General features: G+C 36.4%; 6 protein-coding genes and 1 long non-coding RNA gene across 10 annotated transcripts in view; 3 read left to right on the top strand and 4 right to left on the bottom strand.

Moving 5' to 3' along the window:
* LOC127410830 (breast cancer metastasis-suppressor 1-like protein-A) overlaps nt 1-1,801 on the top strand; it is a 4,830-nt gene extending 3,029 nt beyond the window's left edge. For both annotated transcript variants that reach the window (XR_007892169.1, XM_051646032.1), the window contains 2 exons: nt 296-425; nt 550-1,801. Coding sequence is in view for 1 of the 2 variants with exons in the window: in XM_051646032.1 (XP_051501992.1) it covers nt 296-425; nt 550-557 (138 nt within the window). In the remaining variant the exon portion in view is untranslated. The remainder of the gene's footprint in view (nt 1-295; nt 426-549) is intronic.
* A 1,713-nt stretch (nt 1,802-3,514) lies between these two features.
* Nucleotides 3,515-8,414, bottom strand: LOC127410832 (leucine-rich repeat-containing protein 57). Its single transcript, XM_051646033.1, has 6 exons — nt 8,184-8,414; nt 7,258-7,393; nt 7,026-7,161; nt 6,618-6,886; nt 6,152-6,337; nt 3,515-4,027 (listed from the first exon to the last, which is right to left on the bottom strand). The coding sequence occupies exons 2-6, from the start codon at nt 7,339-7,341 to the stop codon at nt 3,986-3,988; spliced, it is 717 nt and encodes a 238-aa protein (XP_051501993.1). The 5' UTR covers nt 7,342-7,393; nt 8,184-8,414; the 3' UTR covers nt 3,515-3,985.
* A 3,105-nt stretch (nt 8,415-11,519) lies between these two features.
* LOC127410835 (interleukin-17A-like) lies at nt 11,520-12,896 on the bottom strand. The gene is made up of 3 exons (XM_051646039.1): nt 12,864-12,896; nt 12,395-12,561; nt 11,520-11,745 (listed from the first exon to the last, which is right to left on the bottom strand). Exons 1-3 carry the CDS (start codon nt 12,894-12,896, stop codon nt 11,520-11,522), a joined length of 426 nt encoding a protein of 141 aa, XP_051501999.1.
* Nucleotides 12,897-21,984: 9,088 nt separating this feature from the next.
* LOC127410834 (interleukin-17F-like) lies at nt 21,985-22,989 on the top strand. Its single transcript, XM_051646038.1, has 2 exons — nt 21,985-22,190; nt 22,551-22,989. The coding sequence occupies exons 1-2, from the start codon at nt 21,988-21,990 to the stop codon at nt 22,792-22,794; spliced, it is 447 nt and encodes a 148-aa protein (XP_051501998.1). The 5' UTR covers nt 21,985-21,987; the 3' UTR covers nt 22,795-22,989.
* A 189-nt stretch (nt 22,990-23,178) lies between these two features.
* On the bottom strand, nt 23,179-30,176 carry LOC127410833 (stathmin-4-like). 3 transcript variants are annotated; one of them, XM_051646037.1, is made up of 7 exons: nt 30,112-30,176; nt 28,394-28,442; nt 28,163-28,258; nt 27,265-27,470; nt 26,663-26,854; nt 24,584-24,601; nt 23,179-23,824 (listed from the first exon to the last, which is right to left on the bottom strand). In XM_051646037.1, exons 2-7 carry the CDS (start codon nt 28,404-28,406, stop codon nt 23,816-23,818), a joined length of 534 nt encoding a protein of 177 aa, XP_051501997.1. In that variant the 5' UTR covers nt 28,407-28,442; nt 30,112-30,176; the 3' UTR covers nt 23,179-23,815. The 3 variants fall into 3 exon arrangements, with proteins under 3 accessions (XP_051501997.1, XP_051501994.1, XP_051501995.1); XM_051646034.1 differs by lacking the exon at nt 23,179-23,824 and having other exon boundaries at nt 23,872-24,601; XM_051646035.1 differs by lacking the exon at nt 23,179-23,824 and having other exon boundaries at nt 23,872-24,601; nt 30,102-30,169.
* A 6,924-nt stretch (nt 30,177-37,100) lies between these two features.
* Nucleotides 37,101-48,544, bottom strand: LOC127410829 (GPN-loop GTPase 1-like). The gene is made up of 15 exons (XM_051646031.1): nt 48,312-48,544; nt 47,934-48,130; nt 47,615-47,708; nt 47,372-47,411; nt 47,157-47,223; nt 45,968-46,005; nt 45,786-45,864; nt 45,590-45,684; nt 45,400-45,445; nt 42,828-42,974; nt 42,248-42,330; nt 41,424-41,463; nt 41,120-41,210; nt 37,965-38,069; nt 37,101-37,735 (listed from the first exon to the last, which is right to left on the bottom strand). Exons 2-15 carry the CDS (start codon nt 48,114-48,116, stop codon nt 37,644-37,646), a joined length of 1,200 nt encoding a protein of 399 aa, XP_051501991.1. The 5' UTR covers nt 48,117-48,130; nt 48,312-48,544; the 3' UTR covers nt 37,101-37,643.
* A 942-nt stretch (nt 48,545-49,486) lies between these two features.
* On the top strand, nt 49,487-69,138 carry LOC127410836 (uncharacterized). The gene is made up of 3 exons (XR_007892170.1): nt 49,487-49,767; nt 59,132-59,215; nt 67,665-69,138. It is a non-coding gene; the product is annotated as an uncharacterized LOC127410836 (long non-coding RNA).
* Nucleotides 69,139-71,790: the final 2,652 nt, after the last annotated feature.

Below are 71,790 nucleotides of genomic sequence, written 5' to 3'. Positions count from 1 at the left end.
ATGGTTTACTTTTATGCTGCCTTTATGTGCTTTTTGGAGCTTCAAAGTTTTTATCACCATTCACTTGCATTGAATGGACCAACAGAGCTGAGATGTTCTTCTAAAAATCTTTGTTTGTGTTTAGCAGAAGAATGGATGGCACACATTTAGGATGGCATAAGGGTGAGAAAATAATGAGAGAACTTTAAGGTTAGTTTTGCATCATCTTCTTGGTGCTGCTAGCCTAATTCATGTTTTTGGTTACATTAGTAAAAGTAGAACTTAATTATTAACAGAAGAGCATAATTTGTTCTAGTCTCCTTTTCAAAGAGTGACAAACATCAGCACAATGCCCACTCAGAAGATGGACGCGTTTTTTACGATGGGGAATGGTACAGCCGCGGGCAAGCCATATGTATCGAAAAGAAAGATGAGTATCCTACGAGGTGAGAGATTTGAGTAACTCACTCTGAGATGCACTGAATTGCCAAGCTCATATTGATTGCTCTACAGCACTTTGGGCCAGACTTTTATGATTTATTTTTCTCCACTGTCTTCTCTTTCAAACAGCGCTATAATAACTACAATCAATCACCATGAAGTGTGGTTCAAACGAGTCGATGGGAGCAAGTCAAAACTTTACATCTCGCATCTTCAGAAAGGCAAATACACCATAAAACATGCCTGATCTTCATGAGACCTTTTAAGTGTGCCAGTTGGGAATGTCTAAAGGGATAGTTCACCCAAAAATGAAAATTCTGTCTTAATTTACTCACCCTCATGTTGTTCCAAATTCATATGACTTTCTTCTGTGGAACACGAAAATGAGATGTTAGGCAGAATGTTACCCTCATATTTCTGTTTTCAATATCTCCTTTTGTGTTCCACAGAAGAAAGGATTATGTGTTTGGAACAGCAAGAGGGTGGTGAGTAAATGATGATGGAATCTTTATTTTTAGGCAAATTATGCCTTTAACAGTATCTTTTTGTGTACAGTTTATCATGTTTAAATACCTTTTTTATGTTTAAAAACAGATCTGTTGGTGTATTGTCTGTCTGTATGAGGAAAACAGAGTTAATGTTCTTTTTACTATAAATTCAATGCAGTGCCGTTTGTATTATTATTTCTATGAACAAGGTCAAAAATGTAATATAATTACAGGCTTGTTGACTGCCATGAGGTGTGGTCCTTTTGTATTTTGACTGTGGGGTTCAGTTTCCAGTCAAATTCTACTTGTTAAAACAAAGATAAATTTTTTTGTGCTTTTTCAGTTAATGGACTTAACTTGCTGAATTCAAATGGAGTGTTTTCCTACTTTTTTTAAATTTATTTTGTTTAACATGTCTGCCTCAACACAGTTACAATACAAATTACATTTTGCAACGTTGCAGATGCCATGTTAAGTGGCTTTCTTTGAGAGTACAATTAAATGGTCTTATTTTTGCATCATTTTATAATGAAATACAGATGGGCGATGCATTTTAGGAGTATAAGAAGTAAACATGACATTATCACAACTTCCTAGAGTCTTAAAGATGTGATCTTGCTGCTCTATTTACAGTCTGAACAAGCCATAAATGTGGTAAATAATTTATATTCATTATAGTGTGCATTTCAGTTCTGGTAAAAGTCATTGGTTCAGTGTTCTTATCATTTGTGGTTACAGCACCACCTTCTGTTTTACTTCTGTACTGTGCCCATTGTTTTTATTTTTCTGAATTTTCCACATTATTAATAATTCTGTGCTGAATGTATTTGTATTTTTTGTGTTTTCTTATTAAATTATATTGAACAAACTTTAAAATGCAATATTTCAATATTATACAGAGGATTATTTTTCTTATGAATCACCTGGGAAAGTGTGGTATTGTTTCTACATTATAATAAGAATAGAATATATAAGCATCATAAAGAGAGGGACAAGGGAGAATAATTCTGTAATTGTATTCTGTAAAAAGTTGTATATTTAATCTTTATAATTTTGTGAATTTTTAAAATCAGATTAATTCCTTGCAAAACTTTGATTTAGGTAGAGTGACAGTATTGTTCTGCTAGTTTATTAATTGCATGGCCTGTTTGTAAATATTGGCCCAAATTACAGCATTAGTGTCAAAGCAAATCCTTGGACTCAATGAGATGTCCAGAGTTGTGCTTAAACATTTATATGTCCTAATTTAGAACTATTTTCAGCCTGTTGGTAGTCTTGGAGAGTTACTAATCAAGAGTACAAATACATATACACCGATCAGCTACAGTTACAGAAATACTCAAACCAGCCCATCTGGCACCTACAATCATGCCACGCTCTAAATCACTGAGATCACATTTTTCCCCATTCTGATGGTTGATGTGAACATTAACTGAGGCTCCTGACCCGTATCTGCATGATTTTAGGCACTGCACTGCTGCCACACGATTGGCTGATTAGATAATCACATGGATGATTGTTGGTGCCAGACGGGCTGGTTTGAGTATTTATGTAACTGCTGATCTCCTGAAATTTACACACGCAACGATCTCTAGAATTTACTCCGAATGGTGTCAAAAACAAAAAACATCCAGTGACCAGCAGTTCTCGTGGATGGAAACGCCTGTTCATAAGAGAGGTCAACAGAGAATGGCCAGACTGGTTTAAACTGACAATGTCTACGGTAACTCAGATAACCGCTCTGTACAATTGTGGTGAGAAGAATATAATCTCAGAATGCTATTTTGAGATGCGGGTTGGTGCAGTAATGGTGGCTGGAGGGGGACCTACACAATATTAGGCAGGTGGTTTTAATGTTGTGTAGATGTACTTCATTGATCCCCAAGGGTAAAATTAATGTGCAATTTTGTTCACAATTGCATGACCATATTTAATTCTAATACAATGTGCCAATATCACAGAGTTCTGATTCAGTAAGAGCCGCACATGATGATTACTTCTGGTAGGTTACAATTCTGATTACACAAAATATCAAAGACATTAAAATCTTTAGAAGTTTGGATTAGACATTTTTACAATAATGTGCATAGATTCGCTACAAAAAAACAGGTTAAACAGGACCGCCGGTGTCTTTCAAGTGCGAAAGCATTGCATTACAAGATGAACACACTGTAGGCATGAACTTAAGAACAGAACAAATTCAACAGAGCCATAGCAAAGTCTCGAGAACTGCATCAAATGACATAATTCTTCACAAAAATGCATTTCGAGTTATGCACCTTAAATATAATGAAAAAAACATGTAGCATGTATAAATATGTGTAAAACAATACAATTACTGCATTCACGATGCATATAAATATACAATACAAATATATAAATACACTGGCATTTATTAAATGGACAGTAATCAACATAAATATTCTTGCAGCCTTTGATTTCATTAAAAATGGTTACTTCATAAGTAACACTGAGCAGAGAATTTATGAAGGACAATCAAAATACTATCATAATGGTTTACCACTTATTAGCTGATACCCAAAACATTCCTCCCAACAATGTTCCAATCAAATAACGAGGGGCGTAAAAAATTATGCAAATGAATGAACAGTCATGGGTTTATTGGCAAAAAAGGGTCTCCTAACTCTAAAGCATTAAAATAAATTTCTAAGCAATAGCATACACTGCACTTTAAAGGGTAAAGGATATACAATATGTTAGATGTTATATTCGCCTTTGAAGGACAGACTTTCTATAAATAGACCTGGCATTAGTGTGCTTGAATATACAATAACCCATTCTCCAGTTTAAATATCCTCATAAAGCGGAGTCAGCACTATATTTCCGTTTCTAAAATCATTGCAAAAGAAAGTGTAATGCACAGTCCATGCAGTAATCCATACAGGCATTCTCTGTTCTGTTACAGTAATGATCAGCAGGGCTGGGGTCTCTGGCAGTCCTGGCCATTCTTTAACAGTCTCTTGTCCCATCCTGCCAAACCAGTTACAACCAGTGGTCACAGCTGTAACTTCTCTAAAGTAAGCCCAGCGCAGAGGACTAAGGAAGCATCAAACTCTTCAAGCAAATTTCTTCTTTGTTGCAGTAAAACGTTCCATGTACTGAGGAGCACAAAGTTAAAAGCACATCATTACATGACTACAGAACAAAAAGATTTCTAAATTTAGATTGATATTAAGTAATTGAGACAGCAGTGTTTTAAATGTTAATACTGAGTTTAGTTAAAGCAATAACTTGTTCATTATGAAGGACTAAACGAGGTCGACCGATAGCGGATTTTGCCGATACCGATAACTAAGGAGGTGGAAAAGGCTGATAACCGATTAATCGGCCGATAGTTTTATAGAATGTAAATATACATTTCTTAGTCTTTCCTTACCATGAAAATCCAAAATTAATAAAAACAGTTTCTATTGTTCAACCAAAATCCCAATAATAACCAGAAAGATTTGGTGCATAACATGGGACTTTTAATTGTAAGCAAGCCTAAAACACACAATGGGCTCTTATTTTGGAAATGATGGACATTTGGCTCTGTTACAATGCTCTATATTTAAGTATTTACCAAATTAAGCTTTTTAATGTCTATATATTCACCAAATTAAGGGTTTTATACACACACACATATTATATATACTGTGTGTGTATATACACATATGTATATATATATATATATATATATATATATATATATATATATATATATATATATATATATATTTTTTTTTTTTTTTTTTTTTTTTTTTGCCAGATGATGTTTATTGAGGAACAAGATTTATTATTATTCACTAAATATACAGTTGGAGACATGATGTATGTGCTGAAGGGGCACGCTTCCATATCCTCATATTTTTCTTTGCATGCCCTCACTTCAATTTAGAACACTTGATTTTCTAATAAAAAAACAAAATATGCATTGAAAGGAGGATAAAAATATGGATGAATATTGTCAATGATGAAAGACTGAGATACAGCAAATCCCCACGTGATTGTTAACCAGGAAAAAAATATATATATCGGCAACTATCGGCATAGAATTTTGCCGATAACCGATAGTTCCAAAAAGCAACTATCGGCACCGATTAATCTGTAAAACAGATATATCAGCCTACCCCTAGACTAAACCACTACTTAAAGGAATGTTCTGGGTTCTGTACAATAGTTGAGCTCACCTGACAGAATTTGTGGCATAATGCTGACTACCACAGAAAATAATTTCAATTGATTTGTCTTTGTAAAATACAAAAAAGCTAATATTTCAGTTAAAGTTAGGCCCTTACAATGGAAGTGAATGGGGCAAGTTCATAAACATTTAATACACACTGTTTCAAATGTATAGCCACAAGATGCAAACATTATACGTGTTTACATGATTTTAGTGTATATATGTAAATAAATGAGTCAAAGTCAAAAAACATTTTGAGGTAATAAATAAACATTACGCCACAGATGTTGTCGACTAAGCTTAACTTGTATTGAACCTAAAACAATCATTTAAAATATGGCCATAAAAACTTCAGAATCAAACTCAAAACTCCACATGGATAAAATGTAGCTTTCACCTGAAATGAAAATGAACTGTTAATTTGTTAAATGAATTTGTTAAATGAAAAATAGTCTTAACTGACTATTAGATTGAAATCTTATTCATAAGTCAGCTAAATGACTGGTCTGACCAGCTTGGTTATTTTCCAATATTCAGGGAGTTTTTTTTCCCGTCACTGTAGCCCTTGGCTCAATCACTTGGAGTTTAAGATCAGTGATGTTTGTAAAGCCACTATGAGACAACTGGTATTGTGATAAATGTGCTACAAGATGTAAAGATGAATTGAACTGAACTGAACTAACTAGATTATAAGGAAAAAATAAAGAACCTGTCTAATCCTAAACTTTCCCCATTTCTAATATCCTATTACATCACAATGAAAGACACTGACTGGTCAGATAGAGGGGGATTTGTCTTTGTTTTAAAAGTAAATACAAGTTCTGTTTTACATTCAAACTTAAATGTCATTTTTTTCCATGGAAAAACATGATATTTGCATTACAGGAAGAGGCACACAGAACTAAGCTGAAAGTTATCATGTGATTTATTTATCCTCTAAATTTAGGGACTGGATTATTCAAACAGCGAAAACATTTTTAAAGCTTCTTATAAAATGCTTTGTATGTGTAATATAGAATCTGATTTTTAAAACTAGCGCAACGTTTTTCCATATTCTTACCTTATCATACCCTTCCAGGTCACGTAACATTTTAACTTCGAACAGATTGCCCTCTACGGAAAGCAAGGACACCTGGGAGTCTGTGAGGATGGCGATGGGGATAGAGGTGAGCTCCAAACAGTTTTCCTCCAGACGCAAGACCTTCAATCTGGGAGCATGAGACACCTCTGGAGACAGGGTCGAAATCTGAAGCAGAACACAGTTCAAAAAGTTACCCTGACAAATGTAACACTATTAAAAATGAACACTAGGTTGCCACTATTAACACATTTGTCTTGGAGCGACCTGAGATTAGGCATCTTGCTCAAGTACACAACAGTGATAGCTCAGGAATCGACCTTTGTGAGGTTTGAACCTGCAATCTTTCGATTACCAATCCAGATCTTACACTATAAGACTACACCACCCCTATTTCATAACATATGACATTTCCTATACCCAATGAGCTCAAAAGAACAAAACTAACCTGGTTCTGATTGAGGTTGATTTCAATGGCTTGCAGCTCGGCCACCTCTGCAGGTACCAGCTGAATTTGATTTTTGGACAGGTCGAGAACATCAAGGTGGCGAAGCGTGCCGAGTCCACCGGGAAATTCCTTAAACTGATTCCCAGAGAGGTTGAGGGTCCGCAAGGCCTTCAGCTGACCCACCGATGCAGGAAGCTGCTTCAACTGGTTGCCATTCACAACAAGAGTCTCCAGCTTCTTGAGTTTCCCGATGTCATTTGGTAAACTACCTGTTGACATAAAAATAAAACACCACTCAATAAACTCAGTTATAATTGTCTATAAACAGTAAAGTACAAAAGAGGACTTTCTCAACACCACCACCACTTCCTCCACATGCAGTCAATTTTAGAAGATATTAATACCTACTTAGTTTATTTCCACTTATGGTAAGACTTCTGAGTTGCTGGAAGACTCCTATGAATGCAGGAAGCACCTCGATTTTGTTGTTGGACAGATCGACTGTCCGCAGGTTTCCAGTGAGCTTCTGTAGCTCCTCTGGGAACTTTATAAACAAAGATATACAACCTGTCAGTAATCCATGAGGACATTACTTCTAAGTGCATTTGAACGGTGAATATAATTACGAAAAGCCAATTACCTCTGTCAATCCCTTTCCGGTCAGCTGAAACACGCCAGTCTTCTGAGACGTTTCCAAATGAGCTTTCAGAGCGCTGTTCCCCATTTACAGGATGTAGATGCAGCATATGCTGATGAATGTAATGTCAGGAAACCCACTGGAAGGAGAGAAAAAAGCATAAAAAAGTGCTTTAGCCAAACTATACCACTAAAAGAATCTGTGGAACTCTAAACATTTTACTCGGCCATAAAATAATAAACTAACATTACATATCACATTTTGAAAACACTGTTAAACACCGTAAATTGAGCAAAACTAGCAATACTAAACTGGCACCTTGCTTCACTGATTTTATAAAGTGCATACTGTGTTTTCACTATTTTTGTGGAAGAGATTGTACACATTATATTCCATATAAACTCCGTTCAGACACACAGCAAAATGAACTACGGTTTTTTGAATATTAATCATAATTTAACTGTAGTATTTGTGAAGACACAGTAGCCTAACCACAGAAAAAAACATGGATTTTACTATAATACCACAGTAAGATCAATGTAACTTAAAACAACAACACAACAGAATTTCTTTAAGTGGTTTCTAAAAACAAACTTATGTCGTGTTACTGTTTAATTAAAAACTGTAGCAGAACACGTTTAAATGTGAACATTTCTACCAAAATCCAATATTTACAACAGTTGTTACCATAGTAAAACCATGGTAATTATTAAGGGAATCTGGATGGTAATTATTAAGGGAATCTGGATGGCAATTACACAATCTCTGTACTTAAACAAACACAAGGCACATTCAATTGCTCTTGTTTAGATACACAGTTATTATTTAAGATGTAGCATCGAGGATGTCATACGTATGAACATGCAGTTTATGCACGATTATTAACCAAGACAACCGTATAAAATCATTAAAATAGTATAAATGCCTACCTTAGTCAGCTAGCTCGATAGGCTAGCTGTCAAAACAGTGTTTGAGAATCTGTCCAGGCGAAAAGTTCATAAAATACTTTTGTCGTGATCTGTAAAAACGTAATTAATCTCTTAATACGTAATAAGGTTTAAAAATAAAATAAAATAAGGATGGGATGGACAAAGGGCTATCTAAGCAACTTTGTCCATGCCCAGACTGCTGTTTGTTGTACAGAAACAGACAGTTGACTGAAGCTGTTGAGTGTAATTTCACCTCCCGTACACTGGGTGCCAGTAATAAATTGTGTGTCTTTCGTTTCATGTTCTACCTCCACTTAGTGGCTTGGATGTGAAATGGCCCCGTAGCCTCAGATTATTATGGTCAGATTATTAGCCATAGCCAATGATCTCTAAAAATGTGTGAAGTCACTCCCTAAATGTCTAGATAAATGTCACCCAGTCGCATGTACTTCAAAAACCACCCTTATAATCTCTAACAATGCGTCTCAACAAAGTCTTAACATGCACAATATTTTTATCGTGAGCACTTCAAAATACCTTGAAAATTTCTTGATAACCTATTGACCAAATTGTTTAGATTTTTCTGAATGCACTGTAGGATTTCCATCAATAAATCAACATTCTCAATGCTCTAACTCTTACAGTAATGGACATACCAAATTACTAGGAAACTCTGAAATTCATGTTTCCTTTTCAGTTAAACTTTCCCCTCAAAATGTTACCATTGTTGTACATTTTTAATGAAAATAACACGTAATAAATTAGATAAATGCAAAATAGAAGCACTGGACTCAGACCTTTGAAAGTCACCATGCCTCTTTGCAAAGTTACTTTCTTTGTGATCTTTTAATTTAAAAAGTACAAAACAAGTAGGCCTAGCTAAATCTTGTAATTAAGAACAACAATGAAGTTTATTTATCTTTCAACCCGTTTTGTGATTCAATACAATACCGTGATAATACCTTATACCGTGATAAATGCCTCAGCAATTATCGTGATATGAAAATTGTATTCCATCACATCCCTATTTCAGTAGTCAGGGTACTGGTCAGGGTGTCGGCCATTTCTAGGGCTGTCTCAATCACAAAATGTTTCCAGTGCACTGAAACGTTCTCGCCAGTTCAGAGTGTGGCATTACATCCACATCACCATGGGTGATTAACTTTAATCCTTAATCATTTTTATATGTCTGTTCTCGTTATGTCATTGTTTTTTTTTATATATTTTTTAATGAAAACATAAACTCAGCACGGCCAATAAAAGTAGTGATCTATCTATCTGTCTATCTGTCTGTCTGTCTGTCTGTCTATCTATTGTGGTGGACAATATTTATTGCTCTCAAAATACTTCCAAAATCTGAAACAGAAACTGCAAAAATGGTTAGTTAAACATTAAGATATTTTTCCTTTGTGACTGAATTATTCATGCATCAGAGGGCACAAGCTCGTAGACTAATCGTGTTGCAGGTGATTGAGTCATAAGTACCCCAATGTTTAGTGGATGAACACCCGCCAGTGCCCGAATTCGTGTTCATGATACTGATTCACGACATACGGAGCTGTGTAGCTGATTATGATGGACCCTTATACTGTTATCATACTATGTAGTAGATGGGGTAAAAATTCTGTTTCCATTACTAAAATTCACCATGGTTACTATAGCGTCTTCAAAAATAACATACAACAGGCTGCTTTTAGTTCTCCAAAAAACTATATGATGAACTGATGTTTTAGTTATGCTAATGTGTATGATTGGTAATAATTCTCATGTTTGCACACATCTCTGAAATTCTTGACCTGTCCTAGGAGAACGGAGGCTGGTCGAAGACGTTGATTTTAAAGGAGAAAAAAGTTAGGCTTCCTCCATTATATCAATTAGGCTTTATATGTTGTCAGAGTGTCTTTTAGGCCTGGATGACAGCTGTTGCTAATACCAAAGTCACTTTCAAGCTATTTTCTATGGATACAAGCAGCATACAAGTACAGCTCCTATCTACTTGAATGGGGAGAGACTGAAATCTCCAAAATGGTTGGTCAAGGTTACAATCAGAGAACATATTTCAAATCAGCAGTTCTGGCAAACACCTGTGGCAAACTCTTAACTTCCAGGGAAGTTTATGCCAGTAGCTGCAGATTGTCCATTGTTGCCAAAGGTTTACTGCAGGTTCACTACTTCCGGTGAAGATTTGCAAACTTCTGGCAATAATTTGCGGCAAGTTTGCCAGAACTCAAGATTTCTGTATGGGAAATTGTGCTTCTTTAGCTCAGATCACGCTTTAAAAAATGCTATTTCACAGGCTGCCCCAGCTAATGTGCATGCACGCGTTCTAAAGTGAACTGACAGGTGGAGGCTGCATCTAAAAGGTGATCAACTTCCTTTTCTACATCCGCCATATTGGCCGTACCAATTTCTCCCATTCATTTTTATGCCAGTGCTTCGTCTCAGGCTAACTAGTCTCTGCTAATAGTTTTCCAAGTTTACCAAGTTTCCCTGTTTTGTTGTAGCAACAACAAATTTAGTATCAATGGTATTTTTGCAGTTGCTATAGTGAATGTTTGTAAGGGTTGTGCAATGACTAGCGCCAGCAACCACATCCATATCTCTAATATGCAGATGGCAAAAGATGCCACTGTTGCTAAAAGTTACTGTTCTAGAACACTTTCTTGTCATAGACAAAGCACTGCCAGGATCAAGCAGTAACTAGGCCAATATTTTTCTGCAACACTGAAATTTTATTCTGAAAATCCAGAATGCAAACAAGAATCTCTCTCTATGCAGAAGGATTTGTGTGTATAGCTCCCACAATGGCCATTCTTTTCATTTATCTTAATCTACAGTGGCTCAATATTGACACAGACCTGTCTTTTAGCACAGTTATTTAAGTTTAGCTCAAATTATTGTAGTTTGCCAACAGATTCCAACATATAGCTAAGCATAAGCAGGAAATACAAAATATATCCCTACAGCATATGATGAAAGTACAGCAGAGACCAGCATGGTTTTAATTTACATTCCTTTCATTTGTAAAAAAAAAAAAAAAAAAAAAAAAAAGTCCATCCAATACAGTTGGGGAAAAATAAATAAAATGTTACATATAAACTTGTTTGGTCATGGAGAATGCACAAATGAGAATCAGTGATAAAGATCAGTGTTATGATTTATAAAATTACAATTGTTATTTGGTCAAATATAACATCTATAACTTAAAATCTCAAAATTACAATACACAAAGACTCTTTGTTAAAATACATTTCCCAAAAAGAAAAAAGAGAAATTCTCAGCCTAATTGGAACAAATAAATAAGTTAATTCAGACACTGAAACATATAGAGTCAAATCAAGAGGCCTTGGCCCATACACATGTACAACCCACTATCACTCTCTCAGATATCGCCCTGAAGCACTTCCTGTTTTGCTTATCCTGTTTCAGTACCAGAATGTCCTGATATATGGGCAATGAGTTCAATCTCTCATCCACACCGGTGCTGGGATAGCTGCAATATTCTGAAAGACACTCGGCTTCAAAGATTACCTGTGGTATTGTGTGGGAGGAAAATTTTGGTCTGAAAGCAGAGAAAAAAAGGCAAAACCCAAAGAACTGATAAAGATTCACTTTGCTCAGTGTTTCACACTGATGTGACATGGCCTGCTGTACCTTAAAACCACTTTCACTTCATTTCACAACTTGTGTTCTGATTTTCAAGACAATTATTTTTGTCTTGTTTTCCTGTAAAATTATTTAAACATTCTTAAAACGTGATTTATTTACTTGTTAAGCAAAAAGGGATGAGATATGAAGTCTTGTTTTAAGATAAATCTGACAGTATTTTGTGAATCTGCCAATGGGGTAAGAAAAATAAACTTAATTCAAAGGGAAAACAAGTTTATTTTGCTTACTATGCAGAAGGATTTGTGTGTATAGCTCCCACAATTGCTATTATAGGTCCATTATTTTCATTTCTCTTAATCTACAGTGGCTCAGTATTGACATAGACCTGACTTTTAGCACAGTTATTTAAGTTTAGCTCAAATTATTGTAGAGTTTGCCCACAGATTCCAATATATAGCTAAGCATTAGCAGCAAATAATTAGCATCAACAAGTGTTATTGCACTAGACTGAACTGAATGATGATCAACTGAAAAACAGTTCTATTGACTCAATCTTCTGTCTGGTTTACGATTTTGTGCTAGTTTGTGATTTTGAAACTTACATCCAGGTCCATGCAGATAGCGAGCGTTTGTGTATGTTGCCATTCGCATCCGTGTTTGCTGCCTGAGAGGAATCATAGTCACTGGAAATCATCAACCCAGTGTCGCATATTCGTTTCTGTCCTTGTTTGGCATACGTAAGTCCCACCAGCACACAGCCTATCAAAACCTGAGAGAAAGAACATTTAGATCAGTTATGATATTGTTTGATCTTTTGACATATGATTTCTGATAACTTGTCAACAAAGACCAATTTTGCCCATTGTAGGAAAGTATCAGCCCACTAAGAAACCATTTTTCATGTTATATTCCAAGTGGAAGCCTCTTTTCATTGCAACAAGCTACATTTAATCTTAAGCTTAGTTTTAAGATGAATCTTTGATGAATCAATGTTCCAAAGTTATTTAGTATAAAGCTAGCTAACAGAGACATGTTATTTCAATATCTCCATTATCGTTTTGTTCTTCTCACAATGTATTTGGCGTTGACGAAGTTCAGAAACATCTTTAATGCTCTCTTATGCTCTGCCACTGTGAAAATGGTTCTCTTACCTCATCTATTTATGCAACGCTTGTTGGTGATTGCATAGAAAATATAGTCTACCACTGACCTGGATTCCCTCATCAGATCAATTGATAGGTGAGGGCTGCTTTGTGTAGACCTAGATTTTGCCACTCATTTTCCTGTAATCACACCTACGGACAAAATGTTAGTCTACTTTGGCAAGATTGCAGATCCATTTTGCCAAATTTCTATGGAATTTTTATTTTGGGGCTAAGTTATCAAGATTTTGGAGGTTTTATTCTGCCAAGAATCATGAAATTCTATTGGGTGGTGTCTGGTTTGATAAGGTTTTGCATTGGGAATAATTTGCAGAAATGTTGATTGAGCATTAATTTACCTCAGAGTTATGGAAAAAATTATTGTGAAGGTCATTTTCATGCAGGTTCCATTCTGTTCTTTCAAGAACAATAAACAATTTGACTTTTACAAATGCAAAATGACGTCCACTTGCTGTCAGGTAAACTTTATCAGACCTAAAGAAAATGTACCTATTAATAACCAAAAATCTACCAGACTTTGGAATTTTTTACAGAGTGAACATTCATTAATTGCATACTAACTTACTAACTTAAAAGGACACCCATGCTAAGGCTGATCATACACTTAGGCCTTCAGCACCTTTGGTGCTTGGACCCCTAATGATGCATTGTAGAGCTTTGTAGATGTACATTTCTCAAATCCAAAACCTATATATAGGTATTTCACCAACTGAAGATCCACACAAGTCACTTATACTTAGTGTATTTTTGGACACTCGAAAATCAAGATTTTGACAATTGTTTTAGTAAATAAATAAAGGTACATTTGTAGTTTCAACATTATTTGAAAAATATGTAAAATTGTTACAATTTACTGACGTAGCCAAATTGAGAGCCCCATATCTCTGGCATTTAACCATATGGGGCTTTCAAAATAAAGACACAAAAAGGAAAATTTGTTGGCACCCCAACTTTGGCAAAACAACACAAAAAATGGGTTTCCCCCATTTTTGGACTCACATAATTAGCATATAATGCAAAAAGGGCTGCTGAAGTCAACTGAATTTAGTACTAGACCTAACTATCTCTGTGTAAAAATAAAATAATGATGCTATCACCGTTTTTTTATTATTATCGGCTGTTTTGCTCCAAAATAACGGTCGTAAACTCTTTATTTCTTCCAAATTAATGGATTACTCAGTAAATATTGATCCATGGCATTTAATACTTTGGCTTTCATCATCATTTACACTTATTCCAAACTTTTGTCCGTCATGTACAGATTTTTCTCTTATGGAAAGAAATTGGTACTTTTATTTACCAAAGTGGCATTCAGCTGATCACAATGTATAGTCAGGACATTAATAATGTTAAAAATTACTATTACAATTTGAAAAAAAAGTTGAGAACTTCTTAAACTACTTCAAAGTGTTCTCATCAAAAAATCCTCCATGTGCAGCAATGACAACTTTGCAGATCCTTGGAATTCTAGCTGTCAGTTTGTCCAGATACTCAGGTGACATTTCACCCCACACTTCCTGTAGCACTTGCCATAGATGTGGCTGTTTTGTCGGGCACTTCTCACGCACCTTACAGTCTAGCTGATCCCACAAAAGCTCAATGGGGTTAAGATCCATAACACTCTTTTCCAATTATCTGTTGTCCAATGTCTGTGTTTCTTTGCCCACTCTAACCTTTTCTTTTTGTTTTTCTGTTTCAAAAGTGGCTTTTTCTTTGCAATTCTTCCCATAAGGTCTGCACCCCTGAGTCTTCTCTTTACTGTTGCACATGAAACTGTTGTTGAGTGGGTAGAATTCAATGAAGCTATCAGCTGAGGACATGTGAGACGTCTATTTCTCAAACTAGAGACTCTGATGTACTTATCCTCTTGTTTAGTTGTACATCTGGGCCTTCCACATCTCTTTCTGTCCTTGTTAGAGCCAGTTGTCCTTTGTCTTTGAAGACTGTAGTGTACAACTTGAAATTGTATTCTACTATGAAATCTTCAGTTTTTTGGCAATTTCAAGCATTGTATAGCCTTCATTCCTCAAAACAATGATTGACTGACGAGTTTCTAGAGAAAACTGTTTCTTTTTTGCCATTGTTGACCTAATATTGACCTTAAGACATGCCAGCCTATTGCATACTGTGGCAACTCAAAAACAAACACAAAGACAATGTTAAGCTTCATTTAACGAACCAAATAGCTTTCAGCTGTGTTTGATATAATGGCTAGTGATTTTCTAGTACCAAAATAGCAATTTAGCATGATTACTCAAGGATAAGGTGTTGGAGTGATGACTGCTAGAAATGGGGCCTGTCTAGATTTGATAAAAAATTTCTTTTTTCAAATAGTGATGATGCTGTTTTTTACATCAGTAATGTGCTGACTATGTTATCAGTTGAATGCCACTTTGATGAATTAAAGTATCAATTTCCTTTCGAAACAGCAAAATCTGTACATTATTCCAAAATGTTAGCCGCCAATGTATGTTTATCTTTCTTTAGAGAAAGTATTAACAAAATAAAATAAAGAAATTCAGCCTGGGAAGTTTCTGAACTTATGTTGATTTGGCATGGAATAACCCAGTATTATGTTTTGGATGCATGCATGTATCCCAGCATGGAATGGGTTGGTGTGTTTGTTTGTCCCTACCAGGTATCTGAGCCACAAGACATCTAAGCCCACAAGACCACCTTTGTCAACCAACTTCCCCAGAAAATTTTACTGTTGAACCGCATGTCTTTTCTGGTTTACCAGCAAGATCACCAAACCAGCACTAACCAGCATAAACCAGTCTGGAGCAGTGGTCTTTTTGGTAGGGACACCAAAAAGAAAGAAAGTTTTAACTGTTGTATAATGGTCAGTTGAAATCCATGCACATTGTTGAAGTTGGGTTTGTGCCCTCCATGTTAGATGGGGAAGAACAGACAATGTTGCAGTATGAACAAGTTACATAAGTCTGTGAGCTGATCATCCTAAGTGTTATATCACAGTCAACACGTAACACTTTTGATTTAGATCAGTACTGGTTTGACTGCTAAATCACCAGAGCAATGTAGAAGAATGTATGCAAGAATGAATATGCCTATTTGAAAATGTATTTGAGTGCCCTGACATCCCTAGAGTTATAGGGAAAAAAACACACGTTATGCAGCCTAAACATATATTTAAAATCGTACGAATAAGCAAAAAATGGAGTAGTGCGTTTTATACATTTTGGAAATGTATAAAGAATATCAATAACAAAAGTTATCTAAAGTCATCAACCATCATCGAGCCATTTGCCATCTCAACAGGCTTTCGTTAAATTCCATTGTTCCTAGTGCATCAAGGCAAAACGTTGCTAAATTCTTATTCTTATCCCAGCATCAAAGTCAGAGGTGCTCTTGATAGATTGCTTCACTGATACAGTTTCTCTGTGTGGTCACATCAGCAGCATCATATGAATGCTACAGTGCAAATCAGCCTATTTTAACCACCCACATAACCATTCACATTCAGTTGCAAAGACAGCCTTTGAAGTCCTTTTTTGGTCAATATCCTGATTTAGGTTGGTTTATAATTTTTCATTAATTATCTTTAATATTATTTGTTTGTTTGTTTGTTTGTTTGGGGGTAGTATGTCTTAATAGCATCACTAATAGAAAATATTCCACACAAAGAACCTCTAAGGGGCCGGTTACACAGGAACCCAAGGTCATGGAAAACCTGGAAATATCAGGTAACTTTAAAGTAGGATTTTCAGGTGAGGAAAAATTATATAAAGTCATAAAAATAAATGTTTCTAATTATGCTTTGCCCTAATATCCCATTAGCTAGAAATTGCTCATCATGTCTCTAAAAAAATTATTTATAAAAATCCTTATCCAGTAATTCATATTCAAATTAATTAATAAATAAATGGTCAAAAGAGGTGAGAGAAGGGGCCCACCCAAAAATATTTTGTCTGGGCCCATGAATTTTAGTGATGGCCCTGCCCCTAATATATATAATTTCAGAATATTTAAGCAAGCAACCAATCAAATATTAACTTATTAACAAATTTGGCAAATAGTTGATATTAGTGTGTGACGTCCATAAATGGATAGTTGTATCATGGCTGCCTTGAGGTTTAACCCAGAGTTATGTCACTATTATGCACTTCTTGATGTGGTGGGTCATAATGCGGGAATCCTCTCTCTTTCTGTTGTTGTTTTTATTTTTTTTTTCAGATTGACTGATGGTTTAGACCATTTACACAGCTCTGCAGTCAGTGTCGGAAACCACTCAGCAGTTCTCTGACCTCATTTACGCATTTTGCCTTTGATACAAGGAAAGAATGCAATGATGTATTTATGACAGTATCCATTGGTGTAATTTCACCACAATAAATATATTAATTGTAGAATTCCACTTACTAAGAGGCTGAAAAAACCAAGACCACTATGACAAAATAGAGTATTACATATGGCCTTGAATGAAATAAGCCTTTGATATGATCATGCGATTTGTTTATAATTTTTTCCTCAGATCTAGGAAACCTGAAAGCAGATTAACGAAAGTTTAGGGCAGTCACTAAAATGTAAGTTCTTCATTTGTGTAGTAATGACCAAGGTAAATGTTTTTTTTTTTTTTGCTTGCAGTTTGTAATTATTAAAAAAGTAATACTCAGCTAATAGTGACACAACTTTTGTACCTCAGACAATTAAAAGTTCATTGTTAATTTGAAAAATAATAGGAATATTAATAATATGCCTTCAGTAGTATGCCTCCAGATTATTAATGCTGAATTAATCTCACAAGTGGTGAAACTGGTGAAACTCCAAATTTGTGGTCATATGTGGGTCACTATGAAAGCCCCCTGTTCCTGGATGTCAGTTAACTGAAATCCTCATCATGAGTATGAAAGCAGGAGTTGTACAATTCCTAGGCATTTTGAAACTCCCAAATGTAGGTCAGTGGCATGCGTCACATTAACAAAAGGTGCTGCCCCTTGGGTTTTACGGCCTAACAAAAAAATATTATACTGTAGTATAGAAAATGTTTATAAATCACACACAATACTGATTATTTATCTTCAAAACAAGAATTTCTTTAAATGCATGGACCTAAACAAAACTGTCCAAATGTTTTGGGATATTATTAGACATTTATTATTATTATTAGACATGCTATGGACATGAATTATAACTCAAATAATGCGGCTTACTGAGAAGAGGTGTTCTATTACTTTCTAAATGATTGGACTTTTTGGACACTTTTCTCCTAGTGGATGATAAAACAGGTGAAAAAAAAGAAAAGAAAACGTGTACAGTGCATCCGGAAAGTATTCACAGCGCTTCACCTATTCCACATTTTGTTGTTACAGCCTTATTCCAAAATGGATTATATTCATTATTTTCCTCAAAATTCTACAAACAATACCCCATAATGACAACGTGAAAGAAGTTTGTTTCACGAACATAAGTATTCACAGCCTTTGCCATGACACTCAAAATTGAGCTCAGGTGCATCCTGTTTCCACTGATCATCCTTGAGATGTTTCTACAACTTGATTGGAGTCCACCTGTGGTAAATTCAGTTGATTGGACATGATTTGGAAAGGCACACACCTGTCTATATAAGGTCCCACAGTTAACAGTGCATGTCAGAGCACAAACCAAGCCATGAAGTCCAAGGAATTGTCTGTAGACCTCCGAGACAGGATTGTATCAAGGCACAGATCTGGGGAAGGGTACAGAAAATTTTTTGCAGCATTGAAGGTCCCAATGAGCACAGTAGCCTCCATCATCCATAAATGGAAGAAGTTTGGAACCACAAGGACTCTTCCTAGAGCTGGCTGCCCTGCCAAACTGAGCGATCGGGGGAGAAGGGCCTTAGTCAGGGAGGTGACCAAGAACCTGATGGTCACTCTGACAGAGCTCCAGCATTTCTCTGTGGAGAGAGGAGAACCTACCAGAAGAACAACCATCTCTGCAGCACTCCACCAATCAGGCTTGTATGGTAGAGTGGCCAGTCGGAAGCCACTCCTCAGTAAAAGGCACATGACAGCCCACCTGGGGTTTGCCAAAAGGCACCTGAAAGACTCTCAGATCATGAGAAACAAAGGCTGAACTCTTTGGCCTGAATGGCAAGCGTCATGTCTGGAGGAAACCAGGCACCGCTCATCACCTGGCCAATACCATCCCTACAGTGAAGCATGATGGTGGCAGCATCATGCTGTGGGGATGTTTTTCAGCGGCAGGAACTGAGAGACTAGTCAGGATCGAGGGAAAGATGAATGCAGCAATGTACAGAGACATCCTTGATGAAAACCTGCTCCAGAGCGCTCTGGACCTCAGACTGGGGCGAAGGTTCATCTTCCAACAGGACAACGACCCTAAGCACACAGCCAAGATAACAAAAGAGTGGCTACGGGACAACTCCGTGAATGTCCTTGAGTGGCCTAGCCAGAGCCCAGACTTGAACCAGATTGAACATCTCTGGAGAGATCTGAAAATGGCTGTGCACCGACGCTCCCCATCCAACCTGATGGAGCTTGAGAGGTTCTGCAAAGAAGAGTGGGAGAAACTGCCCAAAAATAGGTGTGCCAAGCTTGTAGCATCATATGCAAAAAGACTTGAGGCTGTAATTGGTGCCAAAGGTTTTGTTTTTTATTTTTAATACATTTTCAATATTTCAAACAAACTTCTTTCACGTTGTCATTATGGGGTATTGTTTGTAGAATTTTGAGGAAAATAATGAATTTAATCCATTTTGGAATAAGGCTGTAACATAACAAAATGTGGAAAAAGTGAAGCGCTGTGAATACTTTCCGGATGCACTGTAGACTTAGGCCATGTCCACACTAAAAGTTAAATTTGAAAACTCTGTTTTCAGTTTCTGAACATCATCGTTTTCAAAAGCATGCGGTTATGGAGAGCATTTTTTTTTTTTTTTCCAATTTGGCATGCCCAATTCCTTGTGGTGGCGTAGTGACTCAATCCGGTTGGCGGAGGATGAACCTCAGTTGCCTCCGCGTCTGAGACCGTCAATCCACGCATCTTATCACGTGGCTTGTTGAGCGCGTTACCGCAGAGACCTAGTGCATGTGGAGGCTCACGCAATCCTCTGTGGCATCCACGCACAACTCACCACGCGCCCCACCGAGAGCGAGAACCACATTATAGCGACCACGAGGAGGTTAACCCAATGTGACTCTACCCACCCTAGCAACCGGGCCAATTGGTTGCTTAGGAAGCCTGACTGGAGTCACTCAGCACTCCCTAGATTCGAACTTGAGACTCCAGGATGGAGAGTATTTTCAAAAGTCTCCATTTTCAGTGAAGGAATACACAGTTTCAATGTGAATGAGATGCATGAACGTAGCAAAATTCATGCATTTTCAAATGTTAATGTATTAGTGTGTACATGGTCTTACATTAATGGAGAGACCCGAGCCATATCCCATGACCAGGTTATCATGTAGAGACTCGTGGGTTCCTCTGAACCACCAAGCAACCACCCAGAACACCTTAGCAACTGCACACCAACAACACCCAAGCATCATTGTGGTGACTTTTGAACAGACAAATACCACTAATATTTTCTTCAGAAAATGTAAAAATCTAGTTTTGTTGTTTGTTATAGTTTTGTTGTATATATGGTCCCCGAATCATTCGTATTGTCAGAGTAGGTCAGGGTCAGACCACTAAATTTCACCACATTTGACGTAATTGCAAACCAGCACCTGATGTGGAAAAATGTGCATCTGCAAGATGCAAGCTATCATAGACTTGGGACGGAAGTCTCTAAACTGACATGACATGCAAACTATGTCAACTGAGGTCAATGGCATTAGCAGAATGCAATATGGGAGCTGAAGTATAGTGAACAAAAATATATTTAGCAGGAATCTGCATACTAATTCATACCTTCTAATTTGAGTACATGCGAGAACATGTCTATGAAAGTAGGTGAAAACACAATAGAATATTATGGTTGTTAAGGTGCATTAAGGACACTGATAATAGGTTAGTGGCCCCCAAAAGCTGTATATTTGTACATTTAAGCCACACTTAAAAATCTGTGAATGTCATTGCATTAGATTACAAAATATCAAACCAAGTGTCATTTATAAAAAAAATAAAAATAAATAACACAAGTGCACTTTTCAAACAAAATATCCTAGACAATGAGTTTGATATGTTTTAAATGATTAAACAATAGATATCATGTTCAAAAAGAAGACAAAAAATATTAGGAACTAACTATTAAACTAAGTGGAACATATCAATTAATGACTTCATACATCCATTAAAAATCACATTGAGATAAGTAACTTCAGAATTATTGTAAAAATGGCTAAAAAAGTTAGTTTTGAGAAAAGCTCTAGCATCCTTTGTTTGCACAAGCCACTTGGTTTGATATTTTGCTATCTAATCACATAACGTTCAAATGCTTTTAATGTTACTTAAGTGTCCAAATATTTTTGGGGCCATTATGTAGAGAAAGTGGTAATTAAAGTCTGTGCTTGCTTTTATGGCCTTGTTACGGTTTCTTTAAAGTTAGGGTTTGGGGTTAAGGGCTATAGCATTACCCAAATTTAATGAACATTGTCTAAATCTGCTAATGCATTGTTTTAAAAGACAGCTTAACATTGTTTCATCAGCCATTAAAGTTGTCAAAACCCATGTGGATAGATTTACATTAATGATGGAATGGAAATAGTATTTTGATATGTAATTATAGACACAATACACTCCAACAGGTATTTTTTGCTGACACATTGATATGACAATGCAAAAGCTGTATAATCAGGAGTGAATTAATCACAGGAAGTGCACCTACACCACTGCAATTGCAGGAACAGGCCGCTGTATATATAAACTGAACCTGTCATTGCAAAGTAGAGCAGCAAATTACATTTGACAGAGAACACAGCTGTAAGTCTTTAAGTAAAATGAGTGCAAGTATGTCATCGGCTTTTAACATCCAGTTCCTCAAGGTGAGTATTTCTGAAACTTTGAAGATGGCCTGCCAATTACTATGTAGGATTTTTGTGTCTTAAACAGCAATACAACTTTCACAGATGGCTTGTATGATGGGGCTCCTTCTAATATCACTTGTGGTTGAGGGGGCACCTTCGAAGATGTCTCCAAAGAAAGGAAATCACAAGACAGCAGAAGAATCGGATCCACCATCATACAGACTGATCTTGGATCCTCAGTTCAAACCTTCATCCAGTCTGATCCATCCAGTCAACAATGACTCCATCTCTCCATGGACTTATACGTAAGACCTTGTGTTTCTGTAGTGTTCCTGTAGCTCAACATGGTGCTAGCTATGCCTAAGTCATGGGTTCGATCTCCAGGGAATGCATAGACTGATAAAATGTATAACTTGAATACTCTGCAAGTCGCTTTGGATGTTGTGTTTTATGATGCTATAATCACTTTATCTGGAAGACTTAATTGATTACTGTATGAAACTTTCAAGTTATGTCTTAAACACAATATGATGAACTGTACAGTATACGTCCATTGTTACATAAGTATCACAAATGCAACTTTTTTTGCAGATGGTTTTATAATTAGAATGTGACTGCTGTATTTCGCTAACCTAAAATCACTCATGATTCACTCTGTTTCTTAGGTTTACACAGGATGAGAACCTGTACCCCTCTAGCATCGCGGAGGCAAAATGTTTGCTGACTGGGTGTTTGAACATGGGAAACGAAGAGGACAATAATTATGCATCTAAACCGATTTACAGGCAAATTTTGGTTCTGAGGAGAATTCGAGGAGACAAGCACAACTATTACTTCCGACTGGAGAACAAATCCATTGCAGTGGGATGTACATGTGTCCGTCCATATACTGAAGAAGTTAGAACCTGAAGAAGTTTTATTATGTTCCTCTGTTATAGTAGATGTTTTCGTCTGTCTATTAGTCTTATAATATTTCTATTTCAAGACTTAAGACTGTTTAATTTATTCATGTCATCATACATGTGTTTGGAAATGTATTTATTTAATTTTTGAATAATTTAAGATTTTGAATATTATTTAATTGAAACAGAAGAACCCGATGCATGTTAATGTTATCATATACATGTTTGCAAATTAATTTATTTTCACAATTTTATGAATTATATATTTGTAATATTTTTACATTAATTATTTTATTATTTATTGATCAGAACTTGTTTTTAAGGGTATGAGTAATGCATTAAAATGAAAAAATAAAAATAAAAAATACACTGGTTTCATTATAAAATGGTCGTATTTTATATTTGTTTTCTGTGAAGCATTTTTAAAGATCTTATTTCAAATGTTTCACACTATAATGGCCCTGACAAGTCACAAGGACAAAACCATACCAGCAGTCCTTTAATTCCATCTGACTCTAAAATATATATATATATATATATATTTACAATTTCTGTACAGCCAAATCAGACACCAGCTGATTATGAGGCATGTGAACAAATGTACAGCAGCAAAAGCTTGAGCAGGTTACAAAATAGAGGTTCAGAAGACAGAAGACAAATTGATTGAATCCACATGGGCAAAGTACATGAAACTGTCCCAACGTCACTCGAATACTCACAAACACACAAAGCTACCACTCACATTCACGCATTTTTGGCACTGTTGGCATACAAGCTCAACAACACATCACTGTGTTTTCTCAGATTAAGGTTGTAAAGATTTCATCACAATCTTTGCGGCTGGCAAGTTGCGTTCATCATGAAACATCATGGTTCAACATGGCCATTGTACCTTACAATGATACAACAATATCATAATCTGGTTTCAGAGTCCTAAGCTCTTATGTTCCAAGCTAATAAGCTCAGCGTGATAGTCAGTCCTTTGGTGAATGATCTCCCATATGATCGGCATGTGTTGTGAGAGGACTTCAAGGCACCTGGAACATAAGTTCAGAGATACATTGATTAGGAACAGGGCAAAAACCACACGGTCACACAAAAAATTGCTTTTCACGTGTTTTATCAAGTACATCACATCATGCGAACATTAAAAACTTCCATTGCGGCCACATTAACACACTATAGCTTTTATAGTATTTTAGCTGGATTACTACATACATAATACTTCATAAATACAAAGTGAAACTGCAGTACTAAGTACACATCACCTCTGAATACACCAAACAACAGTACTAACATTTAATTCACAGTCGCACAGCACAAAAACACATCTTGGTTAACCTAGTTTCCATTCCTGCCTTGACTTTTATCTTTATTTTATCTTTGCCTCAGTACATGAAAAGCTACTATATACTAAAGACTCTAAGGGATGTGTGATGACTCATACATAAATGACTCGCTATAGTCTAAACTACAGTATGTGTTTGAAGGTTTTTATTCCTAACAGTCAGCAAACAAACAAAATGACTTTCTGCAATCTTGATACCCAATTCCACCTCCATGTGATACACAAAGTGTTTTGTGTGTCGGCAAACTTGAATATACTTGTTTTTTGGCGCCAAATATCGCAAGATAGCTGTTAGCATATCTAATGCCAATACACATTCTTATTATAACTAGGACTTGCTAGGCCTTGTTTTGTAGTTTTGTTCTTAACAAATCTTGACAGGAAAAGCTCCTGAATCACTGTCATTCTACTGCCAATCCAGTTCCAACTGTTCCTTGTTTTTCCTCACCTCCTCAGCATGTTTGTCCTGTGAAAACAAAAACAGAGAGAAGGAAAACTATTAAATAAGAGCTCTTTTAATAAAGCAAAACCTAAACCCTAAACAGAATTAATGATTTGTTGGCTTGAATAAAAAGAAAAGACCCAATAAAATCAGAACTGGAGTTTCATGGCTTTTAGTCTGTTAGCATTGAAGCTAACTATATGCTAATATACTCCTACTGTTTTCTAAAACCTTTAGAAAATAGGGCCTATAGGCAAGTCTTTCTCTTTCAGGAAAATGGACAAAAATATTGTTGTCTCATATTGCACTAAGACTCATAGCATTGGTTGGGGCCAGAGTATGTGAGCGGAGCAGAGTGGGAGCGGAGCGAGGAGTGGAGCGGCATGATTTTGCCTGGAGCAAGGAGCGGGTTTTTAAAAAATCAGAGCGTTATTGTTTCCTCTCGCTCCAAGAGCGCTCCACTTATGCTCCATCACGGGCAAAACACCTGTTAACGGACCTTAATGCAATAATTCACCACGTGTTAAGCAGTGTTAAACACTATTGGCATGAAGGAAAGATGGAATTTCTGATATAACCAGAAAGAATGTGATAAAAAAAAAAAAAAACTAATTTAAAATTTAGCGGCACTTGGTAATGTTCGACCTCCAGCGCGAAGGTTACTTTCGCTTTCTGTTTTCACGCTCCCTATTATTGAGTTAAGCTTGCAGTAAAGCTTGACTTAACTACATGCTTTTGTCTCATCTCTTTCTTCTTACGTCAACTGGCATATAGTGAAAATTAATGACGGGATGGCGAAGGAGAACACCAGTGGGGAGGTGATTGCCACGATCAAAGGTTTGTTGTGAAATCCTAAAAGATGTGTCCAAAAAACACGATGATTATCCGTTCAAATGTGGATAGAAAATCTAAAGGTCAGTAATACATATATCCCCTATTAAATATTTTGAATAATCATATCAACATTCTAATCTAATGCAGCTCAATCTTAACCGTAAGATATTATGTCCCGCATTAAATAGAATTGAACTTTTAACGACGTAAAACACCAACTGAACTAATCAACATGTTAATATTGCGAAGTTTGACTTTAATCGATTGCCATCTAAATTTATTTTAGTGCCTTAATTTATGCGTTATACATTTGCAGATGAAGAGGCTCAGCAAATGCGAATAGAGGAAGATTTAAAATCTTAAAAAATTCAAACGTTAGTATTTCTAAAAGTGAACTCTGCACTAGACATATAGTTTTGACAGTCTTACCTAGTTTTGATTAAAAAAAGTGGTTGTTTTTTTCGTTCACAGAATTATAGGGCATGGTTAATTAAAATAAGTGCAATAATAGAAAATAATAGGTAATAATTAGGCAATAATACATAGGCCTAATAATGTTTTTTTTATTTTATTTTTTTTATTTTATTTATTAATTTAATTTAATTTAATGTTTTGTTTTTGTTCTGGTAATTTATTAATTTTTTTCATTTGGTAATTTATATTTTTAATTTATTTATTTATTTATTTATTTATTTTTTTTTGCATCTAGTAATTTATTTAATTGATCAAACCTAGAGAATGCTGCCGATATGTTTCAAAAGTAAACTATAAAAAATATTTAATTTAGTCTTGGGCTAATGTTAGTGTTCTAATAAAGCACATTGTAGCTTTTCTTCTAGTATTGTGTATTTATTTTTCATTTAATACACCTTCTGCATGGAAGGTTGTGATATTAAAAAGCATACTGCAATAACTTTACAGTGTGTAAAGGTAGTTAGGCGGTAATTTTGCCATGGAGCGAACACTGAGCGGGGTTTCTCTAATCCAGGAGCGCGGAGCGAGCAAGGAGCGGGAAATGGACAACCCGGAGTGGAGCTGGAGCGGAGTGATTAAAGAATGCTTTGCGCGCGGAGGGGAAATTGTTGCCGCTCCACTCCACTCACATACTCTGGTTGGGGTAATGCTAATATTGCTACTTTGGTCCAAAACAAAGACATTGTAATTCCATCTTGCGCCACTAGTGGTGCTGAAATTACACATTATAGCTTTTAAAATGGAACTGGGTTAAGAGGGTGTCAAAATTTACTATACCTTCTCCTGGAGACGCTCCAGCATGGCAGTGATGTGGGCCTCCCTGTTCTCCTTGTTCATCTCCATTCTTTGATCCAGCTTTTCTTTGGCCATCTTGATGAAGTTGTTGTGTTCCTCTATGGCTTTCTGGGCCACCTCCCGTTCATGTTCTCTCTTCTCAGCCAAATGCTTCAGAAGCTCAGCTTCTTGACACTGATGGGTTTGAAGGGGCAGAAGAACAATATGAGAATCTGTAGTCAGCCCTAACAAAAAATCCAGAATTGCAGCAAACTTCATTGTCTCCAAAGGTTTGCTGCAGGTTCTCCTCTACAGGTAAAGTGCTACAAATATTGGCAAACATTAACATGTGCAAGCTCATTTACATGTGGAAAAAATGAGTGGTGAATTCACAGCAAATTTGCAGCTAGTTTGTGGCAAGTTTGCCTGAACTCTACATTTTTTGTAAGGGAGCTCAAAGCGTATCTTCTGTACTTTTGATTGACACTCCATTTTCCATTTTAAGTTAATCTATGTCTATTATAGAGTTCAAGTTCAGGTACAGGATGCTGAACTGCAGTTTATTTCAGCAATAGACATACAAGTGAAATCAAGATGTTTCTTACCTTTCTTCTCTCCTCAGCTGCATCCAATTTCTTCTGGATCTCTTCCAATGAGGGATCCCTGCGGGGTGGGAAGGTGGGATTGAATTCTCTCTGACCGTCAAAGGATGGTGGTCTGAGTATGACCTCAAAGGCCTGACCTGATGACCGCTTGTTCAGCTCAATGACCTCCATTTCTTTAATAATGCCCAGATTGAGATCCACTACATCTAAAACAGAGGACCAACAAAGAGGTGAATCTCAGGAAAACATATCCAGGTCACATACATACAGTATACTGATGCAATCTAACAATATAAAGAACAATACAATTAAGCACGTTTTCCCCATGTTTTTTCCAAGACCATTTTTTGGGGAATTAAATAAAAACAAATACTGCAATCTAATGATTTTGTATTTAAATCAGCATTTCAGCAATTAAAAGCAATATAACAAATACTACCATGATACGTAAATAGTTTACAATTTAAATAATGATGCAATATTATTTATTCAATTATTTATTATTACAGCAATGAGAACTATATATATATATATATATATATATATATATATATATATATATATATATATAATTTGTTTTTATTATTATGTATCTTTTTATTTATTTATTTATTTGCATCACAGTAATGAGAACTGTCAAGGAAATGTTATTAACTGTCAAGGAAATAATATCTTAAAATCTTAATGGTCTTAAAGCAGGCCATTGATTTTGGTTTTTAATATAACCCGAACAATGTTCTTGAAAGGTTTCGTAAGATTCACCCAAAATTCATAAATGAAAAGATTACATTTAAAAAGTAAAAAGATTACATTTCCTAATCATGTATTGATAAACACTAATCTGTTGCATATGTGTGAAAAATCTAGCTGAAATGACCTTTAAAGGGCCTGAAGGTACCTTGTGTTTTCTTGGTGGGCTTTTCCAGTGGTTCTGGCAGGATGCAGGAGCAGAAGAGAGACACTAGAGGGAGCTCCTTCATCTTTTCCCTGTATGCTGCAGGAAAGAGAGACAAGTTATTTTGAGCAAACATGACTGCAGACATGCCATGTGCTCACACATTATTCCTTCTGCCTGATCAAAGTTCACATGCAAACAGCCAGGTGGACATACGCATTTGCTCAAACATACCTGCAAGAGTCATCTTTCCTTCAAGTTCACCAAAGCAACTCAGCTAATCCTACAGGAAACAGGAAAGATGATGTAATCAGAAACCACAGTTCATCGATTCTTCAGGACATGTCTTTGTCCTCACATAAAGGTCCCACTTAGTTTAGCCAACACAAACATTTTACAATTAGCAAATACATAGGAACCATTACACAGGCACAACAACATATCACACATAAATTTAAGACAGAACAGCGAAATCTTACATACCATAGCACACAACAATATGCTTGCTATAACCTTTAAACCTTATACAAATCTATTTAAATCCACAAAACAAAGCTAGAAACACATAAAGATTAAAGTAAATTACTTGATGGCAATCTTTTGCAAAGAGGAGATTATAAATGAATCAGAGTTATTCAAGGTTTGATCGTCTCTCAGCCTACGCGCCTTTTCTATCTGTATCTCTCATTTGCCAAGCCTCTGTCCTTCCTGTGCCCCCTCATTACCCACACTCACGATCGCTGGACACACTATAACCTTTGCAACTTTGTGAAATTTTCAATGCATGGGCTTAATCTATATAATGTATACATAGTTAAACACTTGTATGTCTGTACAAAGATGCACTTATTGCTTTAATATGCTCAATAATATTTTATTTGAAAATATCTACTGTTTGATTAGATCACTTTTTCTATAGTATAAGGTATATTCCTATGCTATAGGCCTAATATGAGGCTCACAAACTCAACACTCAAACATGTATTATTACAGCCATTTTTCATTGCATTGCATGCATGGTAAGCTAATTTAGCTTCTGTTTTATTAATGCCAGCAACACAGTTGATTTAATAAATAATATATGCTTTTGTCCAGCAAAAGTCAAACATTGTAATTGTCATTTATTATTTGATCAGTTTTAGAGAAATAAACAGATTTATAAAATTTTTACATTACAATATTTACTTTAATTTTTACATACATTTCTTTCTTTCTTTCTTTTTTTTGTTGCACATCAAGTCATTTCCTTAACCTCCCACTGCTTTCTGACTGAAATAGCATCTTGTTGTTTTGAAATCAGAGGCATACGGCTCTGTGCAGGGGCTGTGGCCTTCTGCACCACAAACATACAATTACACCTCTCACTACCACCTACAAAAGTGATCAGAGCACGCTCACTGCAGGACCTCCAAAAAAAACCCCACCAACATTTAAATGCATGCTTGTCTCCAAATGCCACTTTATAAATTCACTTTTCCCCCTTTGCTCCTATTTTCAACATAGAAATAGAAATGCACTTTGCATTCGAACAATGTTATTATCAAGCACAGCATTGCTTGATTGCTCTCATAATTGATAATAATATAGTCCTGATGTGGTATTAAGATACTTAAAAGTTGCAAAACTCAACAATGCACACAAATATGTATATGCATAAAATACAATTTATGTAAGCATAATCCCAGCTTCCCTAAAGCATCAAATTCTTCTTCTGAACCATGCAACCATTGCATTGTAATTCTGAAATGCAAAATAATTCAAGGCATGCCACAATATATTTTGCATTATAAAAATGTGAAATATACAACATCTGCATAGTAGAATAAAAAGAATTTCTTTAGTTAAATAAACTTAACCTTAGTCCAGCAACTTTCAGATAAAGCATTCTCCCTTTGTCCTGCAAAAGCATTAAAAGTAAATAATGTAATTAAAAGAAATTCACCTTAACCCACCGGCAGGTTGCTGTAAGATTCTGTCTGTCTTGTCCTCACACTCAGTCTGACAGTCTACTGCTGTTTGGATCCTCAACCTGGCAGCATCAGCCCAACCTCTGCTAGATAAAGCATGACATCACCTTCCAGCTCTGTGATTGGCCGAGAGGGATGCAGGCTTCTGATGGGCTGGAATGGTTGGGAGTGCAGATAGGGGGTGGTTAACTCTTTGTTGAGAAGTGATTACACTGATTTAAAACAGAAACAGTAAGGGAGGGAGCATAGATATATGCACTTTTATGCAGAAGAAACCTATTGTTTTCAATATTGTAAAAAAAAAAAAAAGATAAATAAAAAAAAATAGAATGAATATAAAATCCATTTTAAAAAGGAAACAGAATGTACAATAGTACTATTCTTTGGCTACTAAAAACTAACTGTTAGTCAAAGTGGAAACAACAAATCTGACCAATTCTTCAGATGTAATGTATATTATTATCACAGCAAATATTAAAGCTTGGAACCATATTTTGCTTTGCAGATTTCATGTTTTGCTTTTTGTTTCTTTTTTTTTAATTTGTCTCAGTTTAGAATTTAATTATGTGCAGAATCCTGTGCTAAACCAGTTCTGTCTGGTTTTAGAGCTGTTTGAAATGTCATGTCTAAAAATGGAGGAGGACAGTGATTTATGTGTCATCCACTCTCACTCATGGCTGCAGTCTTACGGATTACTATGACACGGTATTCTTGCCAACATGCTTAAACAGTTTGTCAATGGCCCATCTGTTAATGAAAGTGAATGGGGACTGAGGCAGTGAAGCTCCAAAATGACAAAAAAGGACCATAAATTTATCATAAAAGTGGTCCACATGACTCATGCCCTTCATTCCAAGCTTTCTGAAGCCATACGATTGCTTTGTATGAGAAATGGACCAAAACATAAGTTATTATCCACTGATAATCTTCACCTCTGCTGTAGCTCTCTAATCAAATATGATCATAATTAGTCCCAATTTCCAAAGAGGCCAAGACATTCTTAAAATATTGACCCTTGGTGTCCCATGGAAGAAATAAAGTCATACGGGTTTGGAACAACATGGAGGTGGACAAAAATGGACAAACCTAATTTTACTAACAAATTTTATTCTATATACCTTCATGTAACATCTCGAATTTCACAAATGAATTGTTTCTGACAGCATAAAATGACATTTTAAGGAGAAAAAAAAATGCTGTAACAGCATATGTCAATGTTTTACTTTCAGGCGGTTATATGAACCTGTTTGCTGTGCCATACTGAAAGCGCAACAAGGTTGAATTCTCTCAGGTGAGGTAGAGATGGAAAAGCTCCCAGCGGTTTGATATGGATGTTGAATATGGCAGAACAGAACAGAACCCACTGCTCCTGCATTATTTCCCAGTGGCATAACAACCCTCTAAAAACCCTGACGTCACCCTAAACAAAACAAAATGACCTGTCATACTTCTCCAACCAAGATGTAATGTTTTAATTTAAAAGTAATTGTTGCACATTACAAAAACACAGTGATGGCTTGCAAAAACCATCTACTGTAGATCTAATAGATCTCAAAGGATATGTAAGCAGATGATTTTTAGAATACCGCATAAAGGATCTCCCACCCATACAAACTGGGGTGTGTTGAAGCTCAGTGGGTATCTTTTATGCCTCGCATGTCGCATTGGTGGATGTGATCACTGAAGGGGGCCGCAGGGGGAGGGGAGACCGAAGCCCTCATGTACTATTCGAATCACACTATGGCGATGATGTCATCCAGCTGTCTGCTAGGTAAAGAGCCGTGTGCATGCACACCGAGCTTCACATGGCAACAGAGTGAAAAATGCAGCAAACGAGGTGGCTGTATTCGATAACAAAGACATAAAGGACAAGAACGAAAGGACAGATGCTGGCATTTTGGGAATTGTTTTTAAAAGGTGTACTAAAAAAGCGGTAACCAGAATGTGAAAAGAGATGGGTGAAGGGGGTGGGGGGCAGTAAAGGAAAACAATGTGCCTGCAAGGAAAGCCTGATCATCACTGGTAACCCTGCTATGATGTCATTTCCAACCAATCAGAAGAGATGGTCTAGATACTCTAGTCAGAATGATGCAGTTTCCAGTATGCCTGACCTGACAAGTATCAGTGATGATGATGATGATGATGATGAAGCTAATCATACATACGAAGCAGCACAAACCATCAAAAATCCATACTTCCATATTTTTGGCATAGCATTAAGATGTCATAATTTTTACATTTTCTAAAGAAAATGTAAGTGCTGTTTGCCTGTTGCTAGAGTGTTATGGGTGTATGCAAGGGCATTGCTATATGGTTTCTAAAGTGTTTTCAGTGATTTTTTTCATGCATTGCTATACGATTGCTAGGGTGTTCTGCGTGGTTGCTAGGTGGTTGTATTCTAGCCCAGGTCAAAAGAGCCTACCTGATTAGCTTGATTAACTTGTGCAGTAGCTCACCTGATAGAATGCTGGAATTTGGACAAGGCAGACACAGCTCAGCCCAACACAGAGGCTGACACATGAGACGAAAGTATCATAAAAACGACATGATATTATGTGGTTGCTTCAGAAATGTGCTTTTCAATACGATTTTGCTTTTTCCACACTATCGGTTAGGTTTAGGTGTTGTTTAGGGTAAGGATGTCTGCTTTATTCACCTCTCATTTGCTTTTCGGACACTATTGGTTAGATTTAGGTTACATTTTAGGTTAGGAAGATGGGTTTTACTCCATCATACTCCATCCAAACCTCCATCTAATATTCACATTAAAAACCTTATCTGATTGCGTTATCATTTCACTCGCTTTTGGCGCCCCCGCTGGACGTTTCACTGGGGAAACTGCAGCAAAACGTGTAATTAAGCATGTCATTTTGTTTTTCAAAAATGTTGCCACGGTCATGTAATCTTCATGAGATCAAGCTGATTTTTGATCGTTCGCTGTGCGAAAACCGTAATTCCAATCAGTTAGAAAAGTCATAGCAACCTGAGTCATAAAAGCCTGAAGGCAAAATGAATAAAAAGAAATTGACCCAATTCTACAGTGTTTGGCCTTTTGTTTTCAATAAGGTAAATTGTGTTCTTATATTCTGACATCAGTAACACCATTAGTCTTATGGCTTGTGATTCATGTAACAGAATGATTGATGTGCTACAGTTTGCTTAAGAGGGACATTATGGTGTTTCAGTTGAATTATAGTAGAACATATTGAGATGACCTCATTCTGACACACCCCTTCTGAATAATACAGTGCAATTCAGTGAATAATGAATTGTTCTTCTGGACTATACAATTGCAAAGCTAGTTTCTACTCATGTTAAGGTTAGTAACTTTTGAGATGTATACTGATATAATCATTTAATGGAGAGATGCTATAAATATCAAAAGGGGAGACCAGAGCAAGTTATCACAAGGGCCTTATATCTCATCTAACAATAAGGTTTTGAGTCAAAATTCCAAATGCACAGATGGAAAATTGACTTCTGTAGCAGTGGCTTTGTTTGTTGGTTTTAAATGTATGTTGGTTTAGTTCATAACCATCATAAATTAGGTAAATTTTTTGGTGAATTCTATCCTCCAAACTAAGACTCATCATCATATTTTTGTAATAGCCACGGTCATTGACAATGGAGCTTTACACATTTCTGGGTTTGGAATGTGAAAGAACACAATGGATGGGTAAATTTCTATATAGGTATGTGGGAGACCATATGAAAAATTCTTTTTGTATTCCCATTTGCTCCAACAGCAAAAGAAAAAAATTCACTATTAGGTTTCCATGAAATGGAAATGAATGCCAGGGTAATATAACACAAGGAATGAAATACATAATCAGTATGAACAGGAACCTTTTTATTTTTATTTTATTTATGTATTTATTTATACATTGGAAAGCTACATTTCTTATGCAATTCTGATTTTGCTTTTGCACCTAATTTAAAAAGCCATAACAGCCTTTACTGAATGCACATGTCCATATGTCCAAATGGTGTGATCTATTAGCATCAGTTGTCTGGTTGCGATTTAAACCAATTTGTCAGAGCTTCCTGTAATTTGGCTTCGAGGTGTGAAGCACTCTGAATAGTGAGAGTGGGTCATGTGTGCAGACTCTAAACTCAGGGCATAACATCACTCTAATGGGTCGCGTGCTGGATGACTCACAGCTTTTAACTCTGGCTGTCAGTATCTCTCTGGCCTGAACTTACTGTCAAAATACACAACATGTTTAGGCATTTTGTACACTTGTAGTCAACTGTGTGCATTAAACATTGAACAAAAGATGATGTCACATGCATATTCAAATGTGGAGTAGATAAAGACAATGTTCGAAATGGAATACTTGTGTACTGCTTACTGCCCACATGCAATACATAGTGTACATGGCATGCTGTTTAAAATATATATATATATAGTATGTGAAACAGTATGTAGTATCAGAGAATATTTAGCCCAAAACGTAATGCTTCAATTAAAATGAATGGGAGAAAATTGGAACACCCAATGTAATATCAGACTGACACGATGTTCGGGGGGGGTTGGCTTTGTGGGGGCCATGACATCTGTTGCAGGGCTCCCTGTTCTTCTATTCTAATCTTTTCTATTTGCAAAAGTAATGTGGAGTAACATTTATATATCCTATTGACACACTAAAGCTGAAGATATAAATAACCATCTTGAGACAAATGCTTTTGTGAAACATCTTATGTGCCTAAGACTTTTGCACGGTACTGTATATATACTCTCTCTCGCTCTCTCTCTCTCTATATATATATTTCCATGCATACAGAAATATGCATACTGTGCACAGTAAACAAACTGCAAAAATAGTATGAGTAGTATATCCAATGTTTCAATATGTATGACCAACAGAGATTTTGTCCTTTCCTCACTGGGAAATCATAATTTGTTGGCCATTGTTTGTCTTTAAATACTGGTAACTACTATTTAGCAGTGCAAATGCCTATAGCTTTAGATAAATTGTTAATATTTCTCTAAATAAGATAATATTCCAAATAAATAATCCTGAGTGGTATTTCACAACTATGTACAATGGTGTCCTAGTCCAAGAATGAACAATTACGCAATGCCTCATTTAATTTAAACATGAATAAAACTCAGAGTAACAACCGTAGACTGGTAAGAACCAGTTATGACTAACACTTTTGCATATCGCCAGGCAATGTTCTTCCTCCCAGACATTAAATTATAGTAGGAGTTCTGACACTTCCCACTTTGATTCAACACATCCTGTCTCCCTTTTTGTTTGTGTGTGGTGGTGTTCTGACAATCTCAGGATGTGCTACCAGCAGTAAAAACAGTGATGTGTAAAGTTAAAACATGGGTAACACATGTCAGTAGGCAATGGAGAACCAGTCGTTATGTACTACAACAGCAGGAAATGTGTTAAAAACCTAGGTAGCAAATCTTTTCAGGCAGATAATATCAATCAGGATGTGCTACCAGCATAACTATCAGATAGTGTGATATGGTGTGAGGCTGTACTAAGCCCTAACACTACCCCAAACCCTAACCCCAAACCTAAAACTATGCGAATATAGCGTTGGTAGCACATCCTGAAAGGTAGCATATATTTTCAGGACAGGGGCAGCAGGCAGGGGCGTTAAGATGGAGCGCTGGTAAATTCAGCCACATGACACATGACTCACACTGTGAAAATCCAAAGGCATCTGCCGTTGTTAGGTTTGCCACATGACCTACATGCCTCAGAATTGACGAGTCACCCACACAGAGAAAGTACAGTATGTGTGCATCTGTTCACGACTACTCTATAAGAAACTTCTAAGCAAAAGTTAAGTCTACAGAATTTGGATGCAGTCTATGTTGCTCTTAAAGGAATATTCCGGGTTCAATACAAGTTAAGCTCAATCGACAGCATTTGTGGCATAATGTTGATTACCGCAAAAATGATTTTTGATATGCCCGTCCTTTTCTTTAAAAAAAAAAAGAAGCAAAAATCTGGGTTACAGTGAGGCATGTTATCTAACGGAAGCAACTGGGGGCCAATTTTTGAACATTAAAATACTCACTTTTTCAAAAGTATAGCCACAAGACAAACAATAATAAATCATGTAAACCTGATTTTGGTGTGATAAAATCACTTTCTAACCTTTTCTGTGTATAGTTATAGCCAATTTTGCAACTTCGTTGTCATGATGATGTCAACAAACCCTAAAATGACTGTAAAAATGACCATTTAAACAACTTTACAGCTCAAATAATACAGGAGTTTTAACCGAAGAAATCGTGTTTTTATAAATCGAACCCCCCCCCAAAATTGGCCCCATTCACTTCCACTGTAAGTGCCTCACTGTAACCTCGATTTTTGCTTTTTTAAAGAAAATGAGGGACAAGTCAATATATATATATATATATATATATATATATATATATATATATATATATATATATATATATATATATATATATATATATATGTATATATATATGTATATATATATATTTGGTAATCAACAATATGCCACAAGGCTGTAAATTGAGATTAACTTGTATTGAACCTGGAATATTCCTTTAAAGCTGATGTACTTTTCTATCTATCTAAACTCAATGCTATTTTAGAATGCATGCACAAGCATCAAACTGGTTAATCTTGAGAACAAAAGACAGGAAATATCTGTCAGAGTAGTTTCTTCAGAATATCAACTAGTTAGCTTTCCTGGATTTACAGTCAAAGAAACTGTAAGCTGAAGCTCGCTGAGTGGTATTTCACACATGTGAAGGTCTCGAAGAATCTTAATTCATGAAACAGAGTTGTTGAAGGCGTGAATCTGAATCCCAGTCTCACTACACCCACTGTATCATTCTGCCATGTGGTGCAACACCACTACTGCCCACATACCAGCTCAGCAAACGCTCTGCTCTATTCATTATGAACCAGTGCACACTTCAGTTTCATAGACATTATTAAAGGACAGTAAAACGTTCTCAACCAGGCAGATCTTGTATAGCTACAAAAATATTTTATTTCCCACGATAGAAACATACGTTTATGGATACAGGGAGTACATGTTACAAAACTATGTTTGAGCTTGTGTACCAAGTTCTGAAGGACATATTATGGGTTTAATTAACAGATACATAAGGTTTTAGAACATGGATAAATACAATACGCAACAGAAAAACTAGTCATTTTCTGACACTTTATGAGACCTCCAACAAGCTAACAAACATTTCCTGATTTGAAAGAGGACTGATCTGTGCATGATGTCACAGATTATTTTACATTCCAAGCCAATTTTTTAAATGCATCTTTAAGGACTCCCATAGCAATCTCAGTGCAGACAAAATATAGAGTGGCAGCAAGACATGCAATTAGCTACAACTCCAGCATACAAGCAGATTCATGCCGAACTGTCCAAATGAGCTGCCACAACCCATTTCGAAGTCTTCCAAAGTTAGGACAGTGGAGAGGTCAAAATTCAGGAGTCAAATTTCAACTTGTGATGGAACTCTGCGGAGACACGACTAGCATTTCCTGCCATCACTGTGACTTCTTGTTGCGCACCTGCACTATTTCCCTCCTCTCTTGCAGGAAGTTGCCGAATGCAGTGACCTCTTTACTCTCTTCTGTAACTGTTAAATCAAATATATGAACAGTAGCTATTGAAAAAAATGTGACATATGAAGCAATCAGTACATCAACATCAAACAACAGAAAACATAGAAGCAAAGATTATATTGGCTCTTTATGACATACTCTTGAGTTTACAAGCACACAAACACATCAGCGCACAAGCTTCTGTTTTTACAATCGCCCAAAAAGTTATTCCGATTATGAGTGCCATTTGAAATATCAGCTCACCTGTGTGATCAATATCATCTGTGTCACTGTCTATTTCTTCCTCAGCTTCATCTGTGTTGCCACGGTTGAAGATGAGATCACTGGGCCCACCGAGATCTGGATTTTCTAAAGAATAAAACAACCAGATGTGCCAATGTATACAGACATTTTTTCCCCTTTTTCTCCCAATTTGGAATGCCCAATTCCCAATGTGCTTTTAAGTCCTCAATCCGGGTGGAGGAGGATGAATCCCAGTTGCCTCCGCGTCTGAGACCGTCAACCCGCTCATCTTACCACGTGGCTTGTTGAGCGCGTTGCCATTGAGACATAGCGCATGTGGAGGCTTCACGCCATCCACCGCGGCATCCACGCTCAACTCACCACGCGCCCCACCGAGAATGAACCACATTATAGCGACCACGAGGAGGTTACCCCATGTGACTCCACCCTCCCTAGCAACCGGGCCAGTTTGGTTGCTTAGGAGACCTGGCTGGAGTCACTCAGCACACCCTGGGATCCAAACTAGCGAACTCCAGGGGTGGTAGCAAGCATCTTTACTAGGGATGTGCGAGACTAGTCGACTAAATGGTTCTGATGCTGCTAATCGACATTGGAATTACTAGTTGGTTAATATTTCCCCCCATTAAACTGATAAAATATTTTATACATTTACGTTGGGCTTTATATTTTTACAGAGGCTGCACTTAAATTACTGTCATATTAATGTTACATATTTTAAATATAATTAATAATACAAATATTATTTAAAAAAAAAGGGGGATATCTGGAGCAGATACAGAGTTTAATTTCACCTCAGGCTGCGTGTGCGTCTTCCCTCTCTCACTCGCAGGAAAATGTCCTCTTGCTACACAAGCAAACTCAGCAAAGTAGTTATGAAATCACTTCGGTGGTGCGGGAATCGGCTTTCCAAACGTTTGAAAGTCCGTAAGATGTTTTCACATTTGAGTCTTCTTTACATCTGTGCATGCTTGTACGTTATTTTTCCGCTGTGCAGACTTTTTCAAGCGCAGGACAGGCGCCTCAGGTGAGTCAAGTCCCGTCTTTCACCAGACCATGTCGACGTGTTAATTTTACTCAAAGAATTTATGCTTCTGAGTAAGTAGCCTAGAAAATAACTGTTTTAGACTAGGTATGCCATTTTTTTAATCTGCTGATTAAGAAGGCTATTTTCAATGAGGTGCCGACTGCTTAACGTGTTAAACTATCTTTTAACGTGTGCACGTCATGTTTAGAATACATTAGGTTTATTGTAGTCTACATCACAGGCCTATTTTTTCTATCCTATAGCTACTTTTTTTTACATCATAACTGTTATTGGTTGACGTTCTTTACCGAACAGCTGTCATATTAGATCAATGGCTAATGCACGACTGCACGTCGTGAAATACGCACAACTTTTCAGAGCATTTTTTCTCTCTCGTAGATTTGGCTTAGTCTACCTGTTAATTATTTTCAACAATGTCCTGACTGTTTTAATATGTTACGTAACTTTTACTTTGTGATTTCCGTTTAGAACAGACTTTTAGGGTTGTTCCATTGATCCTGCACTATTCATTCAATTGTTTTCAATAAATATGTCTATTAAATATTCGTTAATGTTGATTCAGTGAATGTGTGTCATGTTCTATATTTAATGTACAATGATCATAATTCAAGCAGAGCACGTCGAAGATAAATGCCACTTTTCAGTGGAATTTAGCTTCGTATTTGGAATAGATTAAGTATTTTAAATGGGTCGCATAAAAACTTTTATTTTTTACTGTTTTCTGAAGGTTGGTTTCTCTTTAGACTAGTCGGTTACAAAACTTCAGTTTAAACGACAGTCAAATTAGTCGTAGCGCACATCCCTAGTCTTTACCATTGATATCACTGGATACCACTGAGCTACCCAAGCCCCCACATGACATGCTTTTTAGAAAAGTAAGATTCTAATGAAGGAAACCCGTCTTTGGCTGACTAAAATCAGACAAATTATATCTGGTTCTTAAAGGTGCAGTTTTCGACGTGTCTGAAATCTCATTATTTTTGATGTTTCGTTTGGTGCTGCAAAAATGACATACTGCAGCTTGAAAGCATACATTCAAGCCATGTAAGACTTTATGACTCTCTTTAAAAAATGTATGACTTTCTTTCTTCTGCAGAACACAAACAAAGATTTTTAGAAGAATATCTCAGCTATGTAGGTCCATACAATGCAAGTGAATGGTGATCAGACCTTTGTAGCTCCAAAAATCACATAAAGCAAACTTTAAAGTAATCCATATAACTGCAGTTGTTAAATCCATATCTTCAGAATTTATATAATAGGCGTTGGTGAGAAACACAACAATATTTAAGTCCTTTTTTAATCTAAATGTCCACATCTCCATAGATATGAAAGTGAAACTAAACAGGCACCACATGTGACTTTCAGATGTAAAAGTGAAAGTGGAGATTTAGAGTAAAGACTTCAGTGTTTATTTGTTTCTCACCCACACCTTTTATATAGCTTCCAAAGATTTGGATTTAACAACTGGAGTCATATGTATTACTTTATGTTTCCTTTATGTGATTTTTGGAGCTACAAAGGTCTGATCACCATTCACTTGCATTGTATGGATCTACAGAGCTGAGATGTTCTTCTACAAATCTTTGTTTGTATTCTGCTGACGAAAGAAAGTCAAACACATCTGGGATGGCATGAGGGTGAGTAAATGATGAGAGAATTTTCATTTTTGGGTGAACTATCCCTTTAAAATACATATTCATAGACTACTCAAATGGATTTCTTTTTGGTTAGTGTTGCACTTGTTTCTAAAAGAGTACCTATCTATGGCATGAGGGTGAGTAAATGGTAAGAGAATTTTAATTTTTTGGGTGAAATTTGCTATATAGGGTGAATTCAGGTAAACTGGGTCACTTTTTGACAATGAGATGATTGTCAAATAACTCAATTAACCTGAATTCACACAATACACTAAATTTAAAAGATATTTCATAGACTACTATATTTGCAGGGCACATTTTTGCAAATTAAATGCCTGTCCTGGAAAGACTAAATTAAAAGAATATTTTAAATATTATCTGAAACCGTATGGGAGGAATGCAAAGTTAATTAATGAGTTTCAAATATCTTTCTGAATGAACAGATTCGTGACCATTCTGAATGAATGTACCGGTTGGAGCTGTGGTTTCCATGGGAACTGCTCCCATGTCTTTCCGAAGGCGTTCCAACTGTTCCTGTTGTTTCTGACTCTGAGCTTCAGCCTGAATATGAGATGGAAGTATTCATAACAGTGAAACATGACGTTTTCTCATGGAATGAAAAGGGGATATACAACTGGAAATGTTATTCACTTTCAAATGCAAAAAGCAATGTATTTGAATCTATTTATCTATGATAAATGGCTTTTTAAAGACACGGGTAGCTGAGTTATGACTAGTATTCACATACATCAGCCCACACTGATGATTACTCACCAGCTCTCTGTGCAGACGCTCATATTCAGGACGATACTCACTGCAAGACAATAAAAAAACATGACTTTGCAAATAAACATTCATTTATCTTTCAATCACCACCAAATCAATTCCGTCATTACAAAACCATTATCATTACAGCACTATGCTTGCTATAAGGCTAGTTTTGACATTTGTAAACTTTACATTTAAGAAATTTAAATATTAACTTTGAAAATCTCCACTTGATGTGCATTATTCAAATGTTTGCTACTCAAAATATAACTGACGGTGATGAACATCAATGTAATATCAGTGTATACTGAAAAAGTAAGGTCTTCTTTCGTGCATTTATTTGCACACTGAAATGTGATTGGTCAACAGCCATTAATTTACGCAGAACTGAAGCGTAAAAGCTTACCTAAACATTTAAAGGGATAGCTGATCCAAAATAAAAAATGATGTCATCATTTAATCACACTCATGTTGTTCCAAACCCATACCGTTTGATTTTCCTCTGCAGAACACAAAAGATGCTAAGCAGAAAATTTGCTTCAGTCACTATTCACTTTCATTTAATGGAGGAAAAGAAAACGCAATGAAAATGAATGGTGACGAGACTAATATTCTGCCTAACGTCTCCTTTTGTGCTTTGAGTGAAAGATGACAGACTTTTTTATTATTAGGTAAATAATCCATTTAAAATTATTATTTTTCTGCCTTGAAAGCACCGGTCATTTTTCAAGACAGGAAACGACTTGAGGTGTAATTCACCTAGTATCAAAAATACACACAAAAAACCCTTAAGTTTGAATTTCCATATTACACAATTTTGGTATACTTACGCTTCATATTCTTTAGCAGCATCTGCTACCTGTACAAACAGTTCATCAAGCCCAGAACCAGTGACTGCAGACACGCCGACAACCTGCAGAAAACAAACATAAAAAGGCATAATGCCCTCATGTAAGCATTTGGATAAAAGACAGAGCATATGTTGAGTATTCAAAAGTGATTGAAACTGTGACCTTAAAACTCAAAAACACATTTCAGACACTGAGGGTGAGACATAAAATGTTCATTTTATGCTTTTTATATATTTCCAGCCTTTTTGCCACTTTATACTGAAAGGCAGAACAGACTGAGGACAAAACATCATGGGGCAGAATGGGATCTGGAAATGTCACGAGATGGATTTGAACTTGCATCACCCGCATGAGCACCACAGATCAAAGTGTCAGAATCACCAGTGCACAGCTTAAATGCCACTTTCTACATGCAGTATTTACTGATAGTAATTACTTATTCTACTATCTGGGATGTCAATGTTCAGTGTCTTTTTTTTATTTCTTTTTTTTAAAAGTATAGACAGCATGAGAAAGAAAGGTGCTATATTAATAAAATGTCTTCTTTAGAAGGATTCACCCGCAGGTTGGTGTAGAACTCATCCAGGACCAGACTCATTGACCGGGTCAGGTTACTGACAAAAGACGTCTCCTGGTTCAAAGCGTCTTGGAAAACCTCAAAATCCTGCATCCACTCCACTGCAAAACTGTGATCAATGATGTCCGTCTGGTGAAGACATTAGAAAAACACACATTCACAAGAGTTTATCACTACGAAATGGAGAATTTTACAAAATTGGTTTTGTTTTACAACATGGTGATTGGAGTTTTTTTTTTTTTTTGTTTGTTTTTTTTACGGGTCAGTCCAGCTCAAGTGGTCCAATAATTATAAAGTTGGTTGCTTGATCATTTTTAATTTTCCAAAAATTTTTTTTTTGAGAGGTTATTGCAAAACCACCAGTTTTTTATTTTACTTGGTTTAACCACGACGGCCATCTTTGTGTCATTGCACACGACAAATTTTGGTTCTACGGCGGTTTACGGAAACCTCACTATCTCGGCTCAGGATGGTCCTAGCTCCTTGGAACACTGATCTCTAGAGCACATTACAAGGTACATGTACATATATAAACATTTTGCACATTCTTGTTCCTTAGACGTAGAACTTAAGTCCTAATGTAATGTTCAAGATTGCTCAAAGTCCCACTTTTAGGGTCAATTTATAATGGGAAGGGTTCGAGTCTCAGCCTTCATGTTTTTAGGGGGTACCTAGGTAAGCATAGTGTGCATACAGAATATTTCAAGTTTGAGACTTCTCTTATTTATTTTTCTTTTTTTATGGGGGTGAGAAAGTGCTATTTGCTTACTTTCGGGTTGAATATCTCTGGTGGGGGACCAGATAGGAACCTGAAATTTTCACAGAAATAAGTCCTCTATAGTAGCATTCTTGAGTTTGAGATTCCACTGGTTACACAGCTAGGGCTAGTAGAAATCTGGGGAAAAGCCTATATTATTCATGCATTTTAAGAAATGAACAGATGTAATATAAGCATAACGAATAACAAAAATGAACAGTATTTTACATGTTTACATGAACATGTTTTATTAGAAGCTGCGAGATTTCCTCACTCAGTCTCTCTGAAATGTTGTTGGAACGTCCGGTGACAGTAGTCAATTCGGCAGGTGTCAGTTTTCTGAGAACATTATTCATGGGAACCCACACTTTGTCCTCAGTAGACATTTTGAATGATGTTCTTGGTCCAGGTTGGTGGAAGAATTTTACAAAAACATCAGTTTTCCACGCTGACGTCCTCAACCAATGGTGTGTCTTTAATGCATTGAGTTTCTCAGCCAAAGAAACAGAGACTTCATCCCTAGGGAGAACGACAGTGATCATATCTGCTGTCAGTCATAACCCACTACTTAAAGGTGATGTTATGAGGAAGTGTGTCATCTTTGTCTGACTCTTCATGCAGTAAGGTCTCTATACCTGGACATTGGTCTCACTTGTTGAGCATGCAGTCATAACTGTTTATGTCACAGACTAGAAGTTCCAGCAGGTCCTTGTAGTCCACTGTTAGCTTTGCTGACTCAACCATCAGCTTGATGTTCTGATGTTGTGTGCAGTCACAGACAGTGTGAGTTCCAGATGGTCCTGCCAGCACACACCATATTGGCCTCAGTTCACAAAATTTTGATCTCCCTATCTTTAACTCTGAGTGCTGATTTTTAAACTCAACATACAGTTCATTAAGTTTCCTTAAAACTAAACGCTTTTCTTTATGACCTTTTTGAAGAACACTGTAATAGATCATGCTTCACTGTTGCCAATATCAAAAGTAGTAATATTTTAGACCTCATTGACAAGCATAAGCTATTGTATGTCAATCATAAACATAATTACTGTAAAATACTGATCATTTTTATTATTTGTTATGCTTATATTACATCTGTTCATTTCTTAAAATGCATGAATAAAGTAGGCTTTTACCCAGATTTCTACTAGCCCTAGCTCTGTAACCAGTGGAATCCCAAACTCATTTGGTTTTTTGGTTTTTACAGCAGAATGCTACTATAGAGGATTCTAACTTTCAGGTTCCTATCTGGTCCCACACCAGTGATATTCAACCCGAAAGTGAGGAGAATTTTAAAAAAAATAGCACTTTCTCGCCCCCATAAAAAAAAAAAAAATACAAAAAATAAGAGAAGTCTCAAACCTGAAATGTTCAGCATGCACACTATACTTACCTAGGTACCCCCTAAAAAATTAAGACTGAGACTCAAACTCTTCCCATTATAAACTGACCCTAAATGTGGAACTTTAAGCAATCTTGAGCATTACATTAGGACTTAAGTTCTAAGTCTAAGGAACAAGAATGTGCAAAATGTTTATATATGTACATATACCCTGTAATGTGCTCTAGAGAATAGTTTTTGTTCCAATGAGCTACGACCATCTTGAGCTGATATACTGAGGTTTCCGTAAACAGATGTATAAACAATTTGTCATGTGCAATGACACAAAGATGGCTGTCGTGGTTAAACCAAGTAAAATAAAAATATAAAAACTGGTGGTTTTGCTATACAAATACATAGAGGTATTCACTCAAAAAAAAGATGTACTGGACCACTTGAGATGGACTGACCCTTACCTTATTCATGACAACTATGAAAGGCAATTTTGTCTTGTATAGAATGCTGAAAGAAAAGAAGACACTTGTTTAAAAATAAAAATAATTACATAACTTTTTCTGCTGTTAATCAGTATTATTTCCCAAAAAAGCTCCTTGTGCATTGTAATATTTCCAACTTACTGCATGACAGAGGCATAATAAGACTAACCTGCAGGCGTAGAGCATATTGGACATGAAAGTGACCGGGTTCACACTCCGAGACGTGTCCATCACATAGATGACCACACAGGGAAAAGTGGAGGCCTGGAAAAGAAACCTTACAATGATTTTCACCCAATGAAATAGCGCCACATATTCCCTCTCAATCTAAAAATTAAACTGTGAATCTAAAGAGAGCGACATACCAGTGCTTCAGTTATGATAGTTCCAGACGCAGACCATGTGAACACCTCTATTTGTCCGGGAGTGTCAATTAAAACATACCTGAAAAAAAATAATGTTTAATGCATGAGATGTACTGACCACAACTTGTCAGAAGCTCTTAAAAAGATTTTTGCCAGATCTTTAGTACTGAACACAAACATACTGGTGACTGCTTTGTTTCTTCTCAATAAACTTCATGACCTGACAGAAGAGAAAAGGTGTATTAGAGCAAAGTATATGTGCCAAACAGAGACATCTATTGGATACTTCAAATGCATGCCTACACTGGAAAAACAAAAAAACAACCATACTCAGAAACGTACATATATATATATATGTATATGTATATATATATAAGTTTCTGATATACACATATATATATACACACACACATATTATATATATATATATATATATACACACATATATATATATATATATATATATATATATATATATATATATATATATATATATATATATATATATAAACATTTTTAGCTTTACTTAGTTTCCATTAATGTTTCCATTCCATTAACACAAAATATCCATTATGAGATGAACTTAAGAGTGATTACACTGCATTGTTGTGGAGCATCCACTAAGATTTTCACCACCTAAACACTCGTGGTTATGATGTTGTGACAAAGTGATTTGAAATTGATTTGAACATTTTGAAATATGAATTTGAATATTAAATAAAGTAAAAGAATAATTGTGAGTTCCTTGAACTTCTTTGGCTAAAAAAAAAACAACATAACATTAAGATTTTAAGTACTACTAACTCAAACAATTAAGTACAGATCTGAGGTTGTGGGGAATACCCATAAACTCTTGCATTTGAATAATTTAAGCATATTTGTTTGGTCAAAAAGGAACTTATTGGGGCATTTAATTAATTGTTATTAACAATTCATAGAGGTTTGATTTCTTTTTTGTATTGTTTATGTTGTTTTACTGTAATTAGTTGTTTCTTGTAAAGTCACCGCTGGGGTGATTGCACCTTCACCAAATGAAGCATCATCGCTGAAGTGCACTTTTTGGGGGAGTCAAGTTTAATGACTAACCTCAGTCATTATTTTCTTTTGAGCCAATTAAATTAAGTAGAAACAACAATATAAATGTCACTTGGAAATAACGTGCTATTAGTTGTTAAATCTTATTCATGCCACATACCTTTTCAAGTAAATAGTTGAATGAACAGATACATTTGTGTATATTTAACAAAGGTTTTCTAGTTGTGCTGACATAAAATGTCCATAAGTTGAATTTACTTAAAAAGCATGATGCAAAAACACTAGACATACTGTATATTTTAAGTAAATCCAACACATCATTATTCTTCAGTGTACCTGATCAAATCTTGTTGCAAACAGATTCAGAGATGTGACAATTCCTCCATTCGGGCCTAAACCATATCTGAATTAAAGTCAAAGACAATCCTCTGAGGTTAAATACAATGAATAAGCATGTTTGAGTCTTGTGCAAAGCATTAGTAAGATTATCAAATTTACAGCCAATGTCTGGTATACAACATGAAGTGATCAGTTTCATATTAAAAGGATACTGTTTCATGACTTCTTTGTAATTGACAGTGTCTCTGATATCTATGAGAAAACATGGAAATTAAATCAGATTTGATCAGACTATAGATTATAGAACACAGAAGATCTTTTAAACAATCATGCATTTATATCAATGATAAAAAACACATACAGTAACTTTATTCTTTATAAAGAGTTTATTTACTATGAACATAACACTGGGTAAAGCATCAGTAGACTCAGATGATGCACATGCACTGACATACCAATGTTGGCTGGAAAAGGCACCTCATGAACTGCAGGGTCTAGATTGATGACATATGGAGGAGATTTCTTGCTGTGCAGGTACGCTGTCAGCCTCTGCAGAACAATATCAACATATAACTTATCATTCATTAACTCATTATGACAGAGTTCGTGTGTTTCCAATCTCCCCATGGTCACACGTTATTTAGGCTTTATGACGAAATTTACAGCATGTAAATACCACATATGCCTCTGAATGAGTCTTAGTATAGTAATAGAAGTCATAAATATGAAGAAGAAAAAAAAGTCAAGGATGATATACTGTTACTAATGTCTCACCTGCACAAAAGTTGTTTTCCCTGATCCTGCCATTCCTAGAACAATGAGACACACGAGTTTCGGTTCTGTATTCTGTTCTTGAGCCGAACTCTGGCTCGGTTTCGGATCTTCACATCCTTCATCTTTGCCTTGATCACTTTCACGTGACGCTCCATCGCTGATGTCTGATGCTGCCATCGCCATGCCGCTTTCTGTACCTACCGTAAAGAAATGACTATAGTCGTAAAATGTTGGAAAACGTTGATCCTTGGAGCACATGACCACTAGATGGCAGCAGATCACACCCATTTGTTTGACTCAACGGCGTCAGATCGAGTTCATACTGTTATTAAAGGGACAGTTCACACAAGAATTTGAATTTTCTCATCATTTACTCACCCTCATGCTATCCCAGATGTGTGACTTTCTTTCTTCTGCAGAACAAAAACAAACGTTTTTTTAGAAGAGTGTCTGGGCTCTGTTGGTCTTTACAATGCAAGTGAATGGTGACCAGAACTTTGAAGGTCCAAAAAGCACATTAAGGCACCATAAATGTAATCCATGCAATTCCAGGGGTTAAATCCCTATCTTCAGAAGCGATATGATAGGTGTGGGTGAGAAACAGATCAATATTTAAGTCCATTTTTTATTATAAATGTACACCTTTGACCAGCCCCGACCAGTTGACGGAGATATGCACTAAGAATGCGAATCGCCAAAAAAAAAAAAAAACAAAAGAAGAAGAATGTAGAAGTGAAAGTGAAAGTGTGTGATAAAAGCCAGTAGTTCTCTCACTGGCTACAAATGTGCTGGGATGGTCAGTTGCGCAACAATAAGCTCGCAAGAAAGTTAGAACACATCAGTTAAATATAAGAATAAATGTGCCATTATAATTGTTTTTTTATTCTCTGTCAGGAGTTTTCAAGCACCTGTCATGTTGGGTGGGTGCGGAATTTGATTCATCCCAGTATCTCGAGTCTTTTGAATCCATTCACCAAGGATTCGTTCAGATTCACTCAGTGATTTGAAAGCAGGTGCTGACAAATTAGTGTCTTTTATGTTATGAGTGAGGCATTAAATCGTTGATTCAATTGATTTGGTTAACAAATAAATAAATAAATAAAATCTAATCTGAGTTTGTTAAACAAGCACCATTTAAGCACAAGAAAAATTTCTAGGTATACTGTATTATACATAGCAATTATACAGTCGAAAAGAGCCTTCCGACTCACGGTTTACCGACGTTCTTTTAAATCAAGCATTTTGAAGGTGAGGTCTGCTCAGCTTCCGAGGGATTATGGGATCGTGTAGTGTCCAGTCAATCCGCTCTTACGAATTTTGCCAGAAATAGTAGATCATCCGTGTATTTCTCACTTACTGTTTTGTGAATACTGAGGATTCGAACATACACTACAGTACTACTCCACTGGCATACTGTTTTTGGCATAGTATTTACTGCAGTAGAGAGATATGGATATTCGGATGCAACGTGAGCTGTTCACGACCAAAAGTATGTGAATCACCAAAAACAGAAGAAGGAGAATGAGGAAGTAAAAGTAAAAGTAAAGTGGAAATTGACTGAGCATAGAGGAGAATTTATAATAATAAATAAGGACTTAAATATTGATCTGTTTCTCACCCACACTTCCTCAAATCACTTAAGAAGATATGGATTTAACCACCAGAGTCATCTGGAGTACTTTTATTTTGCCCTTATATGGATTTTGGAGTTTCAAAATTTTGGCACCCATTCACTTACATTGTATGGACCTACAGAGCTGATAAATACTTCTAAAAATCTTCGATTGTGTTGAGCAGAAGAAAGAAAGTCATACACATCTGGGATGGCATGAAGGTGAGTAAATGATGAGAGAATTTTCATTTTTGGGTGAACTATCCCTTTAAGATAAATAAGCTGTATTACTTTTTTTGTTTTGTTTTGTTTTTGCCATAAAGAGTCAGGGTTGACAAACCTAAAACTATCAGTAACCACACAAATCACAGAACAAAGCCACTTTTTCCATACTCCCATCAAAAGCAAGTACACTCACGTTTATTGACAGTAAAGCATAAATAATTACTAGCTGTAGCGGATATTGACTCACGGATTGACATGATGTGCTCTCAGAAACAGGCTCAGACATCACACTAAATATGGTAAGCACATTTTATATTGTGAATAGCGTACAAAACCTTTAATATAATGATTTAAATATTATGCCAAGGGTGTTAGCATGCATATCTTTCTCACTCAATCTTGGGTGGAGGTGGGAAGGCACATGTCCTGAAAGGTTGAAGAACACTGTGCTATAAAGTACCATTTCTATAGAGTGAAAAAGGTCTTATAGGCTGTTTCCATGTTGCTGCTTCTGTCATAAGCTGAGAGATCTGAGTCCAATCAAAAGCATTTGCTGGCACATCTTGTATATGCCAAAAATAGCCTCTGTGTATCTTGTCCATATCTACAAAAGCATGGACCCTCTGTCTTGTTTCCATAAGGCTCTGCTCTGCTTCATGTCAATGCTGCATTCACACAGTGTGAGTCTTCTGGGGGCAAACTGCTAGTGTTTAGAGCACAGGGCCTTCAGAGGGTTTATACTACACATTCTTCCATAAAACCAGAGCTGCATTTCACAGGGGGCCAGGTCAACATGGCTTTACATTCCAAATAACCTTATCTGACCATTGTATGTATTGTTATTCATAAATTTGATATTTTATATAAGGCTTCTAACCATACAGTTATGTTGTGCCCCTTATTTTTCCACATTGAAGGTGGCAAACGTAGTAACAGCTGATGTTTAAAAGACATAAGAAGTATAACTGCACATTCCATTCACATCCTGTTAAACACCCAATGATTGACAAAATGTCCTCGAATACCAGCTGCTTCCTTAGTAGTTTTTCCATACTGATTTTTGATGACAGATTTATCATTGTTTACCAATGTCACCTTTTAAGAGTGTTGGCAAGTTGTTCATCATTATTGGCACATGGTCAGTTATGTCTCATGGCTACTACTAGAGAGGAAATCTATCCCTGGAAAAGTGTAGTGTTAGACTCTCTTTAAAGTCTGATGTCCCTGTTGGCCACCATGCAGTAGTTGACCAAAATGTTGAGAACATGATCTGCCATTATCTGTTGTGGGACTGTTTTTTTCTTCTAGAAATAGTTATGTTTAAATAAATGCACAAATGTTTAAAGATATAATTTTTCAAAATGAAATGCATTGTTCAGAGAGGACAGTTCAGATAAGGGTCATTGTCCACATCCAAGATAATGTTGCCTTGAACTATTCAAAAGAAAATGAACAAATGTGAGCAATGACAGTGCACTTTCAGAGAACTTTTGAAAATCCTTTGTGTTCATCTGTGCATTATCATATTTACTAGAAGCAGGCCAATATATCGGTTTTACCGATTAATCTGTGCCGATAGTTGCTGATATACAGTATACGTATATATATATATATATATATAAATATATATATATATATATATATATTTACTCCTCTGTGTTCCTCTGTGGCCGGCCCTGAAGGATTCTACAGTTAGAATGGCTTGGTTCTAGAGTATAACAGCAGTCTCTAGAGGTGAAATAAAAACAATAACTGACACCTCGTGGGGATTTGCTGTATATAAATCTTTAATCATTGACAATAATCATCCATATTTTTAACCTCACTTCAATGCATATATATATATATACATGGCTGCAGTTAGACATTTTGGGCCCTGTACAAAAGATATTCAGCAGGCCCCCCTCCAGTCATTTGTCCGACGGGGGTGGGAGGGATGATGGGTGCGGATGTGCGCTGCCCCGGCGGCTTTCACTTTAACTGTTGCACGCTGTCTCTACGTTTATATCCGCATCTCCCGCTAAACACGCTTAAGATGCGCTATACAATATGGAACAGCTTCGGTCTGCTTCACACATTCATTTAAAGCTCATGCAGCTCATGCAGACTAAGATTGCAGCATTTCGCGGTTTAATAATCACACTAGGACATGTCACGATTTTAATTTGATTAACTGTGCATTTCAGTGTAAAAGGAGTAACAGAGAACACGCTCAAATAAGCGTGTGAGCATTTGAAAGCAGTTGTGTCAGTAAGACTGTGTGAGGGTACCGAATTAAGTCGGTGCTCAGTACTACCAGTACTGCAGAATCACTGGTATCGTTACATCTTTTTTATTTTTGTACCGACTTGGTACCGAAGTACCAGTACTTTTGACAACAGTATATATGATTGGATAATCAAGTCTTCTAAATTTAATTAAGGGCATGTAAAGAAAAATCTGATTACCGGTATATGGAAACGTGCCCCGTGAACACATACATTGTATCTCCAACTTCATATCTTGAGAATAATAAAAAAAAAACCTAATCTGGTGAAATATACTGTATATGTATAAAATGACATTCAAAAATACAACTGCGGACTATAGGACTGTGTTTGTGCTGCTCAAGATTTTGAGTTTATTGACGCTTCTCCAGCAAAGTAATTGTAGTAATAAAGCAACCTCATCGTCCGTCCAGACAAAACTGCGCGATGCTCTCGCCATCTTCATTGTTTGTATTCACCGCTCTGTGGAAGAATGCTTCTGTGCGCAGGCGCGTAGTGTTTCTTTACAAAGTGACATCGCCAACTACTGGCCTGGCATGCATAATACAGCGTTTTTAGTCATTTTCGCGGATCCGTGTGAACGGCGATTGTTTTGTCAATGTTGTCGTCTGTGCGCGAAACTTTTTAAAAATGCAAAGGAAAAACGTTTCTGTTTTTAGTACATCATTGTCGTGTAAACGTACCCTAAGAAAATGTTTTAACATTTAATGATTTTAAAAACTATCAGCCAGTTCATTGGTTATCTGCCTTTTCCACCACCTCAATTATCAGTATTGGCAAAATCCAGTATCGGTCGACCTCTAATATTCACCGTCAGTCCTAGGCAGTGCTTAATTATACAACCAAACATGGAAACAGTCCATGCAGTCCATTGAAAGTGAAATGTGTAATTTTGGAATTATAATTGTTTTTTTTGTAAAAACTCCCCTATCAGCCAATTGTCGGTCAAAATTCTACATAAAAATATTTTCTATTATCCACGTTAAATATGCAGAGACAACTAAAAATAAGCCATTTTTAGGTTGTTTTCTCTGAAAAGTGTAACACTGTGGCGAATTCAACATGAGATCCGGTTGCATGACCTCATACAATCTCTGACCTCTGAAATTGTTTCTCAGGAGCATAATATTTTGTATATTATAATAATTTTGTTTCACACAAACCTGATCCAAGTTGCATCCAGTATTAGAGATGCTCTCTAAACACACCAAAAATCACAACTATGTTAAATCTGCACTTACAGAAAATGTCTAAAATGAAAAATGAATGTAATGCCATTATTGATTGAGTACATAAAAAACATTTGTGTTTAAAACAATGTCCTTGCCTTACCCTGATTCACCAAGGTAAGCCTACAAAAATAATGTTTTTGTAAAAAAGCCGGGTGAACAATCCACGTGAGACATTTATTGCATATACAATTTTCAGTGTCACACAATATGACTTTTCAGCATAAGAAAACATCTACACACACACAGCTCCGTATGTCTCTCTCACTGTTGGCTTTTCAGCCCAACGCAGAATGCACACTTCAACTCGGCTGCATGTGCCTCTCTCCGTCCGAGCCTCCCTCCATGCATCTCTGGCTGCAGCTTTATCTTTCGCCCGCTAACATCCTAATCACCCACAGCTGCGAGAGATAATTCTCCCCAGATGTCCATCCCTGCCTCACTCCGCACAGTCTTCACAGTTTTCACTCCACGCCCTGCTCGCCACAGTATTGTTGTAATTTTTATATTGATATTTCTGCATATTATTTTCATGTTTAATAAAGTATAATTCATCCCCATCATTATTGAATCCTTGTTTTATGTTTTTAATTTACAGTGTTATTGTCTGCAGTGCATAGACATTCTGTACTATTTTAGTATTACGGTTCAATTGCATTACTGGCTGAGGCTTTACAATATAACATAAAAATAATAAAGTCTTCAGTTACTCTCGTATCAGCCATATCACTAGTTTCACCTCTTAAATTGATAAGTGTAGTACAATACATTAATAGTAGATAAAACACTTAAATAATCATATTAAAATATACTGGTAACTGGTGGGGGTTGACAGAGTCCCCATTCTATGTGTAAAAGTACTTTGAGTGTAGTGTCAGAAAAGCGCTATAAGTGTAAAATTCATTCATTCAAAATATTTAAATACGAGTGCTGTTTATCTTCATCAAAGCAAGTAATATTTAGGTTTTAAATGTTTAATAGAATAACATAATATCAACATGAAAATAGAACATCATGACTCTGAATATCTCCCAGTCATGATCACCCACAGCAGGCGATGTCCAGGTAAGCTCAAACCATGAGATTCATCTGCACAGAAGAGCAGTGCTGAAACACAACTCACGTAAAGTGTTCTTCCGCAAATTGCTTGCAATTTTAAGTTTGAACCACAGATTTTACTAGAGAGCACAAAGTTCTGTAGTGCAGCTTTAAATTAACTATTACTTTTGGACTTAATGCATGAGTGGCTTTGTTTAAAAGATCATTTGCACCCATGTGGATTATAGATAAGCATGATTGCAGACTGAAAGATACTGATGGCTCCTAACAGAGACCCCCCTGGTCTCCAGCCTCTTCTGTAATACTCTGAGTAATGGAAAATGAAATTGGGCATGTATTTTGCATTCATTCTAGGCAATCTGGAGTTTGAAAGAGGATCCCGGTAGGGAAAGCACTGCCCACCTCCTAGCAAAGCTGATACTGACTGTTTTCTTCCTTTGTTTCTTATTATTTGAGTTGAAACACTTTGTCTGCTGCATGTCTATGGAACACATGATGTAAAAGATGCAGTTGCTAGGGTATTCTGGGTGGTTGCTAGGTGGTTGCTTACTAAGTCAAAAAAGCCCACCCCCAAGTCTCTAGGATACTCAAATCCCAGTTTTCTGGAATTTATTCACCAGTTTTCTCTTCTGCCATGTAAAAATCGTTAGTCTGATCAATTCGAAGAGTAATAACACACCTCTCATCAACAAGCCATACCATTTGAGGGATCATTTGTGTCTGTAGCAGAAAAAGTACGGGACGACTTATTTGCCGAAGTAACAGTTATAATGTAATAATGGATATTATTAATAGTTATAATAATAAATCTTATAATAAATCTTGTGTTAGGTGCCAGTGTTGCTTTGTGGCTGGAATTGCACTCGTGCAGGATTGAAAATGTTGTCTCTAGGTGATGTCACTGACCATTTGATTATGTCCTCTCTAAGGGCCTCTACTCAATGCCCAAAGTTCATTTCGGTTTAAACAGGTTTTAGAGACAGTGAAAGCAAACATGTCCAGTGAAGAATCAAAGAAAAAATGAAAAGCATTTCAAAATGACATTTAATCCAGGCTCAAAGAAATATCTCCATAAAGCCTATACTAAAGACAATGGACATATATTAACACGAGACAACAAAATGTAAAAAGTGTCACATTTTAGAAAGGAACTAGACAAAAGACTGAGAGCCCTTTGTAATATCTACAGCATACTGTGTTCAGTGCTTCGAATGGTTGCATATTTATTATTAGGCTATTTTATTTATTAGTAGTGGGTGATAAAGCAGGCGTCACTATTACTATTGCTCATACTTTAGGGTCAAGGGATCCACTTTATAATAGGTGTCTTAAACTAAGTACTTAGTTTGGTATTTAAACTATGTACTTAAGTATTTGACACAATGAGCTTATTATGTACATTTGTGTTGTTGCAATGTACATTTAAAATATCTGTATTTACTGTCATCTGTAGTTATTATTAACCTTACCCTTAACCCTAAACCTAACCCTACCCCAACCCTTACCCGAAACCCTAACCCTACTACTAAACCTACCCGCACCTCAACCTCAGTAGCAACAAATGTGAATCTTATGTTATGAACAATCTGAAGTTACACAACGAATACATTGTATTGTATGTATTTTAATGTTAGTACATAGTAGTTAAAGACATCTAATACAAAGTGGGACCGGGTTAAAGGGATAGTTCACCCAAACATGAAAATTCTCTCATTATTTACTCTCCCTCATGATATCCCATATGTGTATGAGAATGCACTTTCTTCACCAGAACACATTTGAAGAAACATAGAAAAATATCTTAGCTCAGTAGGTCCTTAAAATGTAAGTGAATGGCGATTTCTCTTTTGAAGCTCCAAAAATCACAGACAGTCAGAAACGTCATCCATACAACACCAGCTGTTAATGTCTTCTTAAGCGACACAATCGCTTTTGATGTGCAAAAGATAAAAGAGCTTTTTAACTCAAAATCATGCTTTTGGTCAGCAGCGGTAAGCACGTGTGACATAATTGCATTGGCATTTGAAACACGCGAGAACTGAGCGTCACAGCCGGAAGAGCAGCGCTATTTACAAGTGAGAAGTAGGAAATCCGCTGTAAAGTAGCTTGGTTGGTTTTGGTTTAGATCTGTATTTATTTGTTTCTTTACTCACAATGGTGCATTTGTGTGCTCATCCTGGATGTCTCAAATGAGAGGAGAATGTGAGATTACGTCTTTATCATGGCAACGTGAATACATATCACGAGAGACCGCTTGGACTCCTCTTGTGAAGCTTACCCGAAGCATAGGATTATAGTTAAAAAGTACTTAAATACTGATATTTTTCTCACCAAAAGTGATTGTATCAGTTTAAAAGACATTAATTTAACCGCTGGGATCGATTCGATGACGTTTATGCTGACTCTCTGTGATTTTGGAGCTTCAAAAGAGAAATCGCCATTCACTTGCATTTTAAGGACCTAATGAGCTGAGGTATTTTTCTGTTTTTCTTCAAATGTTTTCTGGTGAAGAAATAAGGTCATACACACCTGGGATATCATGAGGGTGAGTAAATAATGAGAGAATTTTCATTTTTGGGTGAACTATCCCTTTAAGGACTTGAATAAACCCTTAACCTTAGTATCAACATTTGCCACTTACTGTAACTCGTCCTGCACAAATTTTGCTATGAAGATGAATGATCAAATCATGCAGCTTGTTGAGGAGATGTGTTCTATTACTTATCTAAGCAAAAAGGATTACAATTTTCGACATATTTCACCAATTTCCAAATCATGTATAGGGACCAGAATATCATAGAGATTTCAGGGTAGACTCTTTTGGCTTGGGCAAGTAAGAAACCACCCAGGAACCAACCACCACCCTAAGCACAGCCTAGGGAAAATTCAGAATACCCTAGCAACCACACAGCAATGCCCTGGCAACCACCCACAACATCCTAGCATCATGACAGCGAGTTTAGCAAGCACCACATTTCTGAGGAAAATGTAAAATTCTTTTTTATAAATTGTAAGTTCACCACATCAGTACAACCAGAAACATACTAATTTGATAAAATCTAAGTTGTGTTGGAGACTTATTATTGCTCCACTGGGTGTCTCTTAATGATGTCATAGGGCTGAGATGAAAAAACGGTATGAGTCGCCCATCATTATCACCTCAAATATGCTGTATTGAAACAAGTTCATACTTATTTTTGAGGCAGGGGTTTCCAAACTTTCCCAGAAATGGAGGAAGCAATGAAGTCATAGTCGGCCAACAGCCAAATGCATCTGTAATAGAACTGCAATGAAAAGAAATATGTGATCATTTCATAGGGAGGTCTTACACTAGTGCTGCTGACTTCATAGAAACCCTAGTTTTGTGTATAGTGCACTCTCATTCTGTTTGACCTTGTGCGTTTTGAGAAATCCCAGCATAAAATATGTCTGATTGCTTCCTTAAGAGTTGATATTTGATATTGGACTCTCACTCTGGGTGAATATTCTTACATGTAAACATAATTTCCTCTTGATGGCAGGTGGCACTCGTCCATGGAACAGTAGGTGTCAAAGTCATGAGAGAACTTCTCCACTTGTTTTTGTACACGCTGTTTTCACATTTGAGAGCAGCTGCTATGCTTCTTTATCATTACGCTAATGGCTTCGTGAGCATTACAAGTCTTTGTCTTAATATGGTGGATGATATTACCACAGAAGTGCTCCAAGGAAAACAATACTACAGTCTAGCTTATAAATAGAATACCATTTTTTTTTACAGCTCAAGAATCACTTGAATATCCAAAGCTTCTACAATTTAGTCCAGATGATATTTGAGATGCCATCACAACAATTCATTGTAATTTTTGATGTCTTGGGAAAAAAAAAATTGTGTCTCTTTTTGAAACAGCAGACTGAACTCACAGTGATATCAGTAACAGTAGGTTTACTTTTCTTTTGCTGAAATCGGTCTGTGCTTACCAAAATTCTAAACACCGCTCCCAGTGGCCAAAGCGGTAAGTGTTGTTGGGCGTATGGGCACATGCAAGTAGGTATAGCTGCAGGATGGATATCTCCAAATGGGGGCGGAATCTCTAAAATGGTCTTGGTTTCTCCAGAAGGGGCGGGGTTACTCCAAAAGGGGGTTGCACCATCTCCAAAAGGGGGTGACACCTCCACAGAAGGTTAGGGAAAGGGTTAGGTAAGGGGCTCCCTATATCTTTGCTGGTGATTTGGAGCTCTGTCTGCAGCTATACCCTTCTCCGGGGATCTCCAAAAGGGGGCTGAGCCAACTCCAAATGGCAGCGACACGGTTAGGGTTAGCGAACGGGTTAGGTTAGGGACTCTCTATACTAGAGTCGGGGTACAATTTCAATTTAAGTCACAAGTTCAATTTTAATGTCCTTGGACTTGTCACAGACTTGGATGCATTTTTACTCGGACTTGACTCAGACTTGTGCCTTTCGTACTTGGGATTTTTTTCAGAGTCCGGCCGAATCCATGGCACATGTGATGCAATGAAAAACAAACAAACAAACAAACAAAATAATTAAGTAACATATGGTGACCATACGTCCTCTTTTCCCCAGACATGTCCTCTTTTTCAGACCTGAAAAAGCATTCAGCCTGGATTTCAAAATTGCCTCTAAATGCCTGGGATTTGTCTTTGTCTTCATATTGATGTGCTCTCTACAGTTAGTACTATCATACATTCTGTGTATTTGATACTGTGCATCAGTTTTCACGCGTATATGTACTTACGTGTGATTATTCTGGAGTAGCAGCACACACTCTTTCAAAGTACTTTTTTAACTCTCTCTCTCCCAGGCATGCGTGCTGTATGTGTGTGCGGGAAAGAGATTGCCATTCGCCAGACGTGCTCTACCGCTCTCATCCAGAAATAGCAATAACGTAAGTACACTTTAAAAAGTATATTCTCCAACTCTGCAAATTATTAAATAGAACACATTTTATCAGACTTACGCTTACTACGCAAAGTCATTTCTAACTGAAAGTGTTGACTATATCGAGACAAAATCAAATATACTACGTGTCAGGGATATATAAACTAATATGACGGATGAAATAGACCATGATGGAAATTGTACAACTCAGTATGTCACATATTTGTAACGCAACCTCTGTGTGTTACCTGTAAAGCTGGCACTTGCATTTCAATGGCAAAATATCAGAAAATGCAGGGTGGCCTGGGTAGCTCAGTGGTAAAAGACACTGGCTACCACCCCTGGAGTTTGCTAGTTCGAATCCCAGGGCATGCTGAGTGACTCCAGCCAGGTCTCCTAAGCAACCAAATTGGCCTGGTTGCTAGGGAGGGTAGAGTCACATGGGGTAACCTCCTTGTGGTCACTATAATGTGGTTCATTCTCGGTGGGGCACGTAGTGAGTTGAGCGTGGATGCCACAGTGGATGGCGTGAAGCCTCCACACGCTATGTCTCCATGGCAACGTGCTCAACAAGCCATGTGATAAGATGTGCGGGTTGATGGTCTCAGATGCGGAGGCAACTGGGATTCATCCTCTGCCACCCGGATTGAGGCGAATCACTACGTGACCACGAGGACTTAAAAAGCACACTGGGAATTGGGCATTCCAAATTGGGTGAAAAAAAAAAAAAAAAAAGAAAATGCAATGAGGAACACAAGTGAGGGGAGAAGTCTCTATTCACCTATTAGCCATAATAAATATAATGTGAAAAGAACGAAACGCCAGCCCAAGGTGAGTTTGATCTTGACTTTGGGGAAGTAGGCTACACCTGGACACAGCAGGAATGTGAAAGGTGTGAAGTGTAGTACTGTAGTATATAAATATTTTTTTAATGGTATCTGATTTTTTTTTTCTGTTTTTATTTCTGTAGTTGTATTTAATTATATGGACATTATTAAATGTTTTAAAATGATAATTTATTAAATGTATTAAACACATTAAATGTATTTAAATGATTACATTAGATGTAAAAGATGGCTTGAATTGTGAAATCAGCCTGGAAACAAAGTAGTGTTTACAAGGTATTGAGCTGCTACACTGAGCTCTTTTGAGAAAGAAATCAATTTATTTGTCAAAGTTTTCCTGGTTATTGGCATTAAATCTTTAAAACACATTTCACATTTTTGCAAAAGAAAATTACGTGGTTTATTACACGTCTCGCAACAGTTCCGTGGTGAAATGTCCACTAAGTGCCACTAAAAGTGAGGTAAATGTTCTCTCAAACATATGAGGTTTTTAAGGTTACTGCTCTATCAAGTTTTAAATCAACAAAACCTACCTCCCTACCCTAAACCTTAAACTTAAACCTAAACCGATAGTGTTATAAAAAGCAAATGTGAGGTTGAAAACTCAAATGCTGAAGCAACCACATCATTTTGTGGCACTTCTATGACAGTTTCGGCTCACGTGTCGACTGGTAAGCTGTTACTATTTTTGTAACTATTTAAGATAAACCCACCCTTAAACAGCACATAAAGCAAATCAAACTCCAGTCCTCTTCTGTCTAAGTCATCGACCCATCATACAGTTAAAAAACAAATAACAGCCAGTCTACATCATGTGCCAATAATCCTCTATCATAAATTATTTTGGCTGACTCAGTACTTTTATTATGGTGTAAGCATATTCATTGGAAATAGTAAAAAAAAAAAAAACAGTAATGATGGCAAATTTATTACCATTGCTGTTATACCTGTTATAGTCCAGCATGTAACGTGATTAAAACATTTCTGCACAAGATAGTTAAGATAATTCCATCTCTTCACACTGTTAAACTTTCATCAAACAGAAAGGATATTTGATAAGTGATCAAAGAGGATATTGACCTCACATGATGTGCCAGTAGGAAAAGCATGTTATAGAGAAGCTGTGAACATTTCAACATGGCATGTCTCCTTTCCTCTATTACTGCACCTTCTCAACCCCAGACAGGAAGCACTCAACACTATCCAAACAGATGGCGAGGCAGAGATGTGAAGTAATGATGCAAACTTCATACGTGAGGGTCATTTGTTAATATCAGGGAATTTCCTCACAGCTGTTTCTGAGGGACTTTCTCCACAGTTTAACAAAATCAAAACAAGAGACTCACCTCACTTTGCTCTTGGTGTTTTTCAAATACAGCGTGCAATGTTAAATAGAGTTGAGCAGAAATATATTTTATGGAGGTTCCCTCACTTTCTGTCTCTAGGGTTTCTCAAGTCGCATTCTCTGAGCTTAAGAGGCCTGGAAAATTTGACCTTAACCTAACCTGCTTATGGATATTTACAAAGCTTTTATAATAGACCCAATGGCATAAAAATGGAATTATCTTTACATTTAAATGGCTGAGTCACAGACACCCGGAAAGGTAGCTCAGATAAAGTCAGGGTGGAGGGGAATTTTTGTTTTTATCATCACATATGTAGTGTAGTCAAAATAAATGTGTTACAGTAACAATACTCATTATGAAAAACGTAAAATAGTACAAATAAAACGTTCAGACATGTTACGGTAAGGAGAATTTGGGGGAATTTTAAGTGTCCTGAAAATAATAAAAAACATAATGGTCATAAATGTGGAATATTACCAGTGAATAGCAACTTATCTTTCTCACACAAAGCTATAATTTGGCTTCAAAAAACTTTTGCAATTTATGGTGCTTTTTTTGTGTCATTCTTGGAGCTGTCTCCATTTACTTTCATTGTATTGGAAAAGAGAACCTCAAAAAAATTCTCCTTTTTTGTTCCACATAAGACGAAAACTCAAATACAGGTTTGGAACACGAGGGTGAGTAAATGTAAATGATGGCAACATTTTGGTCATTGTTGTATAAACTATAACATTTAATACTCGATTAATACTTAAGGATTAATTTAAATACTATGAGTCTAATGCATAAAAAAATGTATGTGTCACTTTAAAAAGTGCTCTTTGCTCTATGAACTGAGAACAAATGATTCACATATCAAGTCAACACGGTGCAGGAAGTGACAGTTTTTAAATGGAAGTGAGCGAGGGATGGCTGCCAGGAGGAATCCGAGAACAATAGTTGCTGAAATGTAAGACATCCTCCTCATCAAAAAAGCACTGAACATCAGGACCACACCTCTGGTGGGAAAAGATGCTCAGGTCAGCAGTACTCTCACATTCTCACCAGTCAAACCATTTAGGATCCAAAGTGTCCTTGGATAAAAATACTTATCAAGTCAGAGAGGCTGTTTGAGACGTCAACGGATGTCCTCGTGCAAACCAAAAATATTAGGAGTTATTTCCACTTTCTGCAACAGACTCTGATATGAGCAATTAACTTGCATCTGGATTTTGTTGTGATACATTGCACAGCACGTCCTGTTTTTCTGGAAGTAATCATTCTTGATGCATTCACATGGCCCAAATTGATCTCATATGACTCCATTCATTGACATTTTACAGATTCACATTCATTGCAAAATACTACTCTGACTCAAAGTAATTGTGGGCATAGTATCATATACTGTACTTCTCTGCCTCATGCAATACAACATCAGCTGTGTTTGTGAAAATTCTTACATGGGGCAGATTTATCAAAGGCCTCTTTGTTTAGTGCATGTTGCAGTCTTCACTCTTGAAATATCTGAAACATGACTGATAATTAAATATATCAAATTTCTTAACCAGTTAAGAGCTGTCTTGAATTTGTCTTTGCAGAATTAAGACAAGGGAAAGTATACTTGTGAAATCATGATATTCAAATATCGCTGTCACATCATTAAAGCGATAAATCACCTTAAAATGAAAATTCTGTCATCATTGACTCACTCTCATGTTGTTCAATATGTAAATAATAACTTACATTTGAGTCTGTTCCTCATACAGAGCTGTTGCACAGTTTCAAAAGACTTTGTCTGTAGTGCACACATTTTATGGACTAGAGTAAGAAATTATTAAATGGTCAAAATGCCACCAAAAGTGACAAAAATCCACTTTGAGGAAAATGTGAGGACAAAAATACTGTTGCAGTTCGTGCAGGGCCCTATTATAAGTGCAGCGCTATGCCATGAGTCTTAAGAGCAAAGTCAGTGGGCATGGCCATGAAGTTTTGGTGTTTTCATGCAAGCATGCTCTAAATCTAGGCGCAAGTGGGTTTGGTGAAATCACGTGCGCAATACGCAAATGGGCTGAGTCAAGTGCAATTTTATTCTGAGGTTCTTCTCCGGTTACCGCACCATCTGCATCCTATGATATAGTTCATTCCCTCAAGCACCAGTGAAACAAAGACTGCACATTCATAAAAAGTTGGTAGTGTAAATGGACTGTATGCAATGAATTAGAAGAATTGAAAATGACGTCCTTTTGTGCATTAACTGCATCCTTGATGAATATCATGCATATTTCTATTACAGTGACACACTCCTTTTATACGCATGGAAAATGTGATTCTCATCAGTATTTGGATGTGTGCTCCATTAAATGATAGAGAATGTAAGTATTATTAAAACCTTTTACTGACACACAAATAATGGCTAATATTAACAGTGATTGTATCGGCAGGCACTTCACTCCTACCTGTCGATTTTGATTTTGAAAAATGTTAGTAATTTATTGAAACATGAAAAAATTAAACCAAAAATATTTCTAAATTCGAATTACACATCAAACAAAATCAAAATAAAATCAAAATAACGAAATGGTAAAAAAAATTATATCAAATCCAAACATTTTACCCTTCTGTGGAACTTCTTCCACCGGCCCCTTAAAAATCACTCTACGACAACTGGTGGAAAAATACCAAAACAAATTAAATCATAAATACAATTGTAAATTTAAACATAACAATAATAATTGAAAAATAAACCATGACCTATAACGCAAATCGGAAAATTTTTGTTTAAGCTGTTTTATTTTTGTTTCAAAAAGCTGTTTTATTTTTGTATTTTATTTCATAAAACAGCTAAGACAGTGATTGTCAGGGACTTAATTTGATGTTCCATTGTTTCCATTTTTAAGAGTTTGGACATGAACTTAATGACCATTTGCTGGTGGAATCTCCAAACTGCAAATGCAGGAACTGAGTTTAAACTTTGAGCTGAGACAAGACATGGTTTTGAAATGTTGCGCAATGACCAAATTCTCAGGAAAATAGCAAGTTGCGCTTTACGTCACTTCATAACCATACAGTACACCCTCAGTTTGCCCACATACACCCACAGATTGTGCCAAGACTCCCACCCATGCCCACTTGCACTTTGCGCTGGCACAAAAATTGCACTTAGAATTAGCGCTCTCACGAAAATTGGATAGGACAATGCACACGGACATAGCACTGCACTTTGCATACTCATGAAAATAGAGCCTGTAATGTATTTTACAATATTCTATTCTAGGTCTGTCTAGTTAAAGGTTTAGTGCCCCTGCAGACACCATAGTGACCTGCAACTGCCAGATATCTATTTGCTGTCTCATATGAAGTGATTTTGAATCAACTTGATCACACGGGAAGTCAGCATGTTGTTTTTGAGAGTTCCAGTACCCTATGATCAGCATCATTATGCCGACTCACTGAAAGTGCCATCTCCCATCAGATATTTTTTTAAATAAAACAGGGAAATAATTGCTTCCGCATAATCAGGTATGAGCACGTTTTGGAGGTTGCATTTTCCCCTCTAACATTACATTTTTACTCCACTGATGGTTAGGTTTGGGTCTGGGTTGAGGACTACAGTTTATAAAATATGCATTCCTCCTCACTGTAAACAGCTGAAAACAACTCGCTGCACAACTTGCTTTTGGCACCCCTCTGTGGACATTACACCTGGAACATTACACCCGGATATTTCATTTATATTTTGTAACATATCCTACCTCTTCTTCAATACATTACATCACCTACACATAAGTGTATATCTGTATATAAAATATTCAAAATATTCGAACAACATTATTGCTCTATTGTATATTTCTATTTTTATTAAAAATTTTGTTTTATGTCACTATGTTTAAATGTATATGTTTGTATGTATGTATATATGGTTGCATTCTCTTTGCACTGGAAGCTTCTGTCACCATGACAAATTCCTTGCGTGTGTAAGCATACTTGGCAATACAGCTCATTCTGATTCTGAAAATGGAGCACACACACGTCTATAGCCCCAACAACACTTACCGCTTTGGCCACTGGGGGCAGTGTTTCGCATTTCGGTAAGCACAGACCTATTTTAGCAAAAGATTTTACTGTGAGATCAGTCTGATTAGATGGAAAATAAGTTAGAAACAAATGCCCCCATAAAGGTAAATCATGCATGCCCCTGAAAATCAATTCCAGAAAATATTGCCTCTTAATAAAAACAGTTCATATTTGCATCCACAATGTCTGTCTCTTTTCACTTTCATTGTACGGAAAGAGCAGTGTAAATATTCTGCCTAACATCTCGTTTTGTGTTCCATGGAAGGAAGAAAGTCTTACAGGTTTGGAACAACATGAGGGCAAGTAAGTAATGACAGAATTTTCAGTTTTGGGAGAACTATTACTTTAACCCCGATCTTTCACGTTTAATTAAAAAACTTATTTTCAGCAAAAGGATGAAGAATGGATGGCTTAGTGGTTAAAAATGTGGTTTGGTGACCAAAGGTTGTTGGTTCAAACCCCACAAGTGCTAATTCATGAGCTGCTAACACTGTGCCTTTAAGCAAGGTGGTTAACCCTGGTTACTCCAGAAGGATTGGTTCCCTTGTAGTAAAAAAAATTACTTTATGTACTGGAAAAGTAAGCCAGTGGAAGTAAGCACAATAGTAATAATCAAACTTCCCACTGGAAACGCCTTTACACAATGCTTATTACATCTGAAAATCTTACGTGAACACACCATTGTCATTGCTTCTTAATTGCACACCATAGATTTCCCCTCAACTTCCTTTCTCAAGTGATGATCTCAGCAGACCTCCCAGCTTGCCTTATTGTTTATGAGTGGTGGAAATCCTACGCTGCCCATTGGCGAAAATCTAACAAAGGACAAGCTCTGTTTATTTTCCTTCCAGCCAGCCTCTCCACATCATCTCAGGCAGCATGGAGGGCACTAACAAAAACACACAAGTGCCCGGCAGGAAGGCCAAGGTGTGATGCCTTGTCTCCCGGTGGCCATATGTGGGAAAGGTGTTGTTACATTTCAACAGTATGCTCTATTTACTAAGAATGAATTGCACTGCTGAAAGCATCATTTATTTGCATGCTCTGTCTGCACCTTTTAAGCACCCAATTCACTAATGGAATTTTGCAAATCAGGTAATGGAAAATCTTTGCTGAGTGCAATTTGCATGGCACAACTCCCCAAGGCCAGTTCTACCAGAAAGACTCAGAATAAATGAGAATAATAATAAAATGGGGATAGAATATTTTCCTTTGGTGTAAGCCCTGTCCAACGGTACAGCGCTCAGAATGTCGCTCGGACCATCAGATCCTGCTGGAAGACGATGACGGCAGGGTAGAAGAACTTACCCCCTAGTCAAGTCAATTCAAGTCAAATTGATTTGTATAGCGCTTTTCATAACAGCCGTTGTTTCAAAGCAGCTTTACATGAAATTATGCTATAACAGAAAATGAATGAATATAATGTCAATATTAGTTATGTTTAGAACTATTAGGGGTTAAAATAAGTAAGTGTTGTGGGTCAATGGTTAAACAAAATTATTTTGTATGAACTATAAGTTTTAGAGTTAAAGTCCTTGAAGTCATCACAAATTAACTGAGGAAATACACGTAGATGCATTGTCCTTACATTTTGGCCGATGAAGGTTTTGCTAGTGGTTAATTCATATGCTATGCAGTTAATTGTTTTTTATTATTTAAATTTTTTAAGCGAGTGTTGTCCCTACTTTAACCAAGTTTATATAAGTATCATTTTGATGAACTCCATCCTTCAGACAGTGGCTCATGAAGAATCCCATGTCTTTGAGTTTGCATCAATTCATCCTCTTTGAAGTCCGTCTTAGTAGACTGAAGTAAAGTCTGGCTGGCACATGCTGCAGTTGGTCATCATCACTCAGCGACACAGTGGGAGTCGGACATCAGGCTGGACCGGAGATGGATCTGGCAGGCTCTGGTAACCTCAGGATATAAATAGAATAGAATAAAATTAGCATAGATGCCATTCACTTTAAAGCAAGGTTAAAGAATAACATAAGGGTTTTCAGTCCCAGCAGACCTAACTAAAGCAGCATAACTATGAATTGAGGGATAAATTATGAGTATGCCTGGCTGAATAGATAAGTCTTTAGTCTAGACTTAAACTGAGAGATTGTGTCTGAGTTCCAAACTCTGCTAGGAAGACTATCCCATAGTTTAGGAGCCAAATATGAAAATGATCTTTTGTGGATTTTGATATTCTCTGTATTGTTAACAGGCCCCCTACAGCAGAATGGAACCTAAACTGGTGGTGAAGGGGTGGATGGGGGGTGAAAACAACGTGCATGATGAATGATAACCGACAGCTGCAGAGTTATAAAGAAGAAGCTGGATTATGATTGGACGAGACACCTGAATTGAAAGAATGGTGTATGCTTCTACGAGTCTTCCTGACAGAACTACCGCTACGCTTACATTTCTGAGTGCTAGGTTGTTAAGGATGCAGAATACTGTGATCTAGCATACTGTGCTGGGGCTGTGCAGCAATTGTGATCCAGGCACTTGAATCATCTCTTAAAATTAAGAAAGTGCTTACAACTACACTGCGTGTCTGGATATATGCCCGGTTATAAAGCTCTTCTCCATCATTTGATCATCATTTGATGAATTGCTGCTGCCAGTATCACTAGAAAATGTATGCAAACTTCCCTTTTAAAAGGAATATTTCAGGGTCAATACAAGTTATTCAGTTCCATTGTAAATGCCTCTCTGTAACCTTGATTTTTGCTTTTTTTTTTTTTTTTTTTAAGAAAAGGAGGGACAAGTCTAAATAAACCTTTGTAGTAATCAATATTATGCCAAAAATGCTTTCAATTGAGCTTAATGTATATTGAACCCGGAATATTTTCTTTTAGAAAAATTCCATTTACCGCCTGTCTCCTGGGAAGGTAATAGCGTAACATGCGTGACAGAATTTTGAGAACAAAGTACTATCTATAATAAGCCTAATTTACATAAAAGAGATGGGTCTGCCTAGAAAAGAATACGTTTAAATATGCATGGCACTGTGCTATACCAGTGCAGATAGCATCTAGTTAGACTGAATTGAGGGTGTTCATTTAATAAAATACAGGTTTTTGCGCTGAAATACCGCATGCTAAATTGGTGAAACAGTTTAGTGAATTTGCCTCGTTGCACTTGGAATTCTCCTTATGACCACTCCAGAAGTACTCAGCCTGCCAGAACATGCAAAGCTAATGGTGCATAAATTAATCGAAGCTCTGGACAAACCAGAATCGCCATGAGCGTGCTTGTAACATACCGTGGTCCGTGCATAGTGTCGGACTCATTGCTATTGTCAGAGCAATGCTAAATGGAAGGCTCAGCACATTATGAAATTGCCCTCTGCAGCCTTAATCAAAAGCAGCTTTGCCTAAAAGTGGGTACAGATGAAAGTGGGTGGAGCTGACCCCTTTTTAGGAACCTTTTACAGCTTTCAGAGTGTCTTTCTTTAACTCATTGCATGCCATCTTGTCTGCTTCTTGGAACCTGCCATTTATTTATTCAACCTTTCTCTCAAATTGTTATGCTGAAAATGTAATTTGGATTGAAAACGTTGTACTAAAAAAAATAGAAGCATGTAAACTAGAGGCCTCAGACTATTGGACCCCACTATATATTTATATAAATTCCTGCAAAGAGATTCTATATCCCTGTGACCTAAAGTTATTAAAGTAAAGTTAAAATGTTGCTGACTGTTACCAATAAATGATAACACAAATAGATCTTGGCTTTGGTTGTTTATTTCCCTGGTGTTGAACTCAAAGTACACATATGTGTCGTTGTTGTTTGAATATTTATTTGTCTATGTCTGTGGTCAAACTGTAAAGATAAATCAAATTCACAAATTAACATTCACAATTTACATAAAATGACAAAGTAGCCATTATTTTACTAAATTTAACAAGATTAAAGACAAATATTGTCTTGCTAACCTGAAAGCTTTTACAACGTTATCAACAAATAGTACAAGATTATAGCAACAGTTTCTGAGTGTTGGATAAGATTTAAGCATTTGCTAATCAATCAAAAAATGGAAAATAACACATACTGCAAAATATAACTACATATATGATAGGAAACTACATAGATGTCCATACAAAACACCAAAAGGCAAACTATATTTCACAGCTTGCATTTAAACTATACATATGCTAATTAGACATCGCATATTTAGCCCTACACTTAAAACAGATAATAAAAAAAGAAAGAAAAGAAAAAAGATGTTTACCACACTGGAGATAGTTAGTTGTAAGCAGGGGCGGACTGGGACTAAAAAGTGGCCCTGGACTTTCTGGCCCAGAGCGGCCCACCAAACCCGGCCCACAACACTATAACACACCAGCTCATTGATTTCATTTTCTGGCTCAATTTCAAATTTTTGTGTTAAAAAAAACAAACATTTCATTGACTGTCATGACAATGGGCCCCACCAGTGCAAACATTTGTGTAACTTTAAAACTGGATTTTTTTTAGAGAAAGCACTAAAAATAAGCACTTTATAGCTCAGACAAATAACATGTCCAAAACCTTTTTTCCCAACATACAGATGTTAGGTTAAAATTTACATGAAAGTTCAAGGGAAAATGTGTATTTTAGGTGCTGTAACAAGTCAGCATTTCTTCAAAGTTTTTAAAGATCTTAATCACCTTTCAACTTTTTTCTAGAAGTGCAAATAAACCATTGTCTTAGTTAATATGAGGCTGTGGAAACAACAAGTATAATAATATATTATATATGTACATACACTATAGTTATAGAAGATCATAAAATGATGTTTAAAATAGTTAGATGAAGAAAGTGTCACACAGCAGGACACTGATGACGATGCTTAAAATGTAATGTCAATTACCCATGTGTAAATGTTTATTTAAAAAAAAAAAAAAATGAAAACAAAGTTAGCCAGAATATGTAAATATATAAATATAAACAAATATAAATATGCTGTATGTAAAAAAAACTATACCTATATTCATATACTATATTTGCAGATATTTTGAAGATTAATTGCCAATATTTTCACTCTATGTGAGTTTGTTGCGTCTTTATATCTGCAGTTTTAAATCCTTACCCAGATTATTCTTGAGAAAAAGTGAAAAGCTCTATGCTTTTACAAGCGATGTTTCTACTATGCTTTAAACAAAGTAAGCCTCAAAGACTCAAATTGCCACAAAGTATTCTTATTTTCTGCATTTTTATCAGGCGTGAGCATTATTCACCAAATCGCACTTCAGCTCCCTGCGTTATGATTAAATTATGCAAATGACTATGTACTGGTCATATCTTTACTGTTTGCAGATTTGATATATGCTGCTGTTATTGTATTTGTTTTCACTTGCAGTTATTTGTAATTTTGTGATTATTCAGAGCTCATCTTATACTTAATATGTTGTCTTTATTTGTCATCATTTTTGTGATTTGTATGTCAAAAAATATGTTTCATATAAGGTGTCAATGTGTTCAACAGGGATGGGCAATACTAATTATCTTCTTTTTGATCTGATACCAATCATTTCATCCAATATACCAATATTTCTATTAAATTGATTGTTTTGTGTGTGTGCAATTTCTTGGGATAAACTATGTAATTATATGTCTTTTTTATTATTATTGTTTTTTTGTTTTTTTTACATTTGTGAGCCTAAACAGAAAATTATTAGACTTCTATTTTGTTTACCCTTACAAAAAATAACCATGGTTTCACTACAGTTTCTATAGTTTAACCATGGTATTTAGTTAACCCATAGTTACCACACAATTAACCATGGTTACTACTACAATATTACCAGTGTTGGGGAGTACCGGAATAAATGTAACGGGATTCCACTACAGTTACAATTTAAATCATTGGTAATTAGAATACAGTTACATTCAAAAAGTATTTTGATTACTCAAGAGATTACTTTACATTTTATTGTCATTTGTTTCATTTAATATTTAGTCCTTTCAGATGGAAAACATTTATACATATAAATGATGTGATCCAAAGTGCATTTGAACAGCGGTGAAACACTTTCTTATGATGTGTTACATTCATACGATCAGACAGAGAAGTAAGTTTGAAGTAAGTTTGGAGCACAAGAAATAGAAATAAACCTTGTGTAAATTGTCAGCTTTATGCTGAGCTAAAATGCTATTTCTAGACATTTTACATCAGAATCAGAATCAGCTTTATTGCCAAGTATGCTCACACATACAAGGAATTTGTCTTGGTGACAGGAGCTTCCAGTGCACAACAATACAAAAACAATACAAACACAGCAGCAAGACATAGATAATAATAAAAAATAAAAAATAATTATACACATACGTACATACACACACAGACACACACATACATACAT

The sequence above is a fragment of the Myxocyprinus asiaticus genome, chromosome 20 (genome assembly GCF_019703515.2).
Source record: "Myxocyprinus asiaticus isolate MX2 ecotype Aquarium Trade chromosome 20, UBuf_Myxa_2, whole genome shotgun sequence".
Lineage (NCBI taxonomy): Eukaryota > Metazoa > Chordata > Actinopteri > Cypriniformes > Catostomidae > Myxocyprinus > Myxocyprinus asiaticus.
This window is presented reverse-complemented; position numbering and strand designations above follow the sequence as displayed.

What these genes read in the sequence shown, in the direction of transcription:
- LOC127410829 (XM_051646031.1), bottom strand. Translation starts at nt 48,116, where the DNA reads ATGGCGATGGCAGCATCAGACATCAGCGATGGAGCGTCACGTGAAAGT. An exon ending in AATATGCTCTACGCCTGCAG is followed by an intron (nt 45,446 to 45,589) that starts GTTAGTCTTATT and finishes CTTTTCTTTCAG; the next exon opens with CATTCTATACAAGACAAAAT. An exon ending in AGATGATATTGATCACACAG is followed by an intron (nt 37,736 to 37,964) that starts GTGAGCTGATAT and finishes TTGATTTAACAG; the next exon opens with TTACAGAAGAGAGTAAAGAG.
- LOC127410834 (XM_051646038.1), top strand. Translation starts at nt 21,988, where the DNA reads ATGGCTTGTATGATGGGGCTCCTTCTAATATCACTTGTGGTTGAGGGG. An exon ending in ATCTCTCCATGGACTTATAC is followed by an intron (nt 22,191 to 22,550) that starts GTAAGACCTTGT and finishes TCTGTTTCTTAG; the next exon opens with GTTTACACAGGATGAGAACC.
- LOC127410833 (XM_051646034.1), bottom strand. An exon ending in GCCCACCAAGAAAACACAAG is followed by an intron (nt 27,471 to 28,162) that starts GTACCTTCAGGC and finishes CCTCTGTTTTAG; the next exon opens with ATGTAGTGGATCTCAATCTG. An exon ending in CAGCTGAGGAGAGAAGAAAG is followed by an intron (nt 26,855 to 27,264) that starts GTAAGAAACATC and finishes CAAACCCATCAG; the next exon opens with TGTCAAGAAGCTGAGCTTCT.
- LOC127410835 (XM_051646039.1), bottom strand. Translation starts at nt 12,896, where the DNA reads ATGTTTCTGAACTTCGTCAACGCCAAATACATT. An exon ending in TCGTCAACGCCAAATACATT is followed by an intron (nt 12,562 to 12,863) that starts GTGAGAAGAACA and finishes TCTTTCTCTCAG; the next exon opens with GTTTTGATAGGCTGTGTGCT. An exon ending in CTATCTGCATGGACCTGGAT is followed by an intron (nt 11,746 to 12,394) that starts GTAAGTTTCAAA and finishes CTCTGCTTTCAG; the next exon opens with ACCAAAATTTTCCTCCCACA.
- LOC127410832 (XM_051646033.1), bottom strand. Translation starts at nt 7,341, where the DNA reads ATGGGGAACAGCGCTCTGAAAGCTCATTTGGAAACGTCTCAGAAGACT. An exon ending in CCGGAAAGGGATTGACAGAG is followed by an intron (nt 7,162 to 7,257) that starts GTAATTGGCTTT and finishes TTGTTTATAAAG; the next exon opens with TTCCCAGAGGAGCTACAGAA. An exon ending in TCAACCTCAATCAGAACCAG is followed by an intron (nt 6,338 to 6,617) that starts GTTAGTTTTGTT and finishes GTTCTGCTTCAG; the next exon opens with ATTTCGACCCTGTCTCCAGA.